The 72,089-nt window shown below is 31.0% G+C and overlaps 1 pseudogene; it reads right to left on the bottom strand.

Moving 5' to 3' along the window:
- Window positions 1–22,924: 22,924 nt before the first annotated feature.
- On the bottom strand, window positions 22,925–52,632 carry LOC143389117 (cadherin-9-like; annotated as a pseudogene).
- Between the last annotated feature and the right edge of the window lie 19,457 nt (window positions 52,633–72,089).

Below are 72,089 nucleotides of genomic sequence, written 5' to 3'. Positions count from 1 at the left end.
AGGAAGGGAAGAATACTTTGAATGAAGATGGAACTGAAAGAAGAAAGAGATTTCTAAAAAGCCAACTCTAAATATACAGTGTTATAAGCTCCCCAATGAATATCTTGACACAAAATAATGCTCACTTCTAGTATTTTAGCGTGAGTGGCTATTTACATGTATATATATATGAATTAGTAGTTACAGATATTAATTTAACCACCTAATTCTTTGCAACTACATCCTCTGTTGGGGAAATCACTACTGTTTTGATTGCCTTAAAATGGAGACACCTCAGTGTAATTGAGGTAAACAGAGGAAATTACTTTCTTTGCTATCATTGTCCATTCATCCATAGTTGTCATGAAATAAACACTTTCTGATAAATATCAAGTTAGTGCTGAATTTAGACCTTTTATTTTTGCCCTTGGATTGTTTATTAGATAGACTAAGATATTTCTTTTTCTCTTTGTTTTGTAAAACTAAATTATTATTTGTAAGTAGTAATTTATATGCATTTATTGTGCTGTCAAAATTTATTGTAAACTTTTTCCAAATGTTTGAAACTCAAGTTTTACATTGTTAGTTTGTATATCACACAGTTTTAATAACTCAAAAGAAGAAAAATAAGAAATTCAAATGATAGAATCATGAAAAATATTAGACATTCAGACAATCACCTTTTTTGAGTTAATTTCCTTAGGTGTTATTAGATAAAATAACTGCCAGGTTTATGGAAAATGCTTAGATTTGTTAGAAATTGGGAAGAGCAAGTAAAATGACCTATACAGAGCTTCTGCATGCTTTAGGGTAAAGTTATTCTTTCAGTTGGACTTGATGAAAACCTTTGTTTTCTTAGAAGAGTATTAGGAATCTCTTCTTCAATAAATAGGCTTAAAATTTTGTGAACCTCAAGGGCTCCTAACTTCTGTACCCACTATCTTCCACTGTGTATATAATGGGCAGTCATTTTACCATGGATTATGACAAACACACAACATGAGAAAAGAGTGAATTTATTCCAATCAGATCAAGGAAAATATGACTATGGCTTTTGGTGATCAGAGTGAGAATATTTATCTCTTAGCTGGTGGAAAATAAGCTTGCCCTTGCCATAACCTCCATTTTCCTTCCTCCCAAAGTGGTCTCACAGAAGAACTAAAAATGAGTTAGTTTGCAATCATCCACATAACCATTCAGTTTGATGGTTTTAAAACTTGAGATAATTGCAATTGATGTTTATATGTGTAGAGAGAAAACAATCTGGATGGACATGATCAATCTTTTTTATTTTGAAAGTGTCAGAATAATGCTAGCACTTGAGAAGTGTATTATAAATATTAGCCCCTGCTATGAGCCTTATATAAAATGTTAAATTCAATGTTTTTTTTAAGTTGATATAATCATAACAAGGTATAGTGTTAAATGTGTTAATGAGTTACTGGATTAAATAAGGGACAGGTCAGTTCATAGCACCAAAATCCAGAATTTATAATACGCTTACATAGTGTGAGAATGTTTATTGAATATGCAGGCAATGCTTTTTAAATTTGACAACTAAATCTTTTATTCATAGCACATCTTTCAAGATGGATATTCCATGAAATGTAATTTGGGAAATTCCAGTCAGCTATTTTGAGGCTGCATTTTCTCAATCCTTTTTGTTTCTAACACTCCTCAGTTAATAGGAGATAATACAAGTCATTAAACATAAACTTACTCAAGTTTCCATCCAAAATTCAGTGAAATTACCTGAATTTGTATCAATTTCTTTTATTCTGTCTTTCCTAAAAACAATAAAGCACTCCAAATTATGATGACTTGCAAAGATTCTTATTTCCTCATGATTCTCTTTTGTCTCAGTTATTTCATATCTTTAATATCTTGAATTTTGATAATTTTCCTCATTGTCATTTAAACACACACTTTCTTTATAAAATGTTAAAGTTGAAGTTCTTCCAGAAGATACTCTAACAAGATTTCTGCTTGTCCTCAAATATAAGATTAGTCCCATATACAAATAGTAAAAATGATTGCCATGAACCTCTGCCATGTGTCTAGGATCTCTGTAGGAGACCCCTGAATAAAATCAAATAAATAATAAAATCCAAAAAGTGATTTTATAGCATGGATTTTTTTAATGTATCTTTTCCAGAAACATTTGGAGTGCTAAATGCTCCCATTGAAAAAATAATTTCATTTAAAAAATGAAAGGGGTAGAAGATTCTCTTTAGAGAGAAGGACTTCAATGGGACTGTGGAAGAGTCTGAGAGGTATCACAAATCTCTGAAACAAGTAGTGAGAGATTTGTGAGAGACTTGTTATTATTCTGACTTCTAGTTTGCCTAAATATTTTCTCTGTTCCTGTAACTCTACCTAGTAGTTTCTGACTCCCCTGACTTGTAGCCACATACTTTCATTTAAGCTATTGTAGTGTGGCAGGTAGTTAAGTACAATATTTTCAAGCCTTACCAAACATCCCCACACAATTCTCTCTTTTTTACCTCTTTATTTCCTCTCTCTAAGCCAGATTCAGTGAGTGATGTAATTGTGAAATAAAAGAGCTCATTTGTGTAATTCAATCGCTATGTGGAATATGACCTTCAGGATAACTACTTTGAAACCTTGAATGAGCACAAAATAAGAGATTTCACTTATGCTGAATCACACCTTTGAAAACTTATGGTAGTTTCTTCCTTGTGTATTCATGAGGGATAATTTCTGCCTATCATATTTGGAGAGCATTAGAATTATAGGGATGAGATTCCTTGGAAAATCTGTGGTAATGGAAGATCCTGCTATATCCTGGAAATAAATCCTTAGTCAAGAAATTTTCAGTTATATGGATGTATTTGTTTACATGAATCAGATGTGAACCATAAAAAAGAAAGAGCTGAGCTTTTTTATATTTTCATTTTAATGGTAACTGTCTATTTTATTCTCTTCACTTTCATCTTTTTTTTCTTTTAACCTGGAAGGGTCTGGAATATTATTAACTACCAAGTATGGAAAGGAATAACTAAGAGTTTGATGGACTAAACTCCATAGCAAAGTAATAAGCCACAGGAGAATTTAGCTTGGGTTGTAGGGCTAGAAATATTAAAATGAGTTCAGAGCTTTAATAATTACAAAGAACTGAACATTCCAAAATCTGTATGTGAAGAGAGGTCACGTTTTTGATATTTGTTAACTTTCAGCAATTTCATTAACTGTGTACCTACCTTTGTGTGTCAGAGAAGTTCATCTCTTTTCATATTAAAGACTGAGAGAGGTGGTGTGTGGGCTCTGTAATATTTCTTGACCCATCTACTCTAGAAATTTAATGTATTATGTATGTTTCCTCCATTCCTGAACTAGAAGCAATGGATGGGGTAACCTCATTTCAGAGGTTGAACACATGAAACTCATTCTAGCAATGTTTAAAATCAAGAATATGGTCAAACCAACTACTAGGGGGCTGAGAAATAATTTTTATCATGCATGGCCTTTTGCCAAGATAAGACTGCCTATTGTTTTTTATCCTACATATATTGCTAACCTCAAACTTTTGGAGGAAAGGCAAGCCAACAGCAGTAATGCTAGACTTTCAAGGCCTAGAATCTCATTTCACATAATGATGAAAAATTATATAAATAGTTCACAAAATAATAATGATTAAAAATAATCCTGTTATTATAAAAATGTGCAACCAAGAACTAACTATAGAAGCCATAACCATAACTAAGGTGAGGCCTTTAGCTGACCTGGAAAATTAGCCAAATGATTTTAATCTGGATCAAAATTAGAATGTAATAAATATCATGTCATTTTCATGACTGCATTATATATTATGAGAGAAAAAGGTTCTAAGAAAAATTCAGTAGAGAAATTGGCCCATTATGATATTTAACTAAACAATGTAGGCTGGGAAATAATAGAATTACTAGGATACTAGAATGTGACCAAACTGAAAATTGTTTCTATTCTATATTTGGAGGATGGGCTAATAAAGTAATCTAGATTAAGATTTTTCCTCCATATACATTATTTATGTGGTATTGATAATTACACGTTTTCTAATTAAATACTTTTCTGAATTTTTGATAATCAGTTGAGGGGGTCATAGTAAAGCTAGATGCAACAGAAAGATTCAAAAATAATTTTGTCCCTTAAAAAGATAGAAAATATTTCTCTTTCATGTTCTTGTCCAAGGTCATTTATACAATTGGCTAACAGCTCTTCTCCATAGAAAGATAACTCTGTTCTGCATGTCCTCCATCTTCCAATGCTGTTTAATATTTGAGGCCAGTTTATTTTCTGATCATAATCTGGTATATTTAATTTACTCAGTAACTATTTTTATCTTTAGATTCCATAATTTAATACATTTTTAAGAAATGGATTTTGGAGTTAAAACAGGGAGTTTTAACAACAAAAAAAAATGAAACAAGCAGTTTAGAAGCTAAAATAGCCTTCTGACAAAACACAATTGGTGTACAATATAGTGGGTACATATGCAAATTTAGAGACAGTGTGCCTGGTGGAAATAACCAGCTTTGTTATTTACTTTCTGGGAAAAGTGAAGCAAGTTATTTAATCTCCTTGTGCTTATTCATTCATCTCAAAAATGGAAGTACAAAATAAATATTTAAAAAATGGAAGTACAATCATACCAACGTCCTTAGTAAGATGGACTTAAGGAGCCTAGAATAGCAGTAAAGCCACAGACTTCACCAAGTAGTATTGAATATCACTCACTATAATTTATGAGCACCTTGGGAGGAGTTAAGGAATGGGCTAAGGTACACTATCACTTTTTCTTTTTTTGTCACCAATGTTTCATTTCTACCCAAAGTGCCTGGCATTTATCAGTTGCTGAAGGGTTTGTTGAATTAATAAACCTTAGAGAATTCTATCAAGTTGTTTTTATTGTTTACTTACTTGTCAATGCAAACAGTCTAATATGTAGAGTATGGTTTGATGTAATTAATACAGTAAATTTTTTGTTACTTAACATATCAGGATGGATCTGACTGAATTTGAATGCTGGATCTGTCACACCCTAAGGTTTATTTTACTTCTCTGAGATTCATGAAACTGATCAATAAAAATATGATTAATGATACCTTACATTTTTTTTTTGTCAGATCAAGTAAGATGATACACATTTGAAGTGCTTAATAGAATGATGATAAGTGGGTTTGGAGTATTATTATTACTGCCCTTATTATTATTTACCATTTGGAGGATGATTAAAAATTTAGGGATATTCTATTCTGTAATTAAATTAACATTCAGTAGGCCTACACGATTCCCTTGTTGACTTGTCTTTCATTAACTTTTCAAATGCTTGTTTCCTCAGTAGATATGTTTCATAGGATTTTATGTTCCATCTGTTCTCACTAGTATATGCCTGCAATGAATGCCGGCTGGTGATTCATCCTAGTGATTTAGACAGTGTTCTTTGGGTGTAAAATGTAGTAAAATTCTTTCTCTGTGATCATTTCTCGTGTCTTCCTTCCTTGTAGCATGTATCATTTAACAGGGATGCTATTCAGTAACTTCTCAGAGGCATGGTCTCCATCACATATTCTTCATTTTAATGAGTTTTTCGGTGGACACAACATCTTTATTTTATTTTTATGTGGTGCTGAGGATCGAACCCAGTGCCCTGCACATGCCAGGTGAGTGTGCTACTGCTTGAGCCACATCCCCAGCCCCTAGAATAGTTCTTGAAGACATTTGTTAATTGATTCTGTACTCATGGTTGCTAACAAGGAAGTAAACTTTGGTTCTCTTGTCATTATTCAATAAATTTTTCTCATGGACACAATTTGTTTGGAGAGATAGCTGTCTGTTATTGAATGGTCTTTCTTCAGTCTCATTTTGAACACCCTCTAGCTTTAATAAGGTCAGGTATACCTTAGTCTCCTATACTCTTTTAAATCATGGAATGATCATTCCAAGTGTCGATCATTCACATAACCAACCAATACTGATTAACCAATTCAAGGATATTGACATGTGCTATGAGCTCAAAATGATTGAAAAAGTAGGCTTTGATTTCTATTCTCCTGGAATTAATACACTAGTTGTAGAGATGACTGAATCTGAATAAAATGATTATATGTGGCTGAAGCATTTAGAATATATATTAGAATGCTCTTAAGTATTAAATTTTGGAAAAGGGGAAGGCAGAAGTGTACATTTCATCCAGAATATTTATTGATTTGACTTTTGAAGTTTGCAAATGTCCATTACTTTATTGTCAGTCACTGAATTTAAGAAGACAGTTCATAACCAAGAAATTGAAATTACTTATGTTAAAGATATAGGCTCACTCTTTCTCATAGTTTCTACTGAAACAATGCCCGAATGTAAAAAGTGAAATATCCCACTAAATCAAGAGAAGCTCACATTTCATGAGGATTTATTAACTTTTAGATTTTAGGAATGTAAAAATCTTTACATTTCTGTAGTTTATTAACATTTAGAAGTTATTGCCACATATGCTCAGGCCTAATACTCCCAAAATGACCTTTTCCTTCAAATTAGTATTTATTTTTAGTCTAAGGAATAATTTTAAAAACATAGTTTAACCTTCAGAATGTTTTATACATGCAGATTATTTTCTTACATATGTTTCCTTATTCAGAATATCATTACCATTAACAGAGAAATTTGAAATTCCATCTCCAAAATGTATAATTAGGAGCAAATTGTTTAAAATCTTATAAATTTTAAATCACAAGAATTTATGTAAATTGTTATTTTGGTAATATTGTATTTCAAAATAATTTAGAATCATTTCTCTTAAGATAATGGTTTGCTTTATGACCCATGACATTTTTGAAAGTTTATGGAGCAAATCATAGTCCTGTAATATCATACACAGTCTGTTTTCCTATCTACCTTAAGTTATTAGGATGCTTACTAGGTTGAGTTTTTTTGGAAATAGTTGACACATACAGTTATTCACTTTGTTTAGATCCCCCTCAGGAGAGAGAACCAACATCTTTAGGTCAAGTGAGTGATTGGCTGACTGAACAGCTTCTGGGCATATATTAAACAAGTTTTAGTATAAAGCATTACTTTGGTGTTTGCTTCCAGGTTTTAGGGAAGATCCTTATGGACTATCCAGCATGTAGGATGAACATGAACATCTCCTCTCTTCTGAATGAACATATGTCTAAAGATTGCTCCTTGCTGAGTCTGCTCAATATTTGTGAGATATTATAGGTAGATAACTCATCTTTTTTTTCAGTTTCTTTTGAAAAACTGCTTTAATTTGTTCCAATGAATTTCAGTGGTATTGTGTTTTTCAGATCTTTCAAGTTTATTTCAGTTGTAATCATTTTAAAGAATATTTTTAAAAATAATACAGTGAAGTGATCAAGCCACATATTACAAAACTAACATATCATTTCTTTGAATCCTCAATGTTTCTTCTATGAGCTGTGTGCTCAGATAATCTCTATGTTGCTCTTCAACTGTGGAATATAGATAATAAGAATATCAATCACAGAATAATAAAGAAAAGTTAATGAATACATGAATGTTTGGGTCAGATTTTTTTTTCTGCTGTGACCAAAAGACCTGACAAGAACAATTAGAGGAGAAAAAGTTTATTTGGGGGCTCACTGTTTCAGAGATCTCAGTCATAGAGATCCAGCTCCAGTACTTGGAGTTTGAGGTGAGGCAGAGCAACATGGCAGAAAAATGTGGCTGAGAAATGCAGGTCAAAACTTGACCACCAAGAAGCTCTATTTAACAAGGATAAAGTATAAACCCCAAAGACACTCCCCCAAAGACCTCCTCCAGTCACACCCACCTGTGTACAGTTACTATCCAATTAATTTGTACAGGGTATTAATGCACTGATTAACTTAAAACATTCATAACCCAATCATTTCACCACTAAATCCTTTTGCATTGACTCACACATAAACTTTTGGAGGACACCTCACATTTGTGTTAGAGTCTGTAAACAAGTCAGGATGGCACCTGGCATTTTGCCAGAGAAATGTTAGGGTCTGTAAACAAGTCTGGATGGCGCCTGACAAAATGCCAGGGGGAATAGTTTATGAAATAAGGCCAGCAAGCCATTAAGTGTAAAAATTCCTTATTGGTTGACTGCTGTATCGAGTTTATGTTAATTAGATAAGCTGTGTGGAATGTATACATACCGCTCCTGTCCTACAATAAACGGCTTCCACTCCTGCTGTATCAATCTACACAAGTTGTTCGTCACCCCCGCCCCCCGCCGGTTAGTCTGCTGCAGCCGAACTACAGCAATTTGAACCATAATAGAGGACAAAAAATATTTAGTGCAATGCCTGACACATAAGATCAGTCAGCAATCAATAAATCAATAAGTTTATTGAGCTGACACTCTGGCTTCATGATAGACAATTCTTCTGGCTCTTTTGAGTTTGGTGTTCCCTATCAATGTCCACGTTTCTCTGATCTGCTTCACATTCATCACCATCATGTTGTAGGATGCTAAAAACTGTATACTGCACCACAGACTTCCTTGTGTTTTAGTTTTCCATGGTGTTTAACCAATAGAAAATAACATATGGAGCTAAGAAGGCAAAAGAAAGGAAAGGTCAAGTATTCTTTCTCTTCTTGGAATGGGTGTAGAGTTAGACAAATCTCCCATACTGGGAAACTAATTCCACCTGTGCCCCTGGCACACTGCTTCTCTCATTCTTTTGGTATTATGAATGGAAAGTCTCACTCTCATTGGCTATTGGGTGTTTCACTCTCCCTTGTTGATTCCCTTAACTTTGTCCATTTTTATACATAATCAATTTCAGTTAAACACATTCAACATACCAAGCATTCCATCTTTCTTTATAATGAGTTAAATATAACAAAATATGTCATTAAGCACTCACTTGAGTGTGACCACTAAATGACCACTGAAAAATTTCAACTCTGCGTTCACGAAGCACCTACCTTTCATTTATTTGTATGTCCTAAGATTGTTGAGAAATATAAGGATAGTCATGAAATGCCAGAAATAAGTATCTCCTTATTCATGAATGATGGATGCTTTGATTCCCTTCCTCAATATGCAGTGGAGGAAATGGGTCTTCCGCAACCTGTTTCTATATAACAACCGACTTCAATGCTTAGTGGAATAAAACAAAACTATTTCACTTGGCTCACCATTTCATGTCTTAGCAATGGTGAGTAACTGTTAATGTTTAGATGTGTTGTTGTCCTCTAAAAGCTCATGTGTGAGATAATCCAAGAAGTTTTAATCCAATTTACCCCAATCAATGATTTAATCCCCTGGTAGGGATTAATTGAGTGATAACTGAAGTGGTAGGGTGTGCCTGGAGGAGGTGGGATTTGGGGGCATGGCTTTGGGTTGTATATTTGTATCTGGCAAGTGGAGACCTCTCTCTCTCTCTCTGCTTCCTGATCAACATATGAGCTGTTTCCCTCTGACACATTCTTCTGCATCATTTCCTACCTCACCTTGAGCCTTGAGGAATGGAGGCAGCTTTCTATGGACTAAGACCTCTGAAATACTTTATCACAGCAGCAAAAAAAACTGACTAAAACAGTGACTCTTTTCATATTGACCTAACTAATCTGATCACAGTTCTTGAGTTTTAGGTTGGATAACTCCAAGTTTTATTCACAGTAATATGATTTATTATGCTGCAGGATGCTTATCAGACCTGTTCATGTGGTAGAGGACTAATTCTTAAAGCAATAGAAAAAGCTGCAAGTCCTTTTGAGCTGTGGGGTCAGAATTTATGCAAATCATTTCTTCCATAATCAGCTAAAATAAAGACAACCAGCCTAGATTCGAGGTATGGATGGGAGGAGTTACAGAGAAAATTCCATAAATTCACTGTATCCATGTAAAAGGCTATATAGTTCAGTAGCAACCATATTTTATTTGAATGGTTATAACAAGTTTTTAAAACATTTTATTAGTTATTGTTTTAACTATACATATTTATGGGGTACAGAGTCAAAATTTATAACAAGTATAGAGTATGTAATGATCAAGCAAATAGAAGTTAACAATTCTGTCTCCTTAAACTTTTTTTAAAATTTTGTAACTATTAATTGTACACATGAAGTGTAGTATTATATTGCAATACATGTATATAGTATGCAATTATCAAGTTACTATATCCATTTCCTCATTATTGTTTTGTGTTTGAGCTTCTGAGCACCTCTCTTCTAACTCTTCATAAAACATGTGATAATGGAATGTGAACCATAGTCATTCCATTGTGCAGAAAGTCAATATAATTTACTCCTTCTAATTTTGATTTGATACTAGTTAACAAAACTCTGGCTATTTCTTCCTCCTCCACCTTCCATAATTATTTATAATCACTATTCTTCACTCAAATTTACATTTTTTAATATTCATATATGAGAGGAAACATGTGACATTTATCTTTCTGGGTCTGCCTATTCATTTAATACAATGTCCTCTAGTTTCACCCATTTTGCTGCCAATGATAGGATTTTATTCTTTCTTTGGGTCTGAATAATATTTCATTGTACATATATGAACACAATCTATTTATCCATTCACATATGAACACAATTTATTTATCCATTCATCCACTGAGGGATATTTAGGTTGATTCCATTTCTTAGATATTGTGAATAGTACATGAATGATAAAATATAATCCAATGAAAAGCAGGGAAAATATTTGCAAAGACACTTCTCAAAAGAAATTCATAAGTCTACATCATTAACAATCAGGTAAAATGTAAACGAATACCACAATGAAATACCATCTCAGCCCAGGAAGAAGGGTTGCTTTCAAAAAACACAAATAATAACAATAATCATAAATGCTGGTTAGAATGTGAAAAAAAGTTGAATCATTGTACACTTTTTGAGAATGTAAATTAGTGAACATATTGTGTAGAAACATACATTGCCTCCAAACTAAGGGAAAAAATGATCTACTATATGATCCAGGTTTCTTCCAAGGTACATGGCAAAAGGACATAGCAGCATATACAGGAGAAACCTGGACACCTATGCTTCACAATAATCTTTGTCAGTTTTATTCTTTAATGTTTTTGCGGCTACTTAAGCTTTCTTCTATCACAATGTATTGCTAAGCCTTGTATTTATAAGCATATTTGTCCTGCAAGATGATCAGTGCCATCAGAACACATAAGAGCTTTCATATTAACATATTGTTTCTTAAATCATTGTCATCTTGATCCTCCATGTATTATACCTTAACTCATTTCTATGATTCATTTTTCCTCTACTTGGGATTTAATTTTAAATTACATTTTAATGCAGTAGTCTACTTTTCTTCCTAAATTTAAGTAGTATAAGGATAACCTTTTTTCATTTTTTTCCTCAAAGAAGACTTCTACTTGAAAATACAACTTCCCTATGAGATTTGTAACATGTTTTTAAGCTTGGGGGTTTCTTTTTTGATCATTTATTTTTACTGCTTTTACTGCTTTTCCCTTCATAGAAATTAGTAAAAAGAGCTTTTCTATTAAAAATGAGCAGAAATTTGATTTAATCTTAAATTCATATCCATATCCCAATTCACAAAGGTGTTTTCTTGCTGCATATGCAGAAATTTATCAAACATAGTTGCCTAAAATAAAGCACATATTTGTTTTTCTTCTGCTATATTATTTTATTTGTAGGTTTCTGTTGCCTGGTGGCATGCATAGTTATTCTTAAATGGAAGATTAATATAGGTTTTTAGAAAATAAATGGAACATGCTTTAATCTGCTGAAAATAAAAACAAATCATACTAATTAATTAATTTGTCATGTATGTACCAAGAGCAAGCAGTTTAGACCTGTTGGTTCCAACTGAATTAAAGCAGATTTTTAAATAAAAACTTTTAGAAATTCAGATCACTTGTCCACTTAACATATATTGGCATTTAAATATCTTTTAACATTGTTTCTAAATTATTTGTTATTCAGTGAACAAAACTAATGGTTATTGCATTGAAGTTTTAATGAACTAAGGTTGGGAATATTTAATATAATTTCATGATAATAACTATGAGAGTAGATTAATAATGAAAAATGCAAAATGCAATCTTTCATTATAGCTGGAAGGTTAAGGAATTAATTTTACAGCCCATGAAATGGAAATAGCTTCCCAACTATTTTATTAACTAGTACTTAGATCGGTATAATCAACTCTTTTATTCAGAGCATGTCTATTCATTTATTCATGGCACTAGATCAGCAGTTCCATCATTATATTAAGTTAATATAATTTAATAAATAACATCCAAGTGAGACTGAGATCATATTACATGATTATTTCTTGATAAGATTCTGTATTTCATTAAGCAAATATAGCAACAATTCTGAAACTAAAACAGAGTGAATCTGCTAGCTACATTTTTAACAAGTTGGGCAGTGTACTAGCATATTGCCATAAATACAGGAAATGACATTTGCCATGAAAATTGAATACTGAGACTACTCTAAGCTTTCTAAATAGAACTTTCACATTGAATGGTGACCTATAATTCAAAATTTTTTTGTATGAAAATTAAAATGTGAATATACAAACATACACAAGTAATATGTTTGAATAACTCAAGCCTTATTCAAAATATATGTTATTGTTGGATCACAGTTGTCTTGATTTAATTGAATATCATTTCAAAAAAAAAGCAAAAAGAAAAAAGAAAAAGACACAATATTGTGTTCATTGGGAAAAGGAAAAGTTGGCAATGCTCATTCCTCCATTCTTTCATCTGCATTCAAATATAATATCCTCTGCTGCTTCATTGTCTTCTGTAATGAGTGTAGCTTAACACAGGTGTGATGTTCAATGTTCTTGCTTGGAATTAGCCTTAATTGATGCTAAGCTCCACCTTCATTTCATTGGCCCACAGAAAAATTCCAAAGTGGTCTTTCAAAACTGCAAAGCATCACATCGAAATTCAAGATCTATATTCTTACTTCTGAATTGAGAATTTTGCATTTTAAAGTGCGTTCTCTTCTCCATGACATGAAAGAATTCAAACCAAACTTCCCAATGTTACCTATCTTCAAGGTGTAAATACAAAATTAGCTAATTAATTTTATTTACATAATACTAAATTTAAATATGTCTTAGCTTTAAAAAATGTAGACTTATATCTAGGCTGAACAACTAACTCCATATGACTTATTTTCCAAGGCAAAATAATTTTATAGAAATTTTATGGGAATTTCCCCAATTATGAGTTCATTTTTCCATCTAAGGGTCATACTTGACAGAAATCCTCTATCATACAGCATTGCAGTTTTACACTTAAGTTATTTTGGGAACTTATTGACTAACATTTTGCCATGTTTATTAAAATTATTAAAAGTAAATTCTTAAAGCACCATATTCTTTCCACATAGTATAAATGGTTTAAGTTCATTTTTTTGTTATAATAATATACCTCACTAGATAATATAAAAAAAGAAGATTTATTAGGGTCACAGTTGTGGAGTCTGAAATTTGGATATTGGTTAGCATCATAGGTTCAGCATCTGGTAAAGTCCTATTGATGGATGGAATCACAGTGACAGAAACACTTGTGAAAGAGAGGGATGAAATGGCTTGACAGGAAACCAGAGAGAGGAGAGTGACCATTCTTGTTATTTAAAATCAATGCTCTCCTGAGAACTAACTAGGATTCTATGAGAAACCTATGGTTCTATGAAAGCCTAATGGTCTTCTTACAGGTTCCACCACATCTTAACATTGCACCTTTGGGACCAAACCAACCCCAACACACAAACTCCTGGGAGGCAAACAACATCCAAACCATATCAAGAGATTAAATATGTTGTTCTTTAGTATGCACTTTGACAAATGTTACCATTGTTCTACTCAGTGTATTTTTCACCTTCAAGCTATTCAAGGATGGTAATGAAATATTCATTCAGTTTTTTTTCAATGTAAGTTCATGACTGGTTTTTGTTTTATGTATTATATTAAGCTGATAGCTTTATAATACTGCAGAGTCATATTCTGCAGTTTTAAGTTATCTTTGGCTATTTATTATTAGGTACTAAATAACTGTAGATTCATGTTTTATCCTTATCGAGATGTGATTATCGTTCTTTGTATATCAAACTTGTTTGTGTTTTATAAACAAAAGGAATAACCTATAATAGATTTCATCTCACTCCAGTAAGAAAGGCAGCTATTATGAAGACAACAATAAATGTTGGTGAGGATGTGGGGAAAAAGGTACACTCATACACTGCTGGTGGAACTGCAAATTGCTGCGGCCAATATGGAAAGCAGTAGGGAGATTTCTTGAAAAACTGAGAATGGAACCACCATTTGACCCAGCTATCCTACTCCTCGGTCTATACCTAAAGGACTTAAAAACAGCATACTACAGGGACACAGCCACATCAATTTTTATAGCAGCACAATTCACAATAGCTAAATTATGGAACGAACTAGATGCCTTTCAATAGATGAATGAACAAAAAATGTGTCATATATACACAATGGAATATCACTCAGCAATACAAGAGAATAAAATCATGGCATTTGCAGGTAAATGGATGGAGTTCGAGAAGATAATGCTAACTGAGGTTAGCCAATTCCCAAAACCAAATGCCAAATGTTTTCTTTGATATAAGGAGGCTGATTCATAATGGGATAGGAATAGGAGCATGGGAAGAATAGAAGAACTCTAGATAGGGCAGAGAGGTTGGAAGGGAAGGAAGGGGGCATGGGGTAATTAATGATGGTGAAATTATTATCCAAAGTACATGTCTGAAGATACAAATTGGTGTGAATATACTATATACACAACCAGAGATATGAAAAATTGAGCTCTATATATGTAATAAAAATGGTAATGCATACTGCTGTTATATATATATATGTACATATATATATGTACATATATATATAATATAAAAGTACTAGAGGTTATTTATTTTCACCAATCAAGGAATTAAATCCTTGAGATATGTAATAAATCTATGGAGGGTCACACTAATGAAATGATTGAATCAGATATTTTTTCCTCTTAAAATAGTGTTTATTATGATCAAGTAGGCTTTTTCTGTAATAACAATTATACCTTTTCAGAACAATGGATATTCAAAAAATGTTGACTAGATGATTCAGTGAGCTTAGAATTAAATAAAAACTAATTCAAGCAAAATTCATATAAAATTAACATAAAATTTACATAAAGTTAATAAATTGAGTTAGTAGGATAGCATTCTCTAAACAAATTTAAGCTATTTTATCAAAAGATGAAAACCAAATTTTAATTAATTGTTCTGTTATTTCTGTCAATTAAGGTCCAATAAAACAAATATCTTATTTATGGATATTAAAAGTCAATAAAATATATATTTTTTTACTTAGAAAAAAAAGTAACTGGAGATGTGTCCTGGTGGAAGAGTACTTGCCTAACATTTATAAGGGGTCCAATTCCCATTCCCTCAATGAACAAATAAGCAACTTAAAGGTCCAATGTTTTCCCTCATATGCAGAAGCTAGAGTAAAATTAAGGATAGAGGAAGGGAAGGATAGAATAACATAAAGAATCCATTAAATATAAATAAATAGACAGGTGAAAGGAAGTAGAGGAAGGAGAAATAGAGTACAGGAAGGAGAAGGGGGGAGAAAGAGACAGAAAAAGGGGAGGGAAAATTAAATTGAACTGAAATTGTTTTCCACTTTTGTGTGAGTTTTTCAGAAGGAACTCAACTACTATGTATAAATGTAAAGCTCTAATCAAATTAGCAAAAGAAAGTAAAACATGAATCACAGTTTCTTTGCTAATGTATTTAGCAATTTATACATTATGAAATTAGATTTTGATCAATTTTATGATTAAGAAAATCATTAAGAGACATTAACTCTTAAGTGTTATGAAGATAGGGATAAAAAACAATGAAGAATATATATTTTATGTGTTTATAAGAGTTACAGAAATATTAAAATTGCATTTAGCCTTATCATATTATCATTTTGAGAAATCAAAATTTGATTGTAACCTAAGTGTTATGATCTTCTGCTGGATCAGTTGGTCCCTTATCCAAAGTGTGACTTGGATATGTAGACTAAGGACACTATATTCATACCCAAAGAGCATGAATAGGTTTTAAGATCTCAGGGAGAACCCAGCAGTCTTCCCAAGCTGGTCCCAGCTGGACAGAGAAAGCAAGGCAAAGGGAAGGACCTGGGCTTTTATCCTGGCTAAAGCAGGTCTGGGGAGATTTTGTTCTTCTGGTAGGACTTGTGTGGTTTCAATTCCCTGCTTGCCCATGATGAGAGAAATTCCAGGCTTTCTTACCAACTTGCTCAGAAATAGCTTCAAAGTCTAGAGTGACAGTGTCACTTAAAGACTATCAGTAATTGAATGTCAAAAAATGAAGTCAGATTCTTCAGTACATTGTGACATTGTTATAGTATTAAAATTAAAAAAAGAATTCAACCCAGAAAGTTTAACCAGTTTAAATTTTCTTTTTTTTAAAGAGAGAGAGAGAGAGAGAGAGAGAGAGAGAGAGAGAGAATTTTAATTTTTTTTTTTTTTTTTTAGTTTTCGGCGGACACAACATCTTTGTTTGTATGTGGTGCTGAGGATCCAACCCGGGCCTCACGCATGCCAAGTGAGCACGCTACCACTTGAGCCACATCCCCAGCCCTTAAATTTTCTTATCATATTTTTTAATTCAAAGGTGACACAGATTTTTACAAATATAGTAACCTACAACCAATTATATTTTAAATATATAACATAATGATGAAAGATATGTGAAGCAAAAAATAATACTTTTTGTTGGTTAATCTTCATATTTTTTCTAAGCCCTAATTACTATACACACACATATATGTGTTTGTATATACACATGAAATACAACTTTAATTTTAGCTAATTGTGTTTATTTGTTTTGCTGAATTTAACTCTAATTCTCACATCATTTTTTAAAATACTAGCACTTAATAAAGATTTATAAAATTATTGAATATTGGTCTGGAGGTGTTGCTCAGTGGTAGAGCACTTGCCTAGCATGTGTGATGCACTGGGTTTGATTCTCAGCAACACCTACCAAAAATAAATAAAATTTAAAAATTCATCAACAATGAATAAAAATATTTTTTTAAAAAAATTATTAAATAAATTACTCATTCACTTGTTAAGACTCTATCAATGAAATTTCATGTTTGGGACAAAGGATTTTGAAATGTTGAGTACTGAAAAGTAGTATTATATTAATATGATAAAAATAAATAGGAGAAAAACAAATCTGAATATTTACATTTCTCTCCCAAGTATATTTACCTGTAAATATATTTCCTTATAATTTCTACAAATGAGGGTTTTTTTCATAAGAATAATGTATTGTATTGAAAATAATTAAAATATTGAGATTTTTATTGGTAATAGCATTCATTACATTTTAAAAAATTCTTGTTAATTTTATGTAATAGAAGTTACAAAGTTAAATGCCTAGTACTTACCAAGAGCAAGCAAATAACATAAATTATGAAATAGTGTGTGTAAACAATATCAAAGAAATTTCTAGTCATCAAAGAATTAAAATAAATTCTTTACAATTGAAACTTCAGGGTAGCCAATATAGTCAGAGCAAAAAGATCCAATAACTGTCAAGGAATTATTCAGTTAAAATGTGATGGAATTTCTACAGAAAAAATAAGCAATAACATCATCTTAAATATGTGAAGTGTGAATTATATTACTCAGGTTGAAAATCTGAAATCTCCAACATTTTTGAGTGGTGAAAATTTCATATTTATAGCATTTTGGATTTAAAATTTTTGGATTACGGACACTTAAACAGCAAAATTTATGTAGATATTGCAAAATTGGAAAAACTTCAAAATCTTAAAAACTTTTTTCTTCAACTATTTTCAACTATTTTAAGGAATACTCCACCTATATTAAGTCAAGAGGAGAAACAAAGAAAGAAAACAGAAACTGCTGGTATGGGAGTTGGGGCTCAGGATTCCAGCCCTGAAGAAGAGATAGATGATGGGAGTCCCCAAGCTGATGGTGGGAATTGATAGCAGGATGAAAACAGCACCAGCATGAAAGACCACTGTCCGGCTCAGATTGGAGTAGGTAGGTCAACTAAGCATATATACTTCAAGAATGTGTATACTTCTTTGTACCTGAAATGCTAGAGAGGAAGTAAAAATAAATGACATAGGATTTGGTATGGAATTAGTACTAAGAACACACAGAAAACAAAACGAACTACAACAGAGAAACCCTAAATTTTAGCATAGATAATTATAGTTCACTGAAATTTATTATCATGAAAAAACAAGTTTCTTATTTATGAAAAATAATTAATTTGTTAGAAATAATGAGAAAATAACGTATCTAAAGAAAAGTTTCAGAGAAATTAACTAGAAATTTATAGTTCCTTGTGTGGGACATGCATATAGAAAAAAATGCTTAACCTCATTAGTAGATTCTTCAAGAAAATATAAAATAAATGATTTATAGATAAAGTGTCCTAAATTTTAGTGCTAGAAACAATATGGTAACTTATACTTTTTAACATGTTTATGTTAACAAAATTCTATTTTAAAAAAAGACTGTAAATGAGATGAGGCCTAGTATTTCCAAGGTGCTATTTTGTCCACATAGATTTTAAATTTCAACAGCTGATGTTTCTACTTCATATAAGTGATTGCCCCAAAATGTTTTTTAAAAAATAAAATACGTATTTTCCTTTGGACTTGTTCATTTTCCAGAACCCATATTCTATTACCCATGTACAAGACAATAGCCAGGACAGTCCAATGACAAGCCCATTGTAACAGTAATTACATTTGCTGAAAAGAAGAAAAGAAGACTATTTATTTCATCCTTTCTTTGCATTTCCTGGTGTTTGGATTCAGCAAGTGGGATAGATTGTCTAAAACCCTGTAAAATTCCATTACTATATTATTTTAGAAGGTAAAACTATTGAAGGAAATATTAAATGAGTGAAGCTGTTTTTGAAAAAAATATGTTTCTGATTTAACAATTTAGGTTATTATGAACATTGTGTTGTCTTGTTCAGTTGTTTTATTTTATGTTTCCTATTTGCAGTATCTTATCCAATAAAAAAATTGGAGTTTTGTATTAAACATTTTACACATATTTGCTGCATTTCAATAAGATAGGAGACACTAATTTAGACATTTTTGAGGTTTTTAATGTATAAATTTTATGAAATTGTTGCCCCAAGTGACAAAGTTTTCTGGTAGATATAGACAAACCAAAAATTTAAATGAAAAACATATGTTATGTTATATCATGATATGTCCTTTTCATAATATTTATTTTTAAAAATGAGAAAGGGGTAATGGGGTATGAGTTTGCAATTTTAAATAGACTGTCTCACATAGTCCTCATTAAAAACCTGTAACTTGAAAATGAATTTAAAATAACTAGAAAGTTAATTTCAGAGATAGCTTCAGAAAGATTGTTCCAAGGAGAATGATCAAACTGTGCAATAGCATTTGTCCTTTGGCATTTTTGAGGAGCTCAGAATATCTGAGATGAAACGAGTTAATGAAATAGAAGTAGGATCAGAGAGGTTATGCAAACCTAATCTGATAGGTCCTTAGAGATTATGGTGAAGACTTACACTGCAAATGAACAACTTACAAGTTTTTATAGAGAAAAGAGATGCTCAGACTTTCCTAATTAAATAAAAAGAAAAATAAAAAAATATATGTATGTATACATATGTGTAAACTAAAATAGATGGTAGGGGCACAGCTGATAAGAATGAGTTCTTAATATTGCAATAAGCTAGATAATAGTATTAGCTTTCTGGTAGCAGATGTGATCAAAAGTACTATAGGTGAGAACAGAATGCAAGAAAAAGATAACCCAATTCCTTTGCTCTGGGTAATCATCATAGAATTCTCATCAGGTGAGCTGCCTTCCACTAGACGTGTTTAATTGTTGTGGGTCAGGGTGATGGTACAGAAAATATAGATGTGATGATTAGAAGCTAAAATCTGGACACATTAATTTTGAAATGTTTATTTGAAATTTGGAATAGCTATTTGGATATATGATTTACTAGAAGGAGGTGAAGAAGGGAAGTGTAAATTTGAGAGCTCCAAACTGAATGATATATATCTCAGTTGAAATATAAATATAGATGTAAATGATAACTGGGAGACTGCATCTGATGACTAAGGGCCAGAATTGAAACACCAAAGAAAAAGACTAGGGTCAGAAACACTTCAAGATACTGAAAAAAAGAGAAGGAACCAGCTAAAAAGACCAAGTAAAATAAAAGAATCATCAAAATAATAAAGGATCCTGAAAAGTCAGTTTTACTTAAAACAAGGGAGGAGTGGTCAACATCCACCTTAGTGCTTAGGAGTCACTGTCACTCTTTATTTTCTTATTTGTTTGCTTGCTTTTTAATTGTTATGCCATTTTATTTACTTATATAAGGGTGATATCTGCGTTATTGGGATCTAATCTATATGTCTGAGAGCAACGATGAACAAATAATGTTTGCTCTGCATAATGTAGATAATTGATTCACATTGAAGCATACCCAGATATAATACATTTTTTTTTCTGAAAATTATTGAACATTCTAAATAAAATAGTGAAATAATGTTTTAATTATATCTGGTAGAAACTATTCAAATGATTTTAAATTTATCTTACGTTTACATATTCAAAGCTAATTAATTGTTTTATTTAACAAGTAAGTAAAGATAAGGAATAAATATGCTTCAATTTAACAAATACACAGTCCATGGAAATCCAGTGATAATAAACTCATATTACTGGATATATTGCGTGCATTTAGTGACATAAAATTATTTATACCATGCATAGTGAATCTTATTATGTGTATTTTCTGGAGAAATTTAATAATTTCTCTTTAGTTTATCAGCACGAAAATACTAAAACCGTGTCCTTCTGTCTCTTAAATTCATCTTTCTTGCTAAAGAAATTTTGAACATCTTTGAAAAATTCTAGGAAATGCTAGAGTTAGATCTAATAATTTATTTAATTAAATTAGATTCTGATTAGAGCATCTGCTAAGTATATTAAATATAAAATCTGTTAGGTACTTTCTTTTTATAAATGGTATATTGGTAATTTCATAATCAAGGAAAGAGAAAACTCTGATACTAACTCGTAAGTTAATTGACACAAAAAATGGTAGTTGAATTAACATTGCTAAAATATCAAGTTTAAAATTTGCTCTGTCTTATTCTAGCTGGTATCAATGTGACTATTTCACAGCAATTTAAGTCTACAACTTGAAGGTACCCTGGTTTATTGTGGTGCTCGTAAAAATTTAAACATTAAGTTGACTGTTTAGTGTGTAGTAGCTGTTGCTAATGAAGTTATTGAGTTAGTCTTCAGAAATTTTCCAAAAGAGTTACATAATAACACATACCTATCTGCTTGCAATTGATAAAATATTTACTATTTTCAGTCTTGACAACAGAAGAGTCAATTGTCAATTTCTCCCTTATTAATTCCACCTGTGAATCACCATTGTCATGCATTTGCTCCTTAAAAGATGAATAATTAAAGAAAACAAATAATATTTGCCAGAGAAAATAGCATGTAGTCTCCCTGTGACTATTTTGATTTAGGTTTCACATGCTGATAAAGTCAGTACATTGATAAAAAGCAGATAATACAAGGTCAAGTTTTCTGCATGGCAGTCTTTCAAAGATTTGCAAATGATCTTCATGCAGGAACCTTTTCCTTCTTCTTGCCTATGTCTTAGTGTGCCTATATTTGGTTCTTTAGACAATCTTAACCTTTATTAAGCACCATAAGATCCTTTTAGACTTTTTTCTACAAGTCCTTAGCTCTTTCAGTATTCCCTCAAATACATAACTTTTAGCCACAGTAAAATAATTAATTTGTAAACATCCTATAGTTTGTCAATATTCATTTTAAATTATTACCCCAGACTCACCAAGTATTTCATGAATTATTCAATCAGAGCCCCCCCCCCAAAAAAAAAACAACAAAAACAAAGAAGAGAGATTAAGGTTTTTCTCTTCTACATAAGATCACTGACATTTCATTTACTATAAATACAATCCAATGGTTGATAAAGACTTGAAAAAAACTTAATTTATTTATTATCCACAACTATATATTTCTGTGTGTATATATATATGTGTGTTTATATAATTCTTTATATTTCAAAAGTATCTCATATTCTTCCATGCATAGACTTCAGTGGTTCAATAAACATTTGTCAATATTTAAGTAATTGAAACAACAAATAACAATTCATACCAAAGTTCATTTATAATTCCACCTCACTTTAGTACCAAATTCCAAGCAGTAACTTTTTAACTGCTTTTTCCCTGAGTAAATCATACTTTACACTTAAAGATGTAAAGCATTCATGTCTTAAGTGAGATCAGAACTGCCTCTATGGATTAAATAAAATGAAATTTATTTTTTATAAATACTAGTTTATTTCAAAAATACAAAAATATAAATATACATTTATAAAAATATGAATGAATTAACACAAGACATTCTTCAACTAAATAAATATGGCAGTAGTAGTCATTCCTATTTCATCAGCGATATATAATTTCTGTATTATTTTACAAAGCAGTTGCACAATGTTTAATTTAATAGTAAAGGTGACTGAAAGTCAGTTAAGAAAGCATTTATAAAGTTTTCATACCTAAGAAAAGGCACAAAAAGCCTTTTAAATATTTTTTATTGATTATTAATGTGATATAATTTCCTTCCAAGGTTATTAGGCAAAGAGGGTGAACTGGTTATTATTAATGTTTTAAAATCCATATCATTCATATTCATTCACGGAAACTTACTGGTTAAGCAAACCCTTACTAAGACAACACCTATGTATTGTTTGTAATTTCAATTTTTGAAAAAATTCCTCCAAGGAGGAGAATGCAGGCCACTCATTCTAGTAACGAAGACAGTTCCACTAATATTAAGTAATATGCTTAGTCTCGGTCACTTTCATCACCCCCATACATATCAGCCAGTTTTTTAAAACCAGGACCCCAGTCGCTAAGGTAATCATAATCCTGGTTACAATCAGCTGTGAGGGATTCTAAGGAACTGAGTGAATCCGCTATGGAATCATTCCCTTCATAGGCATATGTTGCCAGTGAATCATAAGGAGGTGCACTTGAGTCTGAGTCGTTTTCTTTCAATCTTCGATGGATAAAATCTTGTACATCAATATTTTTCCACAGGGGTACAGTCCTCCTTATCTGAAAAATAGTTTCAGGCATTACATCTCTTCTAAGTTTACTGTCTTCTCTTGCTTCTGGATTCCTTAACGTGCCAATGTCAAAAGCCTGTGTATCTTCTTCCCCACCGCCTTCGTCATTGTATGTCACAATATTGTCGCGGACATCATCCTTTGAAATTATGAGAGGCTCCTTTTTTTTTTGTCTCTTCAATGCAGCCAACAGCACGACTAAAACTATTTAAAAACATGAGAAAATAGGTTTCATGATGCGAGGTAAAACAGCATGCATACTTCAGTGTGTGGAAGTTTGTGAGACTGATTGGCAGGAGGAGTATTCTGTACAAGCACAGAGTGCCTTGGGCCAATGAATGGATGCAGTAAATTGATAAAAATCAGATAATACAAGGTCAATTCATTTTTAAGTTCTGTGGGCCTCTGATATTGAAAAATATTGTTTAATTTGACACATCACTCCTTGAGAATGCACATATGATTCCAAATACAGACATGTTGAAGCACCAGTTCCTTTTATCTCAAGAGAATTTTTGCAGGTATTGAATATTTTCTTAATGACCCAAGGCAATATATACAAATCATTTACTCATCTATAGATGAATATATGCTTATATTTGCATTATAGTCTTATATTATGTGTGTGTGTTTATAGTCTTATATTATGTGTGTGTGTTCTGTTTTCCTTGTTCTGGTTCTGCCATCTGTGTGATATGAAATTAGAGCCAGGTAATTATGCTTACTTTCAGTTTTCTCTTCAAGAAAAATAAACAGTTGTGCCATTTCCAGGTGTACTAGTCCAATATTCTGTGGTGAACTATTACTGAATTTCACAATGATTTTAAACATTTTTGTTTTTTGTGTACCTATTATAGCCATACCATCTACAACACGTAGCCAATACTCTTGTACTTTAACTTCATATTACATATGAGTTCATTCATTTTATTGATAGATTAACATGTGACCTTGTGTTTCTTTGTATGAGGCTTCTGAAAGTGCACAATTGTTAATACAAAATTAATAATCTTTTTTCCTTAGAAAATTGAAGCACAATATTTAAAAAAATCACAAAACATTTAGTATTATTGCTCAACCTCCTGATCCTGAATAATAATAATAAATCTTATTTGTAGAACTATTCTTAATCATTAAAAAATCTTGGTCCTTTAATTGCATGACTTATGTTCTTCAAATGATTTGATGGGCTTTATGTTTTAGGAACTATGTATTATTTTTATCTTTGTTGATTTAATGAAACAGTAAGAATATATATTAAATAATCATAATTATTATCAATCATACTTTGTATCTAATTTTAGTATGCATTGTATCAGTAACTCATATGAATCAATAAAATATAGCACACTAATACATAAATAAGTAAAGAACACCTACTGATTCAGGTAGATTCATTTGTGGCTCCCAAAAGATAAATTCCAGTCCTAAATCATATTACCTATAAATATGATCACAATTGGAACAAACTTTTTTGCAGATGTTATCAAGTAAAAATTAAATCTTACTGGATGAGTTAGAGCTCTAATTCAATGACAGGAGTCCTCATAAAAACAGACGATTTTGAATACAGAAAGATCTACATCAATAATGCAATGTAGGGCTGGGGCTGTAGCTCATTGATAGAGAGCCCACCTTGCACGTGTGAGGCATTGGGTTCAATCCTCAACACCGCATAAAAATAAATAAAGATATTGTGTCCAACTACAATTAAAAAAATTTTTAAAGAATGCAATGTAATGATAGAGGTTGAGATTGGAAGTCCACACTCCAAGGAATGTCACAACAACATGGCAACCACAAGAAGCTTGGAAGTTAAGGAAGAATCCTACCTAAAACCTTCAGAGAGAGCATAGCCTGGTGACAGATCAATATTGGACATTTAATCTCTAAAATTATGAGAAAAATTATTCTGTAGTTTCTAATCATCTAGTATGTGTTAATTTTTCATGGCAACTCCAGGAACCTGATACAAGTGTGAAGATTAAAAAAAAGCATACATTTATGAAAACATTCAGCTTAAATGATTTTGAAGAAATTTATACTAAACTCTCATGAGATATTTAGAAGTTCACAGACATTTAAAATCTAGAGTAATCCAAGTAAACAGGCAATCATAACTGTCAGAAGAATCCCTTAAATAATATTTGAAAATATTTGGCAGCATCTATTAATATTTATAGATTAATCATTCATACTTCAAAGCTTATAACAAAGAAAAATTATACCAGTAAGTAAAAATGCATAATGTACTCTAGTACTCATTATGATGCTCTCTGAAAGAATAAGATCTTATTAAGTAAATGTCCACTAGTAGAAAAGTAGTTTAGTAAGTTTATTAATGTGTGGCCATGCTATAAAAAAATAAACATCAAATAACAGTAATCAATACTGAACTGAGAACGTGGCCATTATCATGTACCAAAGTGGAAAAAGAAAAATGTTTTTGAACTGAAATAAGCATGTAATAAATCTATGTGAATCAAAAAAGAAAAAAAAAACACTTCACCTTATTTATTTATTTTTCAGACATCTTATTATGCTACCAAGACTAGCCTCAAATTCAGAATCCTAGGAGGATTAGCTAGGATAATAGCTATGATTAGCTTTGATTATAGGCAGAGGCTACCATGCCTGGCTTCCATTGTAATTTTTGAGTGTATGTGAAAGGTGGAAAGTAGTTTCATCCTAGCCAGGATGCTGTAACAAAATGCTACAGACTGTGGCTTATACAAAAGAAATGTGTTTTCTCAAAGTTCTTAAAGCTGGAAGTTGGAGATCTGCTTGCCAACATGGTTGGCCTCTGGTGAGAACTGTCCTCCTGCCTTATGTTTTGCTGTCTTTTCTCTGAGTATTCACATGGCATTTCCTGGGTTCGTGAGCTCAGAGAGAAAGAGAAAACATGAGATCCCTGGTATGGCTCCTCATAAGAGCACTTGTTATATCAGATCAACATTTCTCATGACCCCAATTAACCTTAATTATTACCTTGGAGACCCTTTCTCCAAATTCACAACCTCAACTTGTGAATGAATGGGGGAGGCATAAATATTTAAAAATATCAATTGAAATAAAAGAATGAGTGTTTTCTATTTTATTTTCTTAAATGGACATTGTGAAATTGTCGATGATTCTTACCATCTACCTATTATTGCCTTAAAGAAGTAACTGAGGACTGGGGATGTGGCTCAACCGGTGGCACGCTCGCCTTGCATCCGTGCGGCCCGGGTTTGATCCCCAGCACCACATACAAACAAAGATGTTGTATCTGCCAAAAACTAAAAAAAATAAATATTAAAATTATCTCTCTCTCTCTCTCTTTCCTCACTCTCTCTTTAAAAAAAGGAAGTAACTGAATAACTCTTTAAATATACATGTAGATAGATAGGTAGATATAGAGTTGGTGGTATTAGAAAATTCTGTTTGAATAAAAATTGGGCATATTTTGCATTTCTTTAAATTACTTTAGATATATTTGAAACATTACTTTGTAATTGGAATTTACAAGTCATTAACTTTTTTTATTTCAATAATATGAATATTATAAATCACAAATATCATTTAGATCAAAACAAAAACTCCTGATTGAGCTATTTAAATTAGAATAATGTAAAAAAAAATTATCATTATTCTCGTTAAAAGAGAAAATTTTTATTTTATACTTCACATTTATCTAATAATGTACCTCCATACTTTAATGTATATAACTCAGCCTAAATATGAATCCAAATATGAATTTTGTATATATATATATGATATTTATTATATGCCTGGTTATAAATTTTCACTATTATATTCTATTAGATAGACAATAAAAAAGAGTTTAAAAAATAATTTTGGTTAGATCAAACAGAAGTAAATAAGGAACTAGGAACAGAGTGTCATGAAAAAAATCTTACAAATAAATTAATGTCATCTGCCTTCATAAAGAAAAAAAATTATTTTAAATTTATAATAATTTCACTTACCTGCCCAGGTTTTGCATTTTCACAAACGAATGTTTCATAATGCATGGCAAATTCCGGAGCATGATCATTAATATCCAGAATTCTGATGAAGACTGGAATATGGCTACTTTGTTTTGGATTATCTGCAACAAGAACATGTGTAAGATTTCAGGCTCATTTACAGAGAAGAACTAAAACCACTTGCCCATTTGTAGCTTAGCAACAGATCAGTTCTGGGGTATTCACTTTCTTAGGTGATGCTGATGAATACATCAACATGGTCCACAGGGAAAGCACAATAATAAGATGAAAATATCAATAAGAATGTACTACTCTATTTTTATAGATTGGTTAATAATTTTTTTATGAGATTCGATTATGTTTCTATCCTACTCTAAATTATAAAAAATAAAATTTTGAATAAATGAGTGATTCAATAATCCTTAAACCCCAAACTTTTGAAATAATTTCTCTAAAATATTTCTCACAATGTAGCCATTCTACAGGAGAGAAAGAGTCAACTTAAGCCATTACTTGATCATTTTAGTAAAAGATAATGCATTCAGATAGATGTGTTGACAACTTACTTATTTCTGTGGCTGTAATAGTGATGTTGTGCCAAGGGGATGATTCCCAGTCAAGAGGCTTCAGAGTGAAAATAGAGCCATTTTCTGAGTGGATACTAAAAATTCGGTCCATATCAGTATTCCAATCAACAGAGTATCTGGCAGAAAAGAGACTCATAAATTCTGGCGTTATTTTAAGATTATTAGTTCTTCAAATATTTCTTAAAGTTATAGGGACTTTCCTCAATGATCTGACAAAGGCATGAAATATGAAGTGCTGATAACGTTCTGGAAAATTTTTATTCTAATTTGTTATATATGACAGCAGAATGCATTACAATTCAAATTACACATATAGAGCATATTTTTTCATATCTCCAGTTGTATACAAAGTAGAGTCACACCATTCGTGTCTTCATATATGTACTTAGGGTAATGATCTCCATCTCATTCCACTGTCTTTCCTGTCCCCATGCCTCTTCCCTTCCCCTTTCTCCTCTTTACTCTATCTAGAGTTCATCTAATACTCCCATGCTCCACCAACCTCTCTATGAATCAACATCCTTATATCAGAAAAAACATTTGGCATTTGGAATTTTGAGATTGGCTAACTTCACTTAGCATTATATTCTCCAACTTCATTTACCTGCAAATGTCATGATTTTATTCTCTTTTAATGCTGAATAGTATTCCATTGTGTATATATACTACATTTTCTTTATCATTCATCAACTAATGGGCACCTAGTTTGGTTCCACTATTTAGCCATTGTGACTTTTGCTAGTCTAAACATTGATGTGGCTTGGAATCTTTTTCTCATGAACAATTTTATATAATTGTTTCCAGTATTACTATTGTATTAGTATGCACACTAAAGGCATTATTTATGGTTATGAATTTTTGTGCAGCTGTTAAGTGAGTTATTGTCACTTAAATCATTTATTTTACCTTAGTATTTAATGTAAACATAATAGTATTGTTGAATCAGATAGAGTCAATATCATTGAGTAAATGAAATATACTCTAAAATTTAAAAAATATGAATATGTATTCAAAGAGTACATATTAATATAGAGAAGGCTATCATAAATGCATTGTTCTTGAATGTAACATCTCAGCTGAATAAAAGGTCTTCCTCTAATCTATGCCTCAACTTATTACACATAAAACCTAATCTCAAATACCACAGAGTTCTGTGTTTTTCCCATTAAGGATAGATATGGCACATGTTATCCCAAACTTTATTTTACAGTTGCCAAAATAATGTCTCCTTTTAAAAAGAGTTTCATACCCTAATCCCCATGAATATGTTACTTTACATGGCAAAAACAACTTTGCAAGTGTGATTAAGGCTGAAAACATTGATACAGAAGATTTTTCTCAATTATGCAGATGGTTAAAAACTAATCATAAGAGTTATTAAAAGTGAAACTGGAGGGAAGATAAAAAAGTGGTCTAGGAAGAGGAGACAAGCAAAGAGGAGAGATTTAAGGGGTGATAAGGAAAGATTTATTGTGGATGGCTTCAAAGATGGAGGAACAAGGAATGGAATGAAGGCAACCTGTAGAATCTGGGAACAGTCTTTAAACTGACAGTCAATGATGAAACAGCAAACTTGCTCCACAACTGCAAGGATTTGAAATCTGCCAGCCACCAGAATGGAAAGAAAACAATTTTCTCCTAGAGTCTGTGGAAAGAAACATGGTCCTGTCTACAATTACACCTTTACTCATGGTCTGGTGAGGTGCACACCATAATTTTGACCCACAGAACTACAGGAAAACAAACTTGTGTTTCTTTATTTAAGTTTTTAGTGTAGTGATATGTTCTTATTGCAGCAACAGAAAACTAATAACTCTCTAAAGATTTTTTTAAAGAGCTGTCTTAAATTCAAGATGGTAGATAGATCCAATCTTGCTATGCATGACTAGCTAAAATTTGAGATTTCTGTTTCTGAGTTTTTCAGGAGCCATATAGGAAAGGGAATGTTTCTCAAACACTATCATTCACATGAATCATGGGTAGTTCTTAATAAAACAGGTTTTGATAGGTTGGTGTTATAGCTCATTGGTAAACTACTTTCTTAGTATGCATGAGGCCCTGGGTTTGATCTGCAGATTGCAACAACAACAATAAACCCTAGAATTTGCAGTAGTATGTCTATTATGGGAGCTGGAATTCTGCATTTTTGACAAACTGAGGTGAATCCTATCTTGGGCAAAGCCTACATTCAAATATAGCCTATTGGATAAAGTTCTCAGAATGAAGACAGAAGAACAACCATGAAAGAGAGAAAACATAAAAAATCAGCATCTGGTTCAATTCTCATTTTTATATGTGTCTCATTAAAGATATTTAACAAAAGAATTCGCTTTGATTATAATATATTAGAAAACTTAACTACCCAATTATAATTCTGTATGAGACATTCTGGCACTAACTTTGAAAAACATTATACAGGCATGTTGGTGCATGCCTGTAATTCAGCGCTCAGGAGGATGAGGCAGTAACATCACAAATTCAAAGCCAGCCTCAGCAAAAGTGAGGCGCTAAGAAACTCAGTGATATTCTGTCTCTAAATAAAATACAATATAGGGCTGGGGATGTGGCTCAGTGGTTGAGTGCCCCTGAGTAAAGTCCTTGGTACCCCTCTCCCACAAAAACCAAAAAAATATTAATAATACATTTTTTAATATTCTAAACATCATGAAAAGTTGGCAATTTCAATATTGTTGGACAAAAAATATTTATGTAGATTCTACTTTTTTGGGGGGGTGTTGTTTTAATAGAGGCTACACGAGTTGATCTATTGTTATAAAAGCTCTGCTGAACTTAAGAAATCCAAAAAGAAAATATAGATCTTGAAAAAATTTTAACAATTTAATGTAGTTCATAAAGGTTCTTTCTTTACTAGTTTATTTTAAACTATGTTAAATGAATGTTTTAAACTCAGAAATACTATTTCAAAGACAGTATTTGGGGCACTGAAAAAAATATATTGTGTTTTATAGAATTTTGGAAAAGTTTATAGTCTCAGATTTCTTTGTACACCTTACTCCTAACTCATGGAACAGTTTAGTCACTTCTTTTTCCTTTGGAAGGACTGTGCAATGGGGAAACTGAGGTGAATCCTATCCTGGACAGAAATGGAAAAACCTCCTCATTTTTTCAATAATCACTGAAATTTTCCTACATAAGAATTTGGGAGATTAAAACAAACTGATTTGATTTATGATCATTTAACAGGAAGTAGTTGTAATTCTAGAGTGGGAAACACTAAGGAGACACAGGACAATTAGAAAACTATTATATAGCAATGAACGTATAAAAGGAAATAAAGGAAACAAAACTACATCAGATTTCTAAAAATAGTTCTCTGTTACATACTTATGTGCAGTAGATCTGATTTTTAAAATCATTACCAGTACACCTAAGTTGAAGATGGCAGGTATTTCAAATTGTGTCTTTTTAAACTTTATTGATTAATTGTGCTAACAAAATTTTGAGGTTTTTTAATCCATAAGTTTCAGCATTTCTAAAATTATTTCCCAATGTGGGCTGTTTTTACCTTTGGGATCACATCTCTATTATAAGGTATTTAGGAGAAAGACAAAGAAAGTTACTGCAATATTAAGTATGCTTTATTTTTCCTTACATACACCAAATTCTATTTATGAGTAAAAGCAAACATGAAATGCACACAAGGAAAGAAAAAAAAAAACATGACCACATCTTGTGTGGAATGAAGCAATTACAGTATCCTCTGTAGGTGCGTCTCATCATTGTTGGAAAGGTCAACAGTCAGCCATTATCTATTTCTGTCTGAATAGATCTTGAACCTTTTTTTCTACTGTTTCCATTAAGATCAAAAAGGAAAATAAAATTTTCTTTAATCCCCATCGTTACTTTCCCTAGAGATTATCATTGCAGTCTGTGAGGAAGGAATAAACAATAATTCTACCAGTATGAAAGTCAAGGTTTGACCGTCTTGTAGCTTAGTAGGATCAAAATGGATGTGTTTCTGTCGGCCCCTACTTTAAGGTTTAACCTTGAAAGACATTGCTTTTTAAGTTAAGAATCATAGAGGAAAATCACTTTAACAATTTAGAAATAGCTTACTTTGTTAATGATACAGGTATATATTTAGCAAATTTCGTGAGTGCAAATGATGCCTCACTATTTGTCAAAAGCCCAAAGTAATTTTCTTTTATTTAACAGCCAAGTTCTATTTTCAACACAGAATAGGAACATTCTGGTTTACCTATTAATAATAAATACATTGGATTACAACCAACCAGCAGAAAGAACTTGATAAACACTTAACACAGAAGAAAACCTCTCTCTCTGTCCCAGCAGATGGCCTATAATAGCAGTAATACATTATTGATTTCCCTACACTGAATGTTGAATGGTAAGTTACAAAAGAACACCGGCATAATTTTTTTTTGTGTATGAATGCCTGTTCTAGAAAGATGATCCAACCATTGGATGTCAAATAACAAGTGAAATAAAGCAAAGAGAACTGAACCTGTAGCCAATCTCTAGATTCCATTTTTTGTTTTCTTTCCATTTTCATATTCTACCATTAAAAATCAAACCCATATCATATACCTGAAATTTTTTACTAAAAAATTACAAGTAAAAAGGAAACTGAGTTAAGACAGGAGATCAAATCAGTAATATGCTATAATAGCTTATCATTACATTATTTTTATTATATTGGATTCATGTTACTTCTTTCAATAAGTCAATAGAGTCCTGATATGGATCTACTCTTTCCATTCTAGCTTCTACTTATAAATTTTCCATAGCTGAGAACCATTAAATGATTAAAAACATGAATGTTTGTTATATGATGAAATTACTTATAATTCTTTTTCTCTATTTTTATGTGTTATTTTTAGTTATAGAGTCTATTTTGACTTATATAAAAACATGGAATATAACTTATTCTAATTAAGATCACAGTCTTATGGATATACATAATGTTGAGATTCACTGTTATGTATTCATAGATGTACATATGAAAGTTATGTCAGATTCACTCCACTGTCTTTCTTATTCTTATCACCACCTCTATTCCCTTAATTTCCCTTGGGTTAGAATTTATGTATCAGAGAACACACTCAACTGTTAGTTTTGGGGAATTGGCTTATTTAACTTAGTATGATAGTCACTACATCCATCTACTTATTGGCAAATATCATAAAGTCATTCTTCTTTATGGCTAAGTAACAGTCTATTGTGTATAGAAACCACATTTTATTTATCCATTCATCTGTTGATGAACAACAAGGTTGGTTCCATAGCAGAGCTTTTGTGAAGAGCTGCAATAAACATTAATTTGGCTATATCATTGTAGTATACTGATTTTATGTCCTTTGGATGTACACCAAGGAGTGTGATAACTAACTCAAATGGTTGTTCATTCCTAGTTCCATTCCAATACTGCTTTCCAGAGTGGTTGCACCAATTTGCAATCCAACCAGCAATGTATGAGTGTACCCTTTTCCCCACATCCTCACCAATATTTATTGTTGTTTGTCAGAATTTCCATTCTGACTCAAGTGTGATGAAATCTCAGTGTAGCTTTAATTTGCATTTCTGTAATTGCTGGAGATGCTTAACATTTTTTTATGTTTGTTAATTATATTAATTCAGAATATTCTTTTCTAAGTTTAGTATTGTTGTTACACCATTACTATGTTACCCTCTGAAATAAAAGCACCACTATATATAAATGCACTTATGCACATATTTTTGTTTATGTTGGAATCATATATATTTTGTTGAAGCATAACAAAATTTTTGCCTTAAGTACCTTATTTTAGTTTTAACAGCAGTATAAAGGATTTCTTCAAAAAATCATTGAATTTTAAATACATTAAGCATAAAATAGGTGTGAAATGAAGCATGATGTTCTTTCAGACCTTGTCAAGCAATAATCGATTCTACAACTTGGGATAAGTAACTCCATGATAACTAATGTGGTGAAGCAGAGGTGACAACAGCTGCTAACTGTAACAAAAATTTCATGTTGCAAGTAGCAGATGTATTTCAGAAAATATGTTTGATGATAGATTTACAGGGGTGGGTGTAGGAAGAAGTAGTTCCCAATATTTTCTGGAAAAATATGAATTCACATGATGCTAATTGCAGCCTGTTTTTGCATTTAGGAAACAGTCATTTAGTCATCTTTCTAAATTGCATTAGACAAAGCAAAGACTTCTACATGGGCTTTTGATGTAACACTTGCCTAGCTCATGGGGGGCCCTGGGTTCAATCCCCAGCCCCCTGCCCCAAATTACATTGTTGACTCACTGTTGAATTAATACTGATTTTTCTTCATACTATATTTGGAGTTCTAAAGTATTTTTTCCCCATATATTTACATGTTAATAGCATTCAGTCTATAATGCTTTTTTGGGGGGTGGCAGAATTGGCAATATAATTTAAGAAATATAATTTGAGATTAATTTGTTCTTTTAATACTTTTCTTTGAAAGGCACTTTTTCAGATTTACTGGTAAAATTATTTCTCATTGTTTTTATTCCAGAATGTGAGTTCTCTATCCAAGGCCAATATTTCTGGGAGGACTATTAACTTAAAAATGTGACAACCAATTTTTAACACTGTGAAACAAGAATACAAATTTGACTATAGATCTTTTTGACAGAGAGCTTTATTTTTGAAATTGTACCTTCAGTAAATTATTATATTTAGGTGAAGATTGTATATATATATATATATATATATATATATATATATATATATATATCTAAAATATATACAAAATATGTGTAACCTCTATATGTAATCTATATGTGTAATCATATATTGATACAGAACATGTATATGTAATCTATATATATTATATATGTGTGATCTCATATATATGTATTATGTGTAATCTATAATATATATATTTATATAAGCTCCAAGCAATCTAAATTTTTATCAATGATGTATTATTGACATAATAGTGCATTATTTATAAAAAAAAAATTACTGAGTTTGGAACATAAGTGAACACACAGAATTTAAAACATACAAAGGCTAAAGGACTCAATGATATAAAAATAAGATAGATTGACAAATTGTTTGAATGATGGAATATTTAATAGAAGGGCAGTAAAGTAATACAGGAGTAACAAAGAATTTCATGTTTTATTTGCTACAAACTTTCCTGTGTTTTTAAAAATGAATTGCTATACTTAAACAATTCGGGGACAATTTTTAAAATAATTTTTCATTTTTCTTTTGACAAAAATGGAATAATAGGGGATGGATTTCCCATACACACTAAACACCAAAAAATGTAAATTGCAAGTGAACAATGATGTTTAAAAAACTGGACATTTAGAGGCTGGGGGTTGTGGCTCAGTGGTACAGTGCTTGCCTAGCATGTGTGAGATACTGGGTTCAATCCCCAGCACCACATAAAAATAAAAACAAGTAAAATAAAGGAATTGTGTCCATGTACTGCAACAACATCAAAGAACAATCCACTCCATTGTATTACAAAAGAAGGAGGAGGAGGAGGAGGAAGAGGAGGAGGAGGAGGAAGGGGAGGAGGAGGAGGAAGGGGAGGAGGAGGAGGAGGAGAAGAAGAAGAACAACAATAACAACAGAAATCAGCAATTCTTAGAGAAGGGAAGAAATGGAGGTGACCTCCTGAACTTTCATGAGTATCCTCTAGGTTCCTATAGTATTGTGAGTAGAAACCCAGAGAGGTAGAGATAGACAACAGTGGCTAAAGTTGCCAGGGAGCACTGGAGAGAAGCCGAAGACTGAAATCTGAAGAGGATCCAACTTGGCTACAACACTATGCAGGTAAATTATCTTATGAATTAAAGGGTACACAGTGTCAACTAGGAATATTAGTGGAATATTATGAACCTTGAGATAGTTTTGCTGGTTATCATACAGGATGGAAAACTATATAATTTCAAACAAACAGATATTGTGAACAATGGAGCAAAACTAGGCTTACACTAAGGGCTGCTGAGAAAGCACAAGAAAAAGTTCCAAAAGGGTTGAGCTCTTTCAACCAACTTAACTACATCAGATAAAGCTCAGGAATTTTCATAAAAATGCAAACTTAGACAACAGTAACCATGGTAAAAATCATAATGTCTATAATCAAATAAAATTACATGCATGCAAAAGGCAGGAAAGCATGAGTGAAAAGAAAAATCTATTAATTCAAACCAACACAGAGATGACACAGTTGATAGAATTAGCTCAAAATTACATTCAAAAGATGTTTATCTGTGTTCCATATATATATATATATATATGTTCATTTATGTGTGTAGTATACATATATATGTGATCTTGATAGAACATCTACAGAATAAATGACAATGCATGTACGTTAAAAAATATTCTGGGGGCTGTGGTTTTGACTCAGCAGTAGAGTGCTCATCTAGCACGTGCAAGGCTCTGGGTTCAATACTCAGCACCACATAAAAATAAATAAAATAAAGGTATTGTGTCCAACTACAACTAAAAATAAATATTAAAAAAGATAGATATTCTGCATGGATTTAAAATTGATTAAACATTATAGAAATAATTAATGAATTTGAAGATGCTGTGGAATGTGGTATATACAAAATGACAGACACATTCATGAGACCTAATAACATTTATATTCCCTGAAGGAGAAGAAGATGGGTTAAGAAACTGAAGATTCAATGCCTAAAAATTTTCCCAGCTTCACAAAAGATATAAATTCACACATCCAAGAAATTCAATAAAGTTTAAGCAAAAAAAGAAATGAAGTCCATTATTGTAAGTCATATTCCAATCAATTGAATTAAAATTACTGAAAAATTAAAAGCAGCATGAGGAACAAAAGATTCCATAAAGGAAGAAACATTATTACAGAGCAAAATATTTACCATACTGTTAGAAAACCAGCAATCTGTAATATTGTACTAATCCAAAATGGCACAAAATAAGAGGGAACAAGGAATAGATGAAACAATCAGAAAAAAAGTGGCAAGATGACAAACTTAACAGTATGAAAAATCACAGTATAAACATTTCGTTTAAAAGAAATAATATTAAACTGGGTTATAAAGCAAGAACATCTATCTACAATACAAGTTATGTTTTAATTAAAAACAATAATTAAAAAAGAGGAAGACCACATATTAATATTAGATTGTTGTAAACACACCTAAAGCTATGCTAACAGAGAAAGTTATATCACTATGATGTATATTTAAAAAAATGTAAAATTAATATCTCAAATAAATAACCTCATATTGTAAGTCAAAGAAACAGGGAGGGGGAAGAAAGCAAAGTATCCACAATATAAACAGAAAAAAAGAATGTAATAGTAAGACAAATGCATTGAAACAGAAATAACTGAATGGAGAAAATAGACAAAGTGTGGTAGTTAACTGTTATAAATTCTATAATATGATTTGACTAATAAAACATACACATTGTTGCCTGGTGCAGAATTTAGTGATGAGATGAAAATATTTCTGCAGTGTTAAGAATTGATAAAGGTTGATGAGACACCTCACCTGAGTAAATGAACAAGTAACCTTGGTGTCATGGAATAATTTACATGCCTCTTGCAACATTTATTGACTTCTTAATATGCAAATATATGATACAAATTAGGAAAGATCCACAGACTACTGTTAAGATGTCATCTCCTTATGATTCAGAAATGCTTAATGGTCAAACAATAAGATGGTTCATTATCTAAATATGTTGAGACACTGTCATTGACAACAAATTTTAAAAAGTGGATTACTTTCATTTTAAAAAGGTACAAGTAATTATTTTTAAAATGAACATGTAAAATTTCTATCAAAAAAATTTGTTCATATCAAATGCTAAGGAGAAATGAAGGTATGACCAAACCTAGACCACATGTTTAGAAACTGGCCCAAACCATCAAAGGCAGACACTCATTAAGCATTTGTAGTTACTAATGTGGCAAACCTCTTATTTTCTTTAAAAATAGGAAGGTGCTATCAAGTTGAGACTTTAGAGGGAAAAAATGTTAACACCAATCACTGAAAAGCCAATCCATCATTCTAGTAGAACAGCCAAGCTATCTCTATTTTCAATATAAGAACATTTTATTACAATATGTTATTAGTACTATCATATACATTGTAAATTTTTGGATAATTGCCAAATTTGTGAAGCCCTTTATCAAGTTCCAAATATATGTGATATAAAAGTAAAAAAGAAATAAGCATTTGTTTTTCTTTGAGCATTGCAAAGAAGCTGGATGCATTTTAAACACTGAGTTTGAACATATTCACATATGAGGACAAAAAGGCAATAAGCATGTCCCATTTCAATAACATAAAAATTCACATTGTATTAGAAATGAACATTCTAGTACAGATAAGTTAATCATAGAAAACTGTTAATTTTTCATTTTATTTAAAGGCTTTGTTTTAAATAATATGGGAATTTATTTTTTTAATATTTGTTTTTTAGTTGTAGTTGGACACAATACCTTTTAAATTTATTTTTATGTGGTGCTGAGGATCAAACCCAGAGCTTCACACTTGCCAGATGAACACTCTACTGCTGAGCCACAACCCCAGTCCCTAATATGGACATTTATAATGATAAAATATATGTATATTGATAAAAATATGAGTATACTGATATGCATACTTTTATGTATATTGATAATCATATTTTTCAGAGTAAATATTTTCTTATATAAATTTATAATTTTATAAACATATTTTATTATATTTATTTATTTTTTATTTTTTAGTTGTATATGGACTCAATGCCTTTATTTGTTTTTATGTGGTGCTAGGATTGAACTCAGTGCCTCACATTTGTGAAGCACGTGCTCTACCACTGAGCTACAACTTCAGCCATTATAAAAATATTTTTAAGAGTAAAATATTTCTTATAAACTAGAATGAATCTCATAAAAATAATGTTTAATAGTACACAAAATATAAAATTTGAAAACAATCATTTACTTTTTAAATAGGGAGATTCAGTAAATGATTTTTCTACTCAACCTAAAACTAACCAAATTTTAAGCTCTAGTTATAATCTACAGAATAAAATATTCTAGAATAATTCTTGGTTACAAAGTTTAACATGTTCAATTGTATATTAATGCCAATAACTAATAGAATTTTTACCAGAATATATTTTATGCAGCAATATTACTTTGCAAATTGACACATTTGGAAAGTCCTAAAGTAAAAACTAGGTAATACATATATTCATTAATATTCTATTTGTAAAGGATGGCATAAAAACATCTAACCAATTATTTTTCTTAAGAGTTAAATTTAAAGAAAAATGAAATTATAGGTATTTTACTAGCCACATATTTAAATGGAAAAGGTATTATTTATCTACATCTTCTGTCACTTCTAACTTCCTCTACATATCTACACATCAGCACTCTTCTGTCCTATTCATAGTTATTTAGGTATCAATTACATTCCCATTCTCCTTAAGAAGTTTTTTTTCTAAGAATCATTGAAGTTTTTCTTAAGTAAATTTATAATTTTATAAATATATTTTATTATATTTATTTATTTTATTGGCATTAAAGTTATACTTTTTTAAAGCTTGAAACAATGAATATAATATTGAAATATTGGAAAAGTATTATAGTCTGCTAGTTGTTAGTACTTTAACCTTTCCATTGACTTATATATCATTATTTCTTTAGTAATTCTGTAGTGTATGAACATAGAAGTGTTCATATTTGAATTATGATGAACTAGTGCAATGTTTCACCAAAATTTTAATTAAGGTAGGTTTAGTGGCTCTTTTTGAAAGTGCATAGCTTTATATTTTTAGGAGAGAAATGTATATTTCCAATTTCTTTCTTAAATCATTTTTACATGCATTTTGATTTAATAAAGAAGAACAATGGGGAATCATTTGAATCAAAAGTGAGATTCAAATCCCTGACTAACCCTGAAGCTAGATAGACTGCCTGATTTTTTAAGAACCAAATTTGTCACTATTGGGCTATTTAAATACTTAGTGTCTTGATCTTATCATCCCCAGAAAAATATCATAGTAATATCTAGAATTGTAAGACTCTAATAAAATAATAGACCTAATTGGCTTAAAAACATTTCAACTAAGGGTTTGTAATCTGTGTTTATTTCTGTGTTTGACTGACATTGTGCAACACATTTGTCTCCAGATGGCTTGAAAATAGATTATATATCTGCAAACATAACTCTTCTGAAAGTACTTACTTAATTAAATTGTTCATGGCATCTGGGTCATATGCTGTGACTTGTCCAATAATGCTACCCTCCTTTACATCCTCATCGACTTCTATCAAGTAGGAGTGTCTACTGAACACAGGCGGCTCATCTGTGTCTTCCACAGATATTTTGATTACAGCTGTGTCTTTGAAAGGTCCCAGGTGTAAGAATCGGGGATCTGGATGAGTGTTACTTGCATCCACTCTTAAAGTATATAGCATTTTTTTTCAAAGTCTAAATTCTGAAATTAGATGAAACAAGAAAATATTAGCACAATTTACAAGCCATAACCATAGGTGAAAATTTCTAGATATAAAATCCTGATTTTTTAATGATACAGGCAATTAAGACTAAGTAACTTGCACACACACATATGTATATACTTAATTATATATAATATTGTTAATTATATATAAATATTGTACATATAAACAAATTTATTTTATATAATATATAAAATAAATTTGTAGGTTTTTTTTTCCTTTTGCCTCATACTTACTTTTACAGGTTTAACTAAATATAATGGAATATGCAAATAAGATTGATTCACATTCAGTATTGTGCTTCAATATTTTTAGGCACAGATAAATGAGACATTCTTTAATGAATATAATGATTATATATTATTGGCATTAAAGTTATACATAATTAAAACCAGAAGAAAAGTTGACTGATGTAAAATCTTAGAGCAAAATTGTTTATATTTCATTTATTTGACTGTAACATTTGAGTAAAATGTAAAATAATATTGACCTACATTATTTCATGTAAAGTTTCAAAATATTTCCCTAAAATGCATTAAAAATTAATATAATCAACATAAAACACATATCATTTTTATCTTTTATTTATTTATATAAACCATTACAGCTAAAATTAGAACATTTTAAAAACTGTGTGAAATAACAGTGATAGCTACATGCTTATTTTTTCTCCCATAAGAAGAACAAGTACTTTTAGTATTAACTTAGTTTGATGGCTGTCTACTACAAATGCAAGCAATTGAGCTTTCAAACCACTGTATAAGTGTGAATGATAAAGATGCTTTACTTATTTGAAGTGAAATCACAACTATTCCCACTTACGTGAAAGGTAGACAGCATATAAAAGATACAGAAAAATAAATCCAAGACTTTCCTTCTTTTACTGAGAAGCAAGAATAAACTAAAGAGCACTCAAGGGAAAAATGAAGACAGCAAAAAGACACTTGTTTGACAGTTATAATCCCTTCCTGTGTATCCTTGTCAGTGATGACATCGAACATGTCCGCTCCCTCTCCTTCTGCAATGCTGTACTCCACCTCAGCGTTTTCCCCCAAGTCAGGGTCATTGGCTTTTATCCTTCTGAGATGGGTTCCAAGAGGTGCAGACTCTGGAGAACTAAACTAATATGTACCTGTAAATTAAATCAGCACTGCTTTGGCATTTCCTTTTTATATGATGAAACTGTGTCATTTCTCCTCATTTTTACTTAAATAAATTAATTTTAAATTGGAAGATATTTCCATATTATTGAATTTTAAGCTGTCAGAATTTATATATTTATTAAGTTAGGAGAAGAATATATAAAGGCAAACAATTCATAAGTAAGAAATATAAGTTTTGGGAGGCTACTTACAGATGGGAAATGTGATATTAGAATCTAAAATTATTTATTTAAAAGAACATAAAAACCAACTATTTATTGCTTATATGGAGATTCAAAATTATTATCATATATTTTTGCATCAATGCAATTGTTTTAAAAATACGTGTTTCTTCTTTTTTTTAAAATCAGGGATAGAAAAACAACTCTGCAGAGATCAATGTTAATGCTCCCCTCACTTTTATTTTTTGTTTATTTGTTTCAAATTTAATGTATTTTAGTAGATTTTGTTTTGTTTGTTTGTTTATGTTTTCTACCTCACATTGACAGAATGACAGAATGTGACCCTACCTCACATTCTGTCATTCCTGAAAGTGTTTTAGTTTGTAAATATTCAAGAATCAATAGGAAAGACGTCCAAAAAAATTAATTAAAGTAAAAGAAAAATACTTTTTAAAATATTTTTATGTGTTGAACAGTATAGTCAAATGCTCTCTACAGTAGTTTATTTTTCCTCTAAATAACAATGTAGGTATTATCTTCAGGATCAGGTTCAAGAAAATCATCCTCCAAATTTAGGTAAAGGAAAATGCCAGTTGTCTCTGACTTCATAGTCTATTCTTTTTCCAGTGTTTGATAGTTAAAAATATAAGCTTATAAGTCCACTGTATGAGTTTAAGTTGTCCTCCTGTGCAAGGTAATTAAATTTTCTAAACTATGAAAACCATGTTTTCATCTATAAAATGAAAAAGAAAATGCTAGCATTTGAATTACAAGATTGTTGTATTATATAAAATCCTGTCTGTAATTCCTTCAGCTCAAGATCTAGTCCTCAGCATTTTATTAGTACTATCATAGTTTCAAATATTTGTTAAGATTCTAACAGATCTTAGAATTACCAAGTGGCAAGACATTAAATAATTTGGCAATTTAAAATTTTAGTTTACATTAAAATTATTAGTAAACACTACTAACATTTAATGCAATGTTTAAGTTTCTGTTACCTGGTCTTATTATTCAGGTTCTCAGCAAAATTCACTTTTAAAAATTAATCATATGAATATGTTCACCAAAACTGTTGCATCACATATTTCACATTTTGTCAACCTAAAAAATATTTTATTGTTTGAAATAAATATGAATTTAAATCGGACCTCAACTGAGAATTTTAAGGAAGAATTCTTTATCATTTTACACACTGCAGAGTCAAAAATTTTAATCAGATAATTGAAATGTGTTTTTGTAGGACCTCAAGAGATGCAAAATATCCATATTTTAAAGTGTATCCTAAAATTGTTTCAACCAAAAGGGAATTAAATAATTTAATCTTCATGACTCAACAGCATTGACATTATTGAATTTTAGTATGCCATCACATGTTTAACAATGTCAGTATCAATACATGCCATCACACACAACCTTGGTAAGTCATGACTCTATAATTCACTATAAAAATATAGAATGTGGCCAATTTAACCCATTTTCATAAATCATTTGATTTCAGAGATGTTAAAATTTAAATTTTTGCTTAGGATCAATTATCAAAGGCTTATAATGCTTATGCAAACACATGACAACAGAGACCAGTGTGAGGCATAGAATTTGAATTTAGTCAGGGACTGGGCACGTGGGCACCTGCCTGTAATCCCAGTGGCTGGGTAGGCTGAGCCATAAGGATCACAAGTTCAAAGCCTGTCTCAGCAATGGTGAAGCACTAAGCAACTCAGTGAGACCCTGTCTCTAAAGATAATACAAAATAGGGCTGGGATTGTGGCTCAGAGTGCCTCTGAGTTCAATTCCCACTAAATAAATAAATGAATGAATGAATGAATGAATGAATGAATGAATAAATAAATAAATAAATAAATAGGATCCAATCAGACCAACTGCAGAGACCACATTCCAATCAGGAAGATCATACAGAATATAGCATGGGACATTTTCCAACACTTCAAAAAGTAGAAAAGGATAGTAAAAAGCCCAAACTACAAAAGACCCTCATGTCCTTGTTTTGACCCTTTGCCTACCCAATGAAGAAAATTATACCCATCACTCTCAGTTTGAAAGAAATTGTGCTTCTGGGTGTGTGTGAGTAGAGGGATCGGTTTTGTATTTGATAGTTTGCATAAATTAATAGTGAACTGATAGTGCAAACATTAGATTTAAATAATTGTACGTTTGACAAGTTTTTCAACAAGATATCACTAAACCTTCCTTACTCTGTGGAAATCGAGGAGGACTGTTGTTTACATCTGTCAGAGTGATGTTCACTGTTGTGGTTCCAGAAAGGCCTCCCATCTGGCCACCCATATCTTTGGCCTGTATAACCACCTAGTACTGCTCTCGATTTTCTCTGCTCATGTCTGGTAATGCAGTTTTTATTATGCCTTTTGAAAAAAAAAGACAATTATACCACTGGCTTTTAAAATTAAGTTATTTAAGATTCACTTTATATAAGTTAATCATAGCAAATAGATAAAACAGCAGTGTGATTAAGCATATCCTTCAATGCACAATTAATTCAACATAATTCATAAAACCAAAAGATTTTTCCCATGGGTTTTTCTCCATGAAATCAGTACATCCAGATGTATATAATGAGAAATATACCATGTCATAAGTGTTTTACCTGACTCTGGGTCCACTGAAAAATATGGCTGTCCTTGCAAGAAACTGTAGACCACTTTGGCACTATTTCCATAGTTGGCATCGTCTGCATCTGTTGCAGTCACTTGTATAACAGATGTACCTACAAAAAGCCCCCAAATATAAACACGTAAATACTTCCAAATTGGAAAAATGTACTTGTGTACTTGTACTATGCAAAAATTTTTAATAATGCAATTAGTAGTATTTACTGATAAAGACTAAAATAAAAATTTTAGTAAAATTCTCTAAAAAATGTATACTGATATCTATTTAATTTTATATTACAAACATTTCTTTATTTTTGGTTAGTAAGAAATCCCAATCCTCTAAAAATTAGAAGTAGTTTAAAAATTAGTTTTAGGAGATAAACAAATGGAATATATTAATTGTTTCACATACATACACGTGTTATATATATATATATATATATATATATATATATATACATTTTAATGTATATATACATAAAAATATGTACATATTTTTAACTCAATTGCTATAAAGATTAAAGAATAATTTTGAAATCTTAACTGAAACCTACTATGGATTCCCCTGAGTGAAATGATTTTGTAGAACATTTTAAGTACATTATACACAACTTTTCAAGTTTAATTATATTACTCAGATATTAATATGTTTGAGGACTGAGTGAATTCCTCATTGGTTCTGTCATCTATCCTAATACACCATATATATTATTCACTCATAGACTTCTCTAAGTAAATTGCAGTGAATATCTCTCAATTTTGAATGCATATACTTATGCAAATTTCATTAAATAAATATGATGTCCATTGAGATTAACACTAACAACTCATTTCCCATCAAATCATTTCAATAGTACCCCATTAATTCAGGAACAGTCGTTTATGTTTTCTTAAATTAATTCACATACAATGATAACTTGAATTCACCCACTAAAACCTCTCCTCATCTGTAATGGAATTGATATATCCTGTGACAGGAAACACTATATAGTCACTAGATCCATGTCAATTTTAAGATTTATCATTGAAAAGTTATCCAACCTCACCCAAAAGTTTAAACTAGTTTTCTCCTCAGTAATTTTTGAAAGTTCATCTAAGATGTTTTCTAATTTATATTTAAATTTTTGTTTAATCATATGTGAGTACAAGTGAGTTAAAATAAGAACTGTTTTCACATTTGGATATCATTGAAATATAAATTACTAAGATGTGCTTATATGTTGAAAATTCCATTAGTTACTTCATCAAGTTTTGGACATTTCCTGTGCTACTTGTCCCTTTTGTTTTTTGTAAGTAAACATTTTCATGTTTCACTATGGGTACAGGTAAAAACAATCTTCTGTACATTTTCACTAATATATATATATATATATATATATATATATATATATATATATGTCATAATTGGAGACAATAACTTTATTTTATTTATTTAGTTTTTTAATGTGGTTCTGAGGATCAACCCAGTGCCTCACACATGCTAGGCAAGCACTCTACAACTGAGTCACAACCCCAGCCCCACATTTTCACACTTTTTAAATAATATTTTCGTGGTGAAAAAGTTTTGCTTGTTCTATTTTATGGGTGCGTGATCTTTAAACTTGTGAAAAAATGCTTGGCCTTAAGAAAAAAGAAAGTTTAGAGAATACAAATCACCCCCATCATGTGACTGAAAAACTAGAACACCCCTATAATATTTACATTCCATCCCTCAGATTCTTGTTAAGTATGCTTTTGAAACTGGTAAATGCTAATGATATGCCTCTAACATTTTATTTATACCAACAAGTTAAGAAAAAAAAACACCAATTGTTTTGGTGTACAAGGGATGGATAGTTTTTTCTTTTTCCACAAAAATGTAATGATTCTTAACAGTGAACATTATTTAGTAATAAAGTAAAATGATGCATAGTTAAACTAATTTTACATGTATTTATGAAGACAGGTTAATGTAAAATACACTTTGGCTATTATATCTCTTACTTTTTCAAAATTTCATTTTTCAAAATTTTCTTCATTTTTTTTACATTAAGAATATAAAACATGGGAAAATATAACAAGGACTAGGTGACAAATAAATATAACATTTCTTATTTCAAAAATTTGAGCATGATTTTGATGTTGCTATTTTTGGAGAACTCTTAGAAGAATTTTGTATACAATATCTTTCTTTAAACAGAAAATATGTTATGGAATCAAAAATGTTTATTGCATCCCTTAGCTAATTCCTCTCTTTAATATAAAGCTATTGTTTAATATCTAAGAAAATTCAAGACACAAAAGCTAAACTCATAATAGAAAATCACATAAAAATATTAAAAATTAATCAAATAATAATTTTTATATTGAGTGTTTGGAAAAGCAAAATCATTTATTTGGTTGTAAAAGAAATATTCATAAGCATTACCTTTATGGATGAAATATAAAAGTAAAAAGGTTTATATCACACAATGTAACCCCAGAATGCTAGTTGTTCTCCTCTATGCTTATGAACTAAATTAGAGGAAGTTAAACAAATTCACGGTATCTCACTTTATAGAATACATTCTGTCCATAAAACAAAAGGGAACTTTCTGTTTCTATGCCTTATAGGCAGAAATAAAATTATATTTGCAATATACAGTTTTGAACATGATTCGAATTTCAAAATACAATTCCAACTAACTCAGCTAGTTCACTCAATAGAAAATGAAACTCTTTACTTTTCAAATGTAAATGAACCAAAGAGTATAGATTTCATATCTAAATATCTATCAATGTATTATGCAGTATGTATGTACCTATCTATGTATCTAACCAGCTACCTATCAATCCAAGTACAGCTATGAATAAACGAAAATATAGAAAAATAGTTGTGCACAAGCTTACTCAGCTATTATCAAAATTACTAGTTTAAAATAATTTTCAACTGCTGAACACAAACAGTATTGGGAAAGGAATATACTGCTCTACTGCTTTTAGTCTTCTTTAATAAACACGGTAATTTTGAAAAAATATATATGGCCTATTATATTGTATAAAACTTTTAAGAAATTATTTTTCCCTTTATGTATATTGCACTTATATATTACATAATGCATATTATATATTTTTTATATACAAGTTTGTATGTATGTGTGTATACACTCACAAATGTGCATGTACACAAACTCATATATATATGAGAGATATTAAAAAATTTGTGAGATCAAATAAAGGAAAAAAGAACAGAACTGATCCATGAACTGGAGGAACCAAAGGAAAATAAGACAGGTAGCAATGTTTTTGTCCTATTCTGTCCCAAGACATTCCTCTTAACTCCTGTATATAACATATTGAATTCATCTCAGCCCTATGAGACAATAAGGTGATGAAGATTAGACAAAAAAAGAAGGAAATAACTATTCACTCTTCCATGGATGTTCTTATAGTACTGGCCAAGTTAACTCTCTGCCTATGCCTTCAGCTAAGACAGTCATTGACTTGGGGACCTATGGGGAGAGCCCCTTGCATAAATTTTCATGGCATGGGGGCACCAGCAAAAATAGGGATGATATTTCTAGACAGTACAATGGCACCTGTTTAAAACAACCCATGAATTCAATACATAAACATTAAAACCGTTTTTTGTTCAATATAAATTTCAAACCTGGGAATTACAAGACTGGAATTAGCCGTAACTAGTCTATTCTAAATATTTCTAAATATTTTATCAAATGTTCTGTGTAGTGTTATGGATATTATTGGATATGTTATTGAATCCAGAGCAAGTAAACTTCAAAAAAAAAAAAGGACGGAAATAGGACCTGAAGAAGTTGTTGATTGTGTTATTTCTATCAAAAACTATAGAGGAATTACTGGTTGGAAAGTTACCCAGTGTGAGGAGGAGGACTGGCTAAATCTTTTAGAGTGCATTTAGGGAAATATCCAGGCTTTGAGAAAATATGCATGCCAAACTACCAAATTTATACAAGAGCAACCTGACCACAAGAAATGGAAAAAGGAAAATGTAGGGACTTACACTAACATTTTAATAGGAGTACATCCCATTTCCTGTAATTGCATGTATTTGTTTATTATCAAGTTTAAAGGCTTAATCAGAAGACGGTAATGCAGAGGCTGAGGTTGTGGCTCAGTGGTAGAGCGCTCACCTCGCACATATGCATCCCTGGGTTAGATCCTCAGCACCACATAAAAATAAATAAGTAAAATGAAGGTATTGTGCCCAACTATAACTAATATATATATATATTTTTTTTAAAAGATGTTAATGCATTTCAAATTTTATGAGCTCATTAGAATCATGCACATTTAAGTAAATGGGGTATGTTAATTATACAGCTAAAATGGAATATGATATATGGTTTTGAAAGAAAGAGAGGGAAAATTTAAGGACAATGATTGGTGAGGGAGAAAGGAAGTGACAAATATTTTCAGAAGAAAAGCAAAAGTAAAGGAGATGCAGACTGAAGGAAATCCTTGGAGGGTGAGAGATTTTATTTCATTCTATTAAACTTCATTTCCTCCTCAGCTATTTGTAGTTTGTCAACCCACTGATTAAATAAAAATCACTAATATAATGCAAATAAAAGCGGAAGTCAGTTTTTGTGCATTATTTCATTATATATATATATATATTTTTTTAATTTAATTACACATGTGCTTAAACTCTTAATATGGGTAATACATAGTCTGAGAAGTTCCTAGATATCACCCCTTAATTTTTCTTCATAAAATTATTTACTTGTACAAATAAAATTAAAGAATATGGTCACTTGCAATAATTATGATGAGTTCATCTTTTATTTTATTTTATTTTCATAAAAAACGTATGTGGAACACAATGGAATATTACTCAGGCATAAAGAAGAATGAAATTTGGCAATTGTTGGTAAATGGATGGAACAGGAGAATATCATGCTAAGCAAAATTAGCCAGTCCAAAAAAAACAAAGGCCTAATATTCCCTCTGGTAGGCAGATGCTGACTCACAAGAGGCAGGATGGAGGGAGGAGTGGAGCTTCGCTGAACTGCACAAGGAGGAATGGAAAGAGGGAGGGGAATGGGAATGGGAACAACAGTATAATGAATCAGACATAATTTTCCAATGTTCATATACATATGCATGACCAGTGTAACTCCACATTATGAACATCCACAAGAATGGGAAGTTACACTCCATGTAGGTATGAGATGTCAAAATACATTTTACTGAGATGTATAACTAAAAAGATCAATTAAAAAAAGATATGAGAGTTGCAACAAAGAACAACATAAATTCAGGTCATAAATACATCTACATTTTACTTAGACATTATGTGTATGAGTGTGTATAATAGTACCTAAAATTATATTGAAAAACACAGTGTTTCTCCCCTTTACTCTTATTTGGATTTAATTTGAGAGGGGCATTTGATTTAATATAGTATATTTAAAAATGCTATTTAGGGGTGCTTACTCAGGTTCTAATAAAATAGAAGATTTTCAAATTACATTTTAGACAAGTATAACTAACAGTACAAGAAAATAGACAGTGAGATTGTTCAGCTACTTCTGAATCTATTAAACTATGTTTTCATTATCAGTCTAGGCTAGCAATGAGCTGACTCTGTACTTTGGGCAAGGCACCTTAATTCTTTTTGACTCATGTGTACATATTTATTAAAGAAAGTATGTAGGGCTGGGGATGTGGCTCACGCGGTAGCACGTTCGCCTGGCATGCGTGCGGCCCGGGTTCAATCCTCAGCACCACATACAAACATAGATGTTGTGCCTGCCTAACAACTAAAAAATAAATGTTAAAAATTCTCTCTCTCTCTCTCCACTCTCTCTTTAAAAAAATAAAGTATGTAAACCAAAATTATAGTGCCTTTGACATACTATATTTTATATAATAAGATAATTAAAAAATAGAAACACAAAGTCAATTAGTGGACCATAGAAGCAATACATTCACCAATGTCAGTAATAAAGAATAATAACTATACCCTACAAAAAGAATCAGGATTTATCTGTATAATTTTTTTTCATGTACATTTTTAAATTTTTATTAATTAGCTTCAATTAGAGTCATATAACTTCTTGTTGTGTAACGTTTTTGTGGATTCCTATCATGGAGTGCAATTGGCAATGGTAAAAACATTCTCATTTTTAAAGCCTGATCAGAGGTTGCCCTGCTTACAACTTAATCTTCTGTAAAAGAAATACAAGAATTGTTTTAGAATGAGACAATCTACAAGCCTCCATTCACACATAAAGTTTACATTTTGTATTATGAAGAACTGAGTCATTGAAGACTTTATATATATATATATATATATATATATATATATATATATATATATATACACATATACATACACACACACACACAGACATACATACAAAATGCTTAGTTCAATCTTGATGCCTTTATGTACTTAATATAATCTAGATTAGAATACTTGTATAAGGAAGAATCTGATTAGGCAGACAGATGGTAGGAATGTATAGAGTGAGAGATTAAATATCAGTATAAAATTCAGGAGAAAATACAGGCTTTTTAAAATTTAAATATCAATAGTCTCATGATATTCTGTTTTAAAATGTGAAGTAATGCTTTGGAAATTTTTAAAGTATATTTATATTTTAATCAACTATAGTCAAATTTTCTCATATTACAATATTTATGTTATCTTTTGTGTGCTTTTGAATTTCCTATACATATCAAATATTTCTGAAGAAAGAAAAATATAAGTTTTGGTATTGTAAAATGTAAAAATATCTGTTAAAATATCACGCATATAAAATGTTTTACAAATTTTAAAGAGTATTATCAAAAGCCACATCACTTGAAAACAATTCAATAGTAAATTAAATACTAAAGAGGAATATAATTTAAAATGTACTCTCATATGAAATATAAAAAGACCACGATGTGTACCTAAATTACCCTTGTGATGGAACACTATAGACCAATACAAGGAACTGTACCAGGCTAACAGATATAAGAATAATATTAAAGAAAACATATCCACTCATGTTTTATTCCAGGCTTTATGATTTCACAGGACTCCTTTTTATATTATTGGAGAAAATACCCCCCAAAACAATAGAACAGTACTTTTTTCAAATAAATGAGATCTTATTTGCCATTAGAGGAAATTACTTTTTATAAACTCTTGGTTCTTCTTGCCAGATACTCATATTGAGCAAGTATTTTACATAAAATCCTCACTAAAAATGTGTACAAGTATTTTTTTACCTACATAGAAGTTATTTTAGATTGAAAGTTATGCTAGCTATAATAAAATCAAATATGTACTTTAGACTATAAATCCTCATATGCAGCTTGTATATTTTGTATACTATAAGTTTTATCATTTTTAAGAAATATTTTATACTTAAGCATCTACTCTTATTAACAAATATAAACCTTCTACATGAATAGTGTTAAATGTAGTTACTCAGATACAATATTTGGATATTAATGAGTTAAATTTAAAATCTTAGGCAGATGTAATAGGAGAAAAAGTTATTTTCATTTTCATTTATAAACCTTTATTCAGTAGTGGAACATGAACAAAAATAAACTAAAAAACAAGAAGAAAAAAAAAAGCCTGGAATCCTGCCCATGAAGCTACCAGGTTATTTGATACTAATCCAGTTGCTAAATCTTTGTGAATTCTGAATTGCTAATTAACAGAATGGGGATTTAAAGTTTTATTTCCCATGCTTCTTAAAACAAAAAGCTTTTTGAAAGATCAAATGAGATAATGCTTCAGAAGAAATCTGTCAAATGCAAGCATTAGGTTTTGTAATTCAAAATAATGCAAGCAAAATTGTCCAATACTGCCTGCACTATTATTCCTTTCCCTTCTCATAGAAATGTCTTCTACTTGCTCTCATTTGAGTGACAATTGAATAGAGCTGAAGGTATCCATGACAATGTAATGAAATAATTGTTCTCAGTAACTTGTTATGTAATAAGAGACTCTAAGGTACTTGTAATTGAAACTAAATAGGAAGTTTACACTAAATAGCAGTTTTATGTTACAGCTCTTATCATGAAAGAGGTCACATATAATAACCACATCCTCATATAATTTAGCAAACAAACATACTGATTAGTTGACTAGGAAATACCTACCCACTCCAGACATTTCAGGAACACTGGCAGTATATAAGTCTTTTGTAAATATTGGCTCATTGTCATTGATATCATGAATTTTAATGATAAATTCTAATTCTGGTTCCACCTGCCCACCAGTCTTTCGGTCTATAGCCTTGGCTCGAAGAATGTGGAGGGATTTTTCTTCTCTGTCTAATTTCTTTGCAGCATGAATGTCTCCTGTATTTTCATCTATGACGAACAGACTGCCAGCCCCATCTCCTGTTAAAATGTATTTTAAATTTCCATCTCCTTTATCTTGGTCAGTATGAAGCTTCAAAGAGGTAAAAAAGAAGAGTTCTGTAAACACATGCATTATTACAGTAAAAATAACTTTGGCATATCAACTAGACAATATCACTACAAATATGCTATCTTATTTTCATTGAGTGGAAACTAAACATTTCAGGTTTTGTTTTGCTAAATATTTTTAACAATTTCATTTATACATCATACGAAGCTAGATTGAAATAAAAAGGAAAATAAATGTATCTCTTTCAATGCATAGTATTTGAAAGATATTTTTAAGTAGAACACTACAAAGAAATCTTTGTTACCTCTAGAGATAAAAAAAATCCATTAACTCAGATCTTGTGTTTTAAATATCAAGTAATCATTGTAATATTTAAAATAATGAAACTCAAAGTTATGGTATAAGGAATTTCTGAACTTGATATAATGCTAAGTTTAAGATGAATAACTTAATTTTAAATTGATTTTATCACAATCCAATATAACATTGTCAAACCGCAAACTCTGTATACAGGGAGGCCAGTCAGAGAGAATTTCAAACTCATATTTTCTGTATCAGTTTTGAAGAGTACCTTTTCAATCACAATGTTCTCACTTGGAGGAAATTATTTTGTAGATATTTTAAATTTAAAATGAAACAAAACATGACTTTCCTCTTTGTCCATATAGTTTAAGTCTTAATAGAAATAAATATTTATTCACAAATTATTTTCTTTCACAAACTACCCTTCTATAAAATAACTTCTTAATGTAGAAAGCTCACCAATGAAAATTTAAAACAGTTTTATAATCAAGGAAACTTTGATTTGTAAAAGTTTTAAAAGTTTTGGCAATTCTTTAAAAATCAAATTGAGAAATAATAATTGTGTATGTTAAAAAATTGTGGGTTATGATATGATGTTTTGATGTATGTGTATATTGCAGAATGAGTAAATAATTGTAGATTAATTAAATCAGGCTAATTAACCAATCCATTATATCAGGCTTATCATTTTTCTTGTGTGATAAAGTCATTTACAAAAAAATCAATGGAGAAAGTGTGGTGTTATTTAAATGGTACAACACTTCACCTATTCAGGAATAATAATAATAATAATAATAATAATAATAATAACTAATAATGCTCTTTATTTCAAAATTGCTAAAACTGTAGATTTTAGTAAGACTGGAATCCTAACTAGTCTCCCTTTCTGGGGCAGTCTTACACCACATTCATCACAATTCTTATTGTTCTGAACTTACATATTCATCATGACCAAATCCATCTTTGAATTTTTTGTTAATATAAATGCTACTTTTTATGTTAGCTGAAGTTTGAAACTTGTTTCCTTTTTTATCCTTCTTTGTTTTAAACCTATTAAAATAATCATCATATGTAATCTGTCATTCTTTGAAATACTTTCTTCATCTGTCTTCCCTCCTTGGCTAATACTCTGGCTTTTCCTCCAACATACTTCATCAGATCACTGCAGTAGTCTCCTGATCATGCTACCTCTATTCTTGCTCTATTTCAAAAAAATTTCACTTTTCTACATCACAAATATAGACATTTTACTAGAAATTAAAAATCTCCAACAAGGCATAGTGTTTATGACCATGAACTTAAAGTCCTACAAACTAGGATTAGTTTCATGCAAATTTAAGTATTATATTGAGAACATCCTTTTGCTTTCTTATTTATTTAATAATTTAAGCCTTCTCCATTGAAAAGGGTTAATGTCAATATTTTAAAATAGTGTTTACATTATTGTCATTATAATTTGCTGATGTCTATTACCTCATTCAAACATCCATAATGTGGCCCTTCATCCTGGAGGCTCTGCCACTTTGCCCCTTTATGCCTCCCATACATACCAATTGTTTTGTTTTCCATTGTTTGTTTAATTTCATTTCTCAGGAAGCCTTTACCTGTTTTCACAGCTGGTGTTTACATATGTATCTTTAACCTTTAGACACCTTCCACTCTTTTTTGTTTTCCCCTAAATAAATAATTGGCATATCTCATTTTGACATTTTCTTTTCAGGGCAACTTCTAATGTAACACTTTACTCCCCACCCTGACGTTCATCAAGTTAAGTATAATTTTGAACCATGCTACTAAAAGGTAAAATAAATTAGGAAAACATAGATATCCATTTTAAATAACTCAATATATATTTCTTCTCTCTCTCTCACACACACAAACACACACACATATATTTATACATGTATATTCATAAGAAAACCAAATGATTATTCTCTTTTTATTTTTTATTTTTATTTTTTTTAATATTTATTTATTTATTTTAGTTCTCGGCAGACACAACATCTTTGTTTGCCCGGGCCGCACGCATGCCAGGCAAGCGAGCTACCGCTTGAGCCACATCCCCAGCCCCGATTATTCTCTTTTTAAATAGCAAAATTTATTTATCTTCTCAAATAAATAAAAGGATTTGTCTATCATTGATTAATAGAAAAAATCAGAACAGAAATAAATTAAATTACATATTAGAAATCTCTAAAGTCCATAATATTTTATTGAACAGTGATTATTATTCCTCAAAATATTTATAAAAGTATTTTGTATATTTATCTTTGTATCACCTGTTCTTTTACTTTAAGAGGAGAAGAAAATGAAGAAAATTATTGAAAAAAGATGACTGAGTTGGATGGGTAAATAGAGAATAATGTAATTATGAAAGTCTGTCAATTTGGCAAAAATTGTAGAATTAACTGAAAAGTTCACTTTATTGAGTTGGCTAGGCTAATTAATGTACAAGCAAATCACCTGGAGCCATCAAAATTCTGGTCTACATAAATGTTGAATGTAAATCTTTGATTAAGCAACATACTTTCAGGTAGGATATTAATGGTGCAATACAGTTTATCTTTTCATGGTTTTATGTCATTATTTTTCATAAAAATAAACAACTACACATAATATTTATTAATTTTTAAATTTATCTTTAATTTTTAAGCTATACATACTTTATGCATATTAGGAATAAATTTGTATTGATTTCTTGAAACAGGAAAACAAAAAAGAGTCAGAAACCACATATAAATGAATTATAAAAGTACCTCTTCACAGTTATATTCTACTGTTCTCTGCTTCATGCTTATTATACCTACAGGAAAAGAAATGTAATCCTGTATGATTTTAGAGTGTAAGTATGGAAGTGTCACTGTGATGCTGCAATTTGCTTAAAGTCATGGAATACTAAGTACTGTGGACAAAGGATAGATAATTTTTTCAGTGAAATCTATTTAATTCTTATAGAAATTATTGATAAGCAACTTAGCTACCTAGCAGAAAGTCTAAATGATTGTAATAAACTCTATAAAAATTTTTGAATACATATGAATATAAAATAAAAAATAATTGTACTTTTTTCTATGTCATTTCCTGTTATTTTCCAATGTGTTTAACATAATGGTATTATTTTAAGCAAGTATTTTCTTGCCTTTTATGATTTAAGTAATGTTCAACACTTTATTGTGTTGTATTGATCTCTTCATGAAATTGAACTTGTAATTCTCAAACAAAATTAGATATGATTCTATATCCTGTTTAGATTAATGTTTAAATACTCATGGAAATACCTTCACTTTCAGTTATTTTATCCTCATTCAAAATACATAACAGTCTGGAAAATGTTTACATAAACACGAAAGCTTTCATAATCACTCCTATTTGAATGGTTTTATAATCAGCATTACAATGTCAAAGAAATGGAGCATTACACATAGTCTTTACACAGAAGATGTTGATCAAGACAAATTGAAAAATTCATGAAATTATAGGATATTATAAAGAAGTATATTGATTGAATATAATTTAATTTATAAATAAAAGATTTGCAAAAAATGGTAAAATCATTTTATTCATTTTACTATTGAGATTGTAATAATGGTGATTTTATTTTTTTTATATCCACCTGATCTAATTTCTTCCAAAATATTTTATATATATACTTTTTACCTTTTTATTAAAATATTATTTCAGGAATTTTTATATAATGCCATACATACATATTAAAAGGTAATTTTTAGCTATTAATTTTAGTATATTTTTAAAATTTATTTTTAACTGATACATAAAAATCATACATATAAACACAATATTAGTTAATAGTTAATACACATCTACATTGTGTTTGTTTAAATCAATTTAAACATACTTATATCCTTGATTATTTATTATTTCTTTATGGTGAATACTTTAAAAATTTGGTTTTATAGCTATTTGTAAACTTACTTTATTTTATTTATAATCAACCCAGAGTGCAATACCATACCAGAGCATTTTTTAATGTTTTACTGTCACTTAGTACCTATTGATCAATCTTTCTCCATTGTTTCCCACATGTCTACTCTAAAAGGTTGAGGTATTTTGTAAATGAAAAGAAAATACTGAATGGTAGTGAAAAATGGTTGTAAAGGTCAGGTATGACCATGCGACCACTTGGAGAAACAAGGACATACTTTTTGTGACTCTTTTTCCTTATTTTGTTGAATGTATTTGTGAGTATATGTCAAATATTTCAAATAAACTTGTTTTATTCTCTCCATTATCATGTAATATTAAAGATGGTGACCTGAAATCTTACAGTTTAATTATTGCTAATTATATATCATGGCATTTATGTTATAGCATATTATTGAGAAAATAAACAGGACTCAAGGATGGAGGTAACCTCTGGGGAAGGAGTTAGTATTTTATTGTAAGCAGGGTTGCTGTGTCGTGGTGGGTGGGATTATGACCTTGTTTCTCTTTTATTTGAAGACAATGTGTTGTGTAAAGAGATGTCGCCTGTGAATGTCAATTTGGCAAGGATTGGAATTTTGATGGTAATTTCATGTGTCAACTTGACTGGCTTGTCCAGATATCTGGTAACAAATTATTTTGGATGTCTGGGTGAGGATGTTTTGGGATGAGATTAACCTTTAAATCCATAGACTAAGCAAAGGGTATTGCCCACCACCACCACATGGGATGGTCTTCCTTCAACGCCTTGAAGTTTTGTGTACTAAAAAAATCTTGAGAAAGGAGGAATTTACCCTGTCTGACTATGAGTTGACACAGCAGGCTGGTCATCCTTTGGACTCAGATCCAGGATAGGACTTATCCCATTCATTGCGTTCTTTTAGTCTCAGTTGAAAATAATATTATGGGTTCTCACCAGCTGCAGCCTCCCATATCTATACTTCTCAAACTCTACAATAATGTAAGTTAATTTCTTGCAATAAATTGACATATATTTGCTGTTTCTCTGGAAATCTCATTTAATCTAAATTCAATTTTTAAAAAAATATAAATTGTGAAATCAAAACAAATTCAATAACAAATCATTTTCAAAATAAGGAGTGAGGATTGTTGGTTGTTTGTTTAACCTTTTAAAAATGACTTTAAGACATAAATTGTATTCAATAAAAAGTGTACATTTAATTTATAAAATATTATAATTTTGACATGTATATATCTGTCATTGATATGTTTTTTAGTTGATTACCCTGTCTGACTATGTGTTGATACAGTATAAAGCATCATAATTGCTTTATACTTTGCTTAAAATGCTGGAAGTCCAAAATATAACAAACTCCATATATATAATATCAATAGTCCTTGTATGTTCTTAAATATATCTCCTTATTTTATATTATCTTATTTGGTTTGTAATGAGGAAAGGCATAGATAATAGCTAAAATAACTAGTACAGTAGAGTATTTTTGATGATTTCATGTCCAAATACATTTCCAAAACATTTTCAAAAATAAAATATTTCATTCAGTACAAAATTTACATTTTTTCTAGCTCCCACTTGTAATCTCAGAGTTTTGAGAGATCAAGGCAATAGGATCACAAGTTCAAAGCCAGCCTCAGCAAAAGCTAGGTGCTAAGCAACTCAATGAGACCTTTCTAAATAAAATATACAAAATAAAGCTGAGGATGTGGTTCAGTGGCTGAGTGCTCCTGAGTTCAATCCCCAGTACCTTAAATAAATAAATAAATAAGCAAGCAAACAAATAAATAAATAAATTAAATTTTTCTCATTTATTTCAGGTAAGTCAATTTATATATTTAAATCAACTCATATTAAATATTGCTTCATGACTACTATATTAGAGCTTGAATGTGTAGTAAATGCAAACTCAATATAATATTATTACTATGTGATATCTTTACACCATAAGGATTTTGTGCTTGTGACTGGGCATGGTGGTATACACCTGTAATCATAAAGAGGCAGGAGGCTGAAGCAAGAGGATTGCAAATTTGAGGCTAGCCTCAGCAATTTAACAAAACACTGTCTCAAAATTAAAATTAAATAAAATAAAGGGTGAGGGATGTAGCTTGTGGTAGAGAACCCATGGATTGAATTTCTAGTACCTGGAGGGCAGCAGGGGGTATTCCTGCTTGGTTTAAGATACAATTGACTGAACTTGAGTTTTCTGGGAAGAATTTTATGGCACAGAAGTGGCACATGTACAGAATTGCAATCCTGCCAGATACAGAATTCAAGGATGTAATTGTGACATCAATATCCTAGACAGTATACAAAGGTAAAAAAGTCACAGGGAAGAGAACAACCTTTGGGAGCCCTGTGTTAACTGGGCAATGTTTGGGCCATTTAGGCAAGGACGCCCCGCTCTGTAGTTCTGAGAACTTCTGGGAGAAATTCCCTGGTTACAAAAAGTCCCGATAATGCTGGACCCCTGACCTAGAGCACAACTCCAAGTTCAAACGTAGCCTCTGGACATGGGCATTACCTACCAAGCCCAAAACACTTGTTTATTTCCCCTCTCATCCTATCCACCATAAAGGAAATCAGGCTGTACTGATATATATATATATATATATATATATATCAGGATTTTTCTTTATTTGAGGTCAGACCCAAGTGGTCTGCTCAATCCACCATTTACAATATATATATATATATATATATATATATATATATATATATATATATATATATATATATGAATTTTAATAAAGTAAAAATAAAATAAACATATTCAAACTCAGCTTAAAATCAAGGCTTGACAGCACATTGTATTACCTACAATGTCCAGAATATGATAATATGAAAAAGCTACAAAAATATGAGTTACTATTATACTATTATATAATCTACATATAATTCACATATTTTGAAATAGGTGTACACAGTGAATTATTATCATATCCACACATAATTAAGGCAGGTAATTGCAATAAGTATAATGTTAACAGATGTGTGCATATATTACTGCACACATGTAATATCATTGTGTTTTATACTTTTGATTTATGGAGAAATTTCTAAAACAGTAGATTAGTTCAAGTATATCTCATATCTATTTTCTCCTTTATTAACATATTACATTAATATAATATGTTTTTTATAATTAATGAGCCAATACAGACTCATTATTGTTAACCAAAGTCTATATTGTATTCCCACTCCCTTAGTTTCTTCTTAATGTCTTTTAAATGACACTTATTTCATTCACTATTCTTGTCCCTTTAGTATTTTGTGTACAGTGAAAATTACTCATTTTTTTTTCGTTTTTCAATCACCTTGACAATTTCAACTATACGTCATGTATTTCAGATTATGTGTTCTGAGGAGATACATCAAAGTACTAAATGTTCATTTCCACCTCATCCTATCAAGGGTACTATAAATATGTCATGTAATTATTTATATTAATCTTGATTTATCACCTAGTTCAGACTAGTTTTTAGTTAGTATTTCCTACATGAAATTACTCTATTTATCCTCTTTTTTCTTATCATATTCTTTGGTAAAAGAAAACTCATTATTTGTTGCCAACACATAGATTGAAGATTTGTATTACACCTGTTTATTGGGGTTAAGTATTAAATGTGGGGGAATTGCTCAGCATGGAAGATTTGTTTTTTTTTCCCAACTTATTTAGTCAATCTTCTATTTATATTACTTTGGATTCATGAATTCATATTTTATGTTTTGAGTTACAATCCTAAATTATATCTTTTTTGTTGTTGTCGTTCTGCAGTTTCTCCATCTTAGTTCAATGAGAGCTCTTTCAATGGGTTCTATTTTCCCTTTGGCATACACCATTATCATGGTTTCTTTTTCTCTGTATGTTCACCTCATACTTTATGGTACTACAAGATGCTTCCTTGTATATTTGTATATATCTTGTATATATCTTGTATATTTCTTGCTCTAATCAGAAAATCATCCATTTCTTTGATAAGCCCTGGTTCCTGAGAAAATGGCAGTAGAAAAAAAGATATGGTTGCTAGGTGTATTGTTGCTGCTGGGGTGTTATTATGTACCTTCATAGCTTCCCAGCAAAATCATATATATATATATATATATATATATATATATATATATATATATATATATATATATATATATAAACATACACACACACACACACACACACACACACACACACACTGTATAAAATTCAGAAATAAACCCACAGGCACACCATGACTTACATTTAGAAAAAAATGCACCAATACAATATAATTGCAGAAGAAATCACAGTAATTTTACCTTAGCAACAGTATAGCAGTAACTTTAAAAATGAAGACACTTCACCCATAACTCACATTGTTTACAAATATAAATTATATATGTATCATAATATAAACAATAAATTTCCAATGAAAATATTTATAAAACAGGAACATGAACTCGTGACATATAGGTGGGAAAACATTTCATGAAACACCCATTGTCACTAAAAAATATATAAACACAATATTTGCTATTTTACTAAAATAAAAATCAGTTCATCAGAAAACATGTGTTTTGTCTTCTGTTATTGTATATATGCATATTTAGGAATTTCTCTTCTAAGAGATCTGATCTTTTTGTGATTATATATTATTTCTTATCTCTCATAATTTAATTTGATGTTGGCTGTATATTAATGAAGCTACTTCAGCTTTCTTTTGATTGTCATTAACTGAGTAACTTTTTCATTAGTATATTATAGTTATACATAATATTGGTGCTAATTCTAACATAATTATATAAGCATAGAATATAATTTGCTCCAGTTTAGTTCCTAGTATTTTCCTTTCTCTCCTCTCTTATCTCCTTTCCTCTACTCTACTATTCTTCCTTCTATTTATTCATAGTTTTTTTTTAAATTGGTGCTTTATAGATATACATTAAGTTGAGATTTACTGGGTTATATCCATTTAACTAAATAGGAAACTTGTTCAATTTCATTCCAAACTTCCTCCCATTTCCCACCCTTGCTCCCTTCCCCTCTTTCTTTCCTCTATTCCACTGATCTTCTATTTTCATGATGCTACCCCTGGCACAAACACACCTCCCCCTCCCCCTTATTTTAGCCTATCTTCTGGGTACAAGAAAAAACATTTGGTTCTTGATTTTAAGAGTCAGGCTTATTTCATTTACCATGATGTTCTCTAGTTCCATTCATTTTCCAGCAAAGGTCAAAATTTCATTCTTCTTTATGGTTAAATAGAATTTCATTGTGTATGTATACCACATTTTCTTTACCAGTCTATTAATAAACCCCTAGCTGGTTCTATAACTTGATGATTTTGAATTACCCTGCTATAAACACTGATGTGCCTGTACCGATATAAAACAACAATTTTGGTTCTTTTGGATAAATATCAAAGAATGAGATAGATGCATATTGATTCCATTGCTAGTTTTTTTTGGGAATCTTCATGATGCTTTCCAGATTGGTTGTACTAATTCACGGTTCCATGAATAATATATGAGTGTACATCCCCCTCCCCATTTTCACCATTATATTGTTATTTTAATTCTTTTTTAAAATATATTTTTAGTTGTCAAAGGACCTTTAGTTTATTTACTTATATGAGGTATTAAAAATCGGACCCAGTGCCTTACACATTCTATCACAGAATTATGACTCCAGCCCTTGATTTGAATTCTCAATAATTCAAATTTTAACTTCAGTGAGATAAGATCTCAGTGTAATTTTTATTTGTATTTCCTTGATTACTAAAGGTGTTGAACTTTTTTTATATATTTGTGATTTCTATTTCTTCTTTTGAGAAGTGTCTGTTCAGTTTTTTTGCTCATTTTTTAATTGGGTTCTTTGTTGGTTCTTAGTATTTTTTTAGTTCTTTAGATAGTCTACTTATTTATCCCCTGTCTGAGGAAAAATGCCAAAGACCTTCTCCCATTCTGTAGCCTCTATCTTTATGATCTTACATTTTTTTTCCTTTCCAGTGAGGGAACTTTTTAATTTGATGACATCCCACCTATTGATTCTTGATTGTAATTCTTGTTAAAGAAGTTGGTGCTTGTGTCAATATTTTGGATTTCTGAACCCACATTTTCTTTTAGCCATTAAAAAGTTTCTGATCTAATTCCAATGTTTTTGATTCACTTTAAGGTGACTTTTTATTCATCATAAAGATAGGAATCTAGTTTCATTCAGTTTTTTTCAACACCACTTGAAACACAGAGAAAACATGAGTAGACTAATATCAAACAATGAAACTGAAGGAGCAATTAAAAATGTCCCAACTAAGAAAGCCAAAGATCAGGTGGATTCTTATCCTAGTTATACAACATCTTTAAAAAAGAACTAGAGGCAATCCTCCTGAAATTATTCCATGAAATAGAAAAAGAGGAAATAGAGCCAAATTCATTCTATAAAACCACAATCAAAACTAGTCAAAGACACATCAAAGAATAAATATATCCTTCATGAACAAAGATGCAAAAATCCTTAAAAATATATTGGCAAACCACATTCAAAAGCACATTAAGAAAAGAGTATATCATGATCATGTGGGATTCATCCCAGGTATGCAAGGACAGTTCAACATATGCAAATCAAAATAAATGCAACTCACCACATAAATAGAGTTAAGGACAAGAATCACATAATTATCTTAATAGATGAAGAGAAAGCTTCTGACAAAATTAAGAATACTTTTTATGTCTCTTTTTAATCCTCATTTTAAAGTGAATTTACTGTACACAACATATACTTGCCCTGTATTTTTTATCCACTCTCTCATTAGTGTGTTTAGAAATTCAGTATTTAAAGTATAATTTATAAAATTTCATAAGTAATTATTATATCTGTAACATGGCTAGTCCATTGCCAAACCTTCTCTCTCTTTCTCTCTCTCTCGTGCGCGTGCGCTTTATTACCATATGTCTAAATAAGTGCAGACAGAGTGAGAGAAGGCTTCATGTATATAATAGAAAGGAATAAAGTTCTAAAATAATTCATAAGTTCTCCCTTAGAAAACAGAAAATTAAATTTCACAATCTGAAATCAATTCTTTAAAAGTCACCATCTACCAAAAATACAAATAGATTAAAATTTTAAAACAAAACAACAACAACAACAACACGAGAAGAAATACTTTAAACAGGACTCTAACAATTAGGGGAAAAAATCAACAAGTAATACCATTACAAAACAGAAAGAACTGGGCTAAAATGGTTTCACTGTTGAATTCTATCAAACATTTAAAAAAGTTTGTTACAAAATTTTAAAAACTTGTTCCTGAAAATAAAAGCAAAATAATAAATACTAACTCATTCTGTCAGACCAAAATTACCCTTAAACCAATTGCAATAAGCAATTGAAATTTGCAATTAATAACATAACTAACTTTTTAGATTAATAAAAATATTTACATATATTTAATAAATATGTATAAGATGTACACAGTTCTCATAAAAGAAAAAAAATAAATGAAGAGGTATTACATTGTCATTAGTAGAAAAATTTGATAATCTATAGATGTCAGTTCTTCCCCACTTGATCTAATCATTACCAAATTTAAATGAAGTTATATGTAGATATAGACATACTAACTGTAAAATTTATGTGGGGAGGCCAAAGATTCAAAATTATCATCAAAACATTGGGGGGAAAAAAGCTGGAAAACTGACAATAACAAATTTGAAGTTTTTCTACAAAATGTAATAATCAGGACAATGTGATGTTGTTGAAAGAACAAACAAATTAATAGAAGAAAATTAAAAAGCTCAGAAATGGATCCAAGTTAATATATTCAATTGTTCTTTTGTAAAAAGAGAGAAAGAATAGCTTTTTTATTAGTAATGCTGCAAACATGAATATCAGCATTGAAAAATGAATCTAGATACAGTTTACACATTTCACACACAAACACACCTCAAAATAGTCATACCCTTGTTTTCCCCAGTTTGTTCATTCCTATGACCCAATGCTCTTGTGAGAACAACAAAAAGGAGAAAAAATATATTTAGGGCTCACAGTTTCATTGGTCTGAGTCCACTGATGACAGACTCCATTGCTCTGCGTCCAAAGTGTGGCAGAACATCACAATGGAAGGTCTTGGTGGAAGAAAGCAGTTCATGTCACAGAAACAGGAACCAGAAAGAATTCTGCTCATCAGGGATATATAAATATAAACCCAAAAGCCATGTATGTCCCCAGTGACCCACCTCCTCCAGGAACTTCCTACCTGCCTATAGTTACCCAGTTAATCCATATCTGTGGATTAATGCACTGATTAGGTTAAGGCTCTTATGAGTCTGTCATTTCACCCTTAACATTCTTGCATTGTCTTACATATGAATTTTTTTGGGGGAACACCTCGTATCTAAACCATAACAGCCTTAAATGTTAAGGCAAACCTATAGATGTATAGAAGACAATGAGAAAAATCTAAATCATCTTATAATTGGCAATGTACTTTAGGTACAAATATATGATCCATAAAAAAATCACAAACTGAATTTCATGAAAATTACAAATATGTTCTCTGTAAAAATTATTATTATCAGAATGAAAAAGACACAGTCCAGGTTGCAAACTACTTATCTGACAGAAAGCTCAATATATATATATATATATATATATATATATATATATATATATATATATATATATATATATATATATAAAGAAATTGTCAGAGAACAAACAACCCAACTAAAGAAAAGAAAAAAAAAACTTAAGATCTGAGGAGTCACCTTACCAAATAAGACAAACAAATAAAATGAGCATATGAAAATGTAAAACATTGAATTTCCTTAGGGAACTAAAAACTAAATGAGATACCACTTCATTCATATTAAAATGACCTAAATATCAAAGTCCTGGGAGCACTAAATGTTGATAAGGATGTCGACCATAGGAATTCTTGTTCATTGCTGGTATGAATACAAAATATTGAATCCACTTTGCAATGCAGTTAGGAAATGCCTCACAAAGCTCAATAGTCTTACCATATTAGCTAACCAGGTAATTATCTGAATATGTCGAAATACCCGTACACAAATGTTTATACAACTTTAGACATAATTCCCAATTACTGGAAGCAGCCAAGATGTCCCTTGGTAGCTGAATTGATAACTGATTATACATCCCTAAAAAAATATTATTCAGTAGTAAAAAGAAATTAGTTACCAAACTAAATAATACATAAAGGAACATTAAATTTAGATTACTACATGATAGGCACTAGTCTGCAAAATATTTTATAGACTACATGATTCTAATTTCATTACATTATCAGGATGGCAAGAGTGTAGAGAATAGAAAGATAGCCATTCTAAGACTAAATGAATGTTAGGAATGAATAGATCTAGCAAAGGGAACCTTTATGCATTGAGACTACTCTATAAGATGCTGTAATGGGGGATAAAAGGAACATGCATTTGTTGAAACTCAGATCTGTACAAGACAGAAACTGAATTCTAATGTGAACTATATGGAACATAGTAACAATAATGTAACAATAATAATTCCAAACTAACACAAGATGCTTATAAGAGAGACAACTGTGTGTGTGTGTGTGTGTGTGTGTGTGTGTGTGTGTGTGTAGGCATATGAAAACTCATTACTTTATGCTATCTTCTGTAAAACTAAAATTACTCTAAGAAATAAAGTTTATTGATTACTGAAGTTAAAAGTTAAATTGAAAAGAAAGATAGGTGTGTGAAATACTGAAAAACTTCTGTTCAGACATTAAAATGAAGCAGAGCCATTTTCTACATGGATTTTAACTCATGAGTGATCTGAAATAAGGCAAATTACATGGTACAGTGGAGTTAATTTTGAAATTCAAGTACAAGTAAACTGGTGAGAATAATTAATCAAGAAATATTATTGGAGAAAATGAATTTGTATTAATATACTGGGAACACCTCACTTGATTTGTAAAGTTAATTCAGGAATTAGTAAGAAAAGTCCTGTTTTCTATCTTCCATAGTATACTTTTGAAAATAAGCTTGAGTTTATCCAGGTTGAGCCTGGTGTAATAAGCATTGTTTCAGAAAACTCAAATTGTGCTTAGAATATTCCATTAGCAAATAATCACTGAATTAAAAAAAAATGCATGAACATCTTCTGTTCAACTAACATACATAAACAAAGTTTTTTATACTCCTCACTTCCTCATGTTAAACGGCTCAAGATAATGCAGTTTTAAACAAGGATCAATGCCATATTAATGCAGTTCAAGAAGCACTCCTACTGGATACAAACAATGATGAAAGGATCAGCCCACTTGGTTCTGAGAAAACTTTTCTGTTTCCATAAGGTAAACACAAATTGACTTTGACATTTTTCATTTTGTTAAACTTTGTTACATTATAAAGAGCCCTTGCTCAGCTGTAGGTAACTTTCCATAGAGAAAATGTTCATACTCATTTAATTCACACAGAGACTTCTTCCATTTTTCTATGCATTTTCAGAATGGCAATATCTTGCTGTCCACAGCTCAGGAACTCTCTATCCTTAGAATGCCATGTAGACTTCTCCACTTAACTGCTCCCTGTCATTGTGGCATAGAGAATAAGAACCAACCCACTGCCTATCAGAGTTAAGGAAGGAATCTAGGAGGGTACCCTTCCCTCCCCAAACACAATGTTTTCTAGTGGTTTAGTATACACAATCAAAGTTGACTGAAGAACCCTACAACACGAACTGTTACTTGTCCTCAGATTTTTCACAGAGCAACTAATCTTATGTATTTATGTAATAGCCCATGGATATGGGAAAAGAAAACTAGTTTTAAATGATTACACACTCTAGGGATAATTTCACTGCTATACACTGTGTATGGGAGTTACTTTAGACCTGCACTGTGACAATTCTATTCTTTTCTCAGGATGCATCAAAGTCTGGTATTTATTTTTCATTGGAACAGAATATGCTGGGTAAACTGGTAGTTTAAAATACCTGTTTACAGTTCCAAACTACATCTGGGTATGATGAGGCAATCCTGTAATCCCAGCCACATGGGAGACTGAGTCAGGAGGATCACAAGATTGGTGCCAGTCTCAACAAATTAAGGAAGCACACAGCAGCTTAGTGAGACACTGTCTTGAATTATAAATAAATAAATAAATAGATAGATAGATGATAGATAGATAGATAGATAGATAGATAGATAGATAGATAGATAGAAAGAACTGGGGATGTAGTTCATTGGTAAACTCCTCTGTTTTCAATCCTCTGTACCAAAACAACCCCAAAACAAATGAACAAAAAAAATCTATGGTAATATCCTGGGTCAATGTGTTTATAATATTTAGGATCCTATAGATTGACAGCTTGGTTTAATCAGTTGCATGTCTAAATTGCGTACAAACCCAGGGGGGATATAAATATTCTCTCTGATATCTTCTGCCAAAGCTACTCTGATACCAAAATTTTTATTCTCACTTGGTGTTTCACAACTTGACCAAGATTTTAACTTGCTTTTTCCCCCTCTTTTGATTTCAGCAACCTTAAAGAAAAGGATAATTTCCTCATATCTAGTATGGATTGTGATGAAAAAAAAATACAAATTTGGAGTCCAAATTAATTAGTCACTCTATTATTAAAGATCAAACAAGTGGATGAATTTAACTTTCTGCCAATAGTAACTCTATATTTTTCTGAGAGACTCTCATAATACAAATAGGCAAAAACAAAACCTCAAGCAAACAAACATATGAAAAATCTTAATCCTTCAACTCTCCTTAAATACACTGCTGATTAATTTCTTCTTAATTATCTAGCCATACACAGCTATCAACTATCACTAGGGGATACAGCTGACTAGTAGGCATTTTAAAAGAATAAAGAGGGCAAAATGACCTACTGTAGATAGATTCAGTTTTAGAAGTGAATTATACTGCACAAAAGTTCCAAGGGGCTGAGACAGCTGCATGATGAAGACTACAATGGAGTTTGTCAGCTTAGTGGTTGTGGCAGCAACTGTTGTTAAAGCTGGGTAAACTATGAGTGTCTGCAGAACAATGAGTCAGAAGATGACAGATTGCTGCATAGCACACAAACTGTGTTCTCAAAATATTTACTCCCAAGGGAGAATTAAGTCCTGTTCAAGTAACAATTATGTTATATTCATTACTTTGCTCTGTTATTTAGGGTTTAATGAGATAATGTTGGTAAAAACTTATCTTAGTTCCTAACATATAACATGCCCTCAATAAATTAGAATTTGATTAAGACTGCTCTTTTGTTACTATTGTTCTGTAGTTTAGTTTAAGGTTTAGTTAGTGATGCCAGCTGCTTCACTCTTACTGCTAAGGATTGCTTTAGCTATTCTGGGTCGCTTATTTTTCCAGATGAATTTCATGATTGCTTTTCCTATTTCTGTGAGGAACGCCATTGGGATTTTGATTTGAAATGTATTAAATCTGTACAGTGCTTTTGGAAGTACGGTCATTTTGATAATATTAATTCTGCCTATCTAAGAGCAAGGTAGATCTTTTCATCTTCTAAGGTCTTCTTTGATTTCTTTCTTTAGGGTTCTGTAGTTTTCATTGTATAGATCTTTCATCTCTTTTGTTGATTCCCAAGTATTTTATTATTTTTTTTGAGGTTATTATAAATGGGGTTGTTTTCCTCATTTCCCTCTCAGAGGATTTGTCACTGATATACAGAAATGCCTTTGATTTATGGCTATTGATTTTATAACCTGCTACTTTGCTGAATTCCTTTACTAGTTCTAAGAGTTTTCTGGTGGAGCTTTTTGGGTCTTCTAGGAATAGAATCATATTGTCAGCAAATACTTAGCAAATAATGCTAATTTAAGTTCTTCATTTCCTATACATATCCCTTTAATTTCTTTCATCTGTCTAATTGCTCTGACCACTGTTTCAAGTACTATGATAAATGGAAGTGGTGAAAGAGGCATCCCTGTCTTTTTCCAGTTTTTAGAGGGAATGCCTTCAATTTTTCTCCATTTAGAATGATGTTGGCGTGCGGCTTAGCCTTTATGATGTTGAGATATGTTCCTGTTTTCCCTAGTTTGTCTAGAGTTTCAAACATGAAGGGGTGCTGTATTTTGTCAAATGCTTTTTCTGCGTCTATTGAGATGATTATATGATTCTTAACTTTGAGTCTATGGATGTGACGAATTACATTTATTGATTTCCTAATGTTGAACCAACCTTGCATACCTGAGATGAATCCCACTTGATCATGGTGCACAGCCTTTTAGATATGTTTTTGTATTCGATTTGCCAGAATTATGTACAGAATCTTTGCACCTATGTTCATTAGAAATATTGGTCTAAAGTTTTCTTTCTTTGATGTGTCTTTGCCTGGTTTTGGAATCAGGGTGATATTGGCCTCATAGAATGAGTTTGGAAGTGCTGCCTCTTTTTCTATTTCCTGAAATAAATTAAAGAGTATTGGTACTAGCTCTTCTTTAAAGATCTTGTAGAACACGGCTATATAACCATCCAGTCCTGGGCTTTTCTTGGTTGGTAGGCTTCTGATGGCGTCTTCTATCTCATCACTTCATATTGGTCTGTTTCAATTGTGTATATCTTCCTGATTCAGTCTGGGCAAGTCATATGACTTAACAGACTGGTTGACCAATGGTACAGAATAAAGGACACATAGACTAACCCACAAAATTACAACTATCATATACTAGACAAAAGCGCCAAAAACATGCATTAGAGAAAAGATATCCTCTTCAACAAATGGTGCTTGGAAAACTGGAAGTCCATATGCAACAAAATGAAATTTAACCCCTATCTCTCACCATGCACATAACTCAACACAAAATGGATCAAGGACTTAGGAATACAACCAGAGACCCTATGTCTAATAGAAGAAAAAGTAGGCCCTAATCTCCATCATGTGGGATTAGGCCTCAACTTCCTTAATAAGACTCCTATAGCACAAGAATTAAAACCAAGAATCAGTAAATGGGATGGACTCAAACTAAAAAGTTTCTTCTCAGCAAAAGAAACAATCAATGACGTGAATAGAGAGCCTACATCTTGGGAGCAAATTTTTACCTCTCACACATCAGATAGAGCACTAATCTCTACAATATAAAAAGAACTCAAAAGGATTAACACCAAAAAAACAAATAACCCATCAATAAATGGGCCAAGGATCTGAACAGACACTTCTCAGAAGACAATATTCAATCAATCAACAAATATAAGAAAAAATGTTCATCATCTCTAGCAATTAGAGAAATGCAAATCAAAACTACTCTAAGATAACATCTCACTCCAGTCAAAATGGCAGCTATTATGAAGGCAAACAATAATAATTGTTGGCGAGGATATGGGGGGAAAGGCACACTCATACACTGCTGGTAGGATTGCAAATTGGTGCAGCCAATATGGAAAGCAGTATGGAGATCCCTTAGAAATCTGGGAATGGGACCAACATTTGACCCACCTATCCCTGTCCTCGGACTGTATTCAAAGGACTTAAAAACAGCATATTAGAGGGACACAGCCACATCAATGTTTATAGCAGCACAATTCACAATAGCTAAACTCTGGAGTCAACCTAGCTGCCTTTCAGTGGATGAATGGATTAAAAAATGTGGCATGTATACACAGTGGAATTTTACTCAGCAATAAAACATAATAAAATCATGGCATTTGCAATGGATGGTGTTGGATAATATAATGCTAAGGGAAGTTAGCCAATCCCGAGAAAACAAATGCTGAATGTTTTCTCTGATACAAGTGGCTGACTCATAGTAGTGTAGTGAGGGGGAGCATAAATAGATGAACTCTAAATAGGGAAGAGGGGTGAGAGAGAAAGGGAGGGGGCAGGGGATTAGTAAGGATGGTGGAATATGATAGACATCATTATCCAATTTACATGTATGAAGGAATGAATTGGTATTAACATACTTTATATACAAACAGAAATATGAAATTGTTTTATATGTGTAATAAGAATTGTGATGCATTCCACTCTCGTGTATTTAAAAAATAAAACCAAAAAAGATGGCTCTTTTGTTATTTTTGAATTAAATCTACCAAATTTGATTATTATTTTATTTCTAATTGTTCTGTCATAAAAATTCAATTCTCATTAAATCATACCTACCAGCATTCCTGTTATTTTTAGTTTGCTTATTATTATTTTTATTCCATATTAGGATGTATTTTGCTCCTCACTAATTAATTTTTTAATATTTATTTTTTAGTTGTAGCTGGACACAATACCTTTATTTTATTCATTTATTTTTATGTGGTTCAGAGGATTGAATCCAGTGCTTCGTGCATGCTATGTGAGCGCTCTACTGCT

The sequence above is a fragment of the Callospermophilus lateralis genome, unplaced genomic scaffold (assembly GCF_048772815.1).
Source record: "Callospermophilus lateralis isolate mCalLat2 unplaced genomic scaffold, mCalLat2.hap1 Scaffold_65, whole genome shotgun sequence".
In the NCBI taxonomy this organism is placed as follows: domain Eukaryota; kingdom Metazoa; phylum Chordata; class Mammalia; order Rodentia; family Sciuridae; genus Callospermophilus; species Callospermophilus lateralis.
Note: the sequence above shows the minus strand (reverse complement) of the source record. Positions and strands in the feature narration are given on the sequence as shown.